We start from the raw sequence: 71,826 nt of genomic DNA on the forward strand, positions 1-71,826 counted from the left end.
GCAATGGCCAAGATTGTGCCACATCACCCATTTTCGCACAGCACACTTCCGACTTCTAAAATCCGTAACTTTCACATACGACCTCCGTTTTTGACGTTCTTTATATCCACGCGTAGGTAATAATAAGATCTACAACTTTCATTTTGACACCGTCAGCCAATTCTCGATCGATCTTAAATTTAACAGTACAAGGAGATTATACTGTTAAACGTCTGCGTAAAATTAATAACTTCTACATACGGACTCTGTTTTTGTCTGTCTTTTTACCGTTGATTTCCTATTAATGAGATCTTCAACTCTCATTTACGTTGCGTAAGCCAAAAACCGCTCGAACTAAAATTCGAGTTTCAGGCCGTGCACTGCTAAGCCGAATCTTAGAAAAATCATAACTTCTTCATACGAAGTCAGATTTGGGCGTTCTTTTTATCAATGTTCTTAGTTTAACATATTCTACGAGTTTTGTTTAGATTGATAAGGCTAAAAAGTCTTCTATCGTAAATTCATTATTTACGACTCCCGGTGCCGTGCCGGTTTTGCCGTAAAACTTCGGCGGGCCATAACTTCTTCGTTATAGCTCGGATTTCGGCATTCTTTATATGTACGGAAACCTTGAGACGTATTCTACAACTTTATGTAGAGATATCAGGATTATCTCACACTTTAATTTTGACGCTCATTTTTATTCTTTATTAATTATACATTTATAATTAAATAATAAACACATAAACACACATAATTCACATAATACTCAAATATTTTATATTTATTACTTCAAAAAGAGTTACAATAGTTGACCTAGACTATTACATTGACAAAAATGCTTAGCCCTGAAAACCCGGGCGTTACAATTCTCTCCCCCTTAGGATGATTCCGTCCCGGAATCATGCATCAGCAAACAGATGTGGATAGCGACTCATCATGTCATCCTCTGTTTCCCAAGTGAGATTCGGCCCATTCGAATGTTTCCATCGGACTAGCACCAAGTTGACCATCTTGCGTCGTAGCTTCTTAGTCTTACGGTCAATAATTGCCTCAGGCTCTTCGATCAGCCTTTTATTCTCATCCATCCTTAATTCCGAGATTGGAATTATGTCGGGAACATCTCCTATGCATTTCCTCAAATAACACACATGGAAGGTGTTATGAATACCATTGAGTTCTTCGGGCAATTCCAGCTTGTAAGCTTGGTTCCCAATCTTCTGAAGAACTTTGAACGGTCCAATAAACCTTGGACTCAACTTTCCTCGTTTCCCAAATCGTATAAGTCCCTTCCACGGTGAGACTTTAAGTAAAACGGAATCCCCAACTTCGAAGGTTATCGGTCGTCTTTTCTTGTCAGCATAGCTCTTCTGACGATCCTGAGCTGCTAACATTCTTTCCCTAATCACCTTCAATTTCTCAGCAGTCTCATGGACTATCTCGGGGCCCATAAACTGCTTCTCTCCGGCTTCAAGCCAACAAGACGGCGTACGACACTTCTGTCCATACAAGGCCTGATAAGGTGCCATCTTGATGCTCGAGTGAAAACTATTGTTGTAGGAAAATTCTACTAGAGGTAAGTGCTCGTCCCAATTCCCTTGGAATTCGAGGGTACATGCTCTCAACATATCTTCCAGCGTCTGAATTGTTCTTTCGCTCTGACCATCAGTTTGCGGATGGTAAGCAGTACTCAAACACAACTTTGTACCCAACTCCTCTTGTAGACTCCTCCAAAACCTTGACGTGAAACGACTATCACGATCTGACACAATCGTAAGAGGGACACCGTGAAGTCTTACAATTTCCTTCACGTAAGCGTTTGCGAGCTTATCCATAGACCACTTCTCGTTGGCGGCTATGAAGTGTGCACTCTTGGTGAAACGATCCACGACTACCCAAATCATGTCGTGTCCGTTCTTCGTTCTGGGCAGTTTAGTCACAAAATCCATGGTGATGTCTTCCCATTTACCCATGGGTACAGGTAAAGGTTCTAAACTCCCATACGGTTTCTGATGTTGTGCCTTAACCCTCGCGCATGTTACGCACTCGGCCACATACTTCGCAACATCGAGCTTCATCGTCGGCCACCAGTAGTAGGGTTTTAGGTCCCTATACATTTTAGTGCTACCGGGATGAATCGAGTACATGGTCTTGTGTGCTTCTTCCATTAGAAGATCTCTTATTCCTCCCATCTTAGGTACCCAGATTCGATCTTGGAATACCTTCAGTCCTCGACTGTTTGTACCGAACACTAACGTTTTTCCTAAACGTTCTTCCTTTCGGTCATTCTTTTCTAAGGCTTCTTCTTGAGCTTTCCTGATACTTTCCACAATCGTCGAGACGACTTCAATTCTTAACGCTCTTGGCCTTTTTCTTTCAAGATTGACTTTCCGACTGAGAGCATCAGCAACAATATTTGCTTTACCTGGGTGGTAAAGTATCTCACAGTCATAGTCCTTGAGAAGCTCTAGCCAGCGTCGTTGCCTCATGTTCAACTCCTTCTGATTAAAGAGATACTGGAGACTCTTATGATCAGTGAAGAGCTTACACTTCGTGCCATAGAGGTAATGCCTCCATATCTTTAAGGCAAATACTACCGCTGCCAACTCCAGATCATGAGTGGGGTAGTTCTTTTCGTGCTCTTTCAATTGTCGAGATGCGTATGCTATCACCTTTTCTCTTTGGGTCAGAACACAACCCAACCCGACTCCAGATGCATCACTATAAACCGCGAAATCTTCAACTCCATCGGGTAGAGAAAGTATCGGTGCTTCACATAACTTCTTCTTTAGCTTCTCGAACGCCTCATCGTGTTTCTCACTCCATGTATACGTAGCTCCTTTATGGGTCAAAGCTGTTAATGGAGCAGCTATCGAAGAAAAGCCTTGGATAAATCGTCGATAATATCCGGCTAATCCTAGAAAGCTTCGAACCTCCGTGGGACTCTTCGGACGTTCCCACTTCATTACAGCCTCGATCTTGGCGGGGTCAACCATTATTCCTTCTTGGTTAACAACATGACCCAAGAATTGGACTTCCCGTATCCAGAAGTCGCATTTGGAGAACTTCGCAAAAAGCTTCTCCTTCTTTAACACCTCCAACACTTCTCGTAGATGCTTGCCATGCTCCTCCTGGCTTTTCGAGTAAATAAGAATGTCGTCGATGAACACTATCACAGATTTATCGAGGAATAGTTTACAGACCCTATTCATCAAATCCATGAATGCTGCGGGAGCATTGGTTAGTCCGAATGACATAACCAAGAACTCGTAGTGTCCATATCTTGTTCTGAATGCAGTCTTCTCAATATCCTGCTCTCTCACCTTCAGCTGATGATATCCTGACCTAAGATCGATCTTTGAGAAGTAGCTCGAACCTTGCAGCTGATCGAATAGGTCATCAATCCTCGGCAATGGATACTTGTTCTTCACCGTTGCCTTATTCAGCTCTCGGTAGTCTATGCACATCCTCATGCTTCCGTCCTTCTTCTTCACGAATAACACCGGAGCTCCCCAGGGTGATGAACTAGGTCGAATAAAACCGTTGTCCAACAGCTCCTGAAGTTGTGTCATGAGCTCCTTCATCTCCGTCGGTGCTAATCGGTAAGGTGGCTTTGCTATCGGTGTTGTTCCTGGTAACAAGTCTATACGAAACTCCACTTGTCTATCAGGTGGTAATCCGGGAAGATCTTCGGGAAAGACTTCCGGATAATCGCACACAACCGGTATATTCTGCACCTCTTTCTTTTCTTTCTTAGCATCGATTACGAATGCCAAGTATGATGCACATCCTTTGGACAAACATTTCCTGGCTTTCATCAGGGAGATGATTCCAGAAGTTACTCTGCGTTTGTCCCCGTACACCATAAATGATTCCTTTCCGGGTGGGTTTATCCTAACTATCTTCTTTTGGCATAATATCTCAACATCGTTGGCGCTAAGCCAATCCATACCCAAAACGATGTCGAAACCGTTTAACTCTATGGGTAATAGTTCCTCATGGAATTCGTTTCCGTTTAGGTCAATGACGATGTTCCTAATACGATTACTAACAGGTACGAGTTTGCCACTGGCAACTTCTACAATCAGAGCATTATCTAGTTTTTCTACAGGCAATGCTAATCTTCCACCAAATTTATGCGACACAAAGGAGTAATTGGCTCCGGAATCAAATAGTATATTTGCAGGCAAACCATTTACAAGAAAGGTACCTGAAGCAACGTCTGCTGCCTCCTTCGCAGCCTCGAGCGTCATCTGAAAGGCTCTCGTCTTTGGCTTTGGTGGTATGTTGGGCCTTCCCGCATCTTTCTTCCTTGGGCAATCCTTAGCAATATGCCCTTCTTCACGACTCTCGTAGCACACCTTCTTGTTGGTGGTGCACTCATTGGCATAGTGCCCTGTTTTCCCACACTTGTAGCAGGTTACTTCATCGCCACATTTTCCCGAGTGCTTCTTCTTGCACTTCTCGCACCATTTAAATTCGTTTCCTCCCCCGAATTTTTTGAACCGAACTTGCTCTTCTTTTTGTTGGGTTTAGCAGACCCTTCAAATTTCCTCTTCTCGCCAACCTCGATTTTGCTGGCAACTCTTCCCTTAATCATGTCCTCCACAGACTTGGCAGCCCAGATAGCTGCCTCCAAAGTAGGTGCCTGACGTACTGGCACCGCGTACTCCCATGGAAGTCCCTTTGCGTACTTATCAATTTTCGTCAGCTCATCCGGAACAAGGCGCAAGGCAAACTCCATCTTTTCTGTGAAGTTGTTCGTGTATTCATCGATTGACATGCTTCCCTTCTTCAAGGTTAGAAACTGGTTCTCTAACTCTAACAGGTTTTGAGCCGAGCAGTATTTTCGTTTGAATTGCACCAGAAATTCTGCCCATGTCAGTTGCAGGGGCTTGTTGGGGCTTAAAGTCTTCCCCAAGGTATTCCACCAACGTACAGCGCCTCCTCGAAACTGACGTACTGCAAATGTGGTCTGTAGCTTTCCTCTGCAACCGCACGTCATGAAAGCTAACTCCATCTCCGAGATCCAATCCATGACCCCGATTGGATCTTCTTTTCCCGTGAAAGTTGATGGCTTGCAAGTCAGAAAATCCTTGTACTTGCATCCATTCCTCTCGACTTCGTCACCTTGGTTGTTTTGTTGAACTATTGGTGGGTTGGCTTGACCAACGGTTCCACTGTAGTCTCCTTCCTCAGTCTGCCCTTCATTCAACTCGGGCTGTTCGATTTGAATAGTCGCTTCCTCTCGATTTTGCTGGAGCAAACGCCTGGTTTCCTCCATTTGACGATCCAACATTGCCTGGATCATCGCTTGCACTCCGGCCATCGTTATTGGTCCGGCAGCGGCTTCCACAACTGGTATTTGCTCGATCACGGGGGGTTGGTGTCTGTTCCCATTTGCGTTTACGTTTCCGCTACGGGTCCTTGCCATCTTGATCTATACACCGAATAAGGTGAATCCAGATCTTTACTTAGGATTGACGGTTAAATCATCCTTATCACTCCGAAACGTTTATATGCTAGTTCTAATATCGTAGTCGTACGTTTAGAATCCTAAACACATAAGGTTTCCAGATCCGGTCGGCAACAGACCATAGATCCGAACAACTAACAGCATATCAGGCACAAGTATTTAGCACATAAAAGCATTTTAGGCACAATTCCTAAAATAAGCTAGTGCTCACACCTCACAATCATCACTTAGCATTCTAAGTTTAAGTCTAGAAATCCTACAAATTCCTAGTTCGCTTAAACTAATGCTCTGATACCAACTGTGACATCCCCAAAATCACGGCCAGAAAAGACCGGTTTGTTTATGCTTTGTTTAAAAATCAGAGTAACATTTTAAATAAAAGTGTTGCGGAATTTGTCCCAAAACAATAATATGATAAAGATTTATCAAAAGCATTTCCATAGAAATGTATTTCATTAAAAGACTCGGGATGTCATGTTCGTACAGATCAAAAGCATAAACAGTACAATACAAGCCTTACTACATTATTTCATATCTACAGGCCTATATCCGTAATCCCTCGTCCAAACATCATATATATGCTCAAGCGCCACTACCTGTAATACATAAAACTGAGTGGGTCAGACTTGGGAGCCTGGTGAGCACATAGGGTTTTCAACCCACAATAAATAGTTTATTAATTTCATCAATCAACAATAACCCGATTACCCGTTCCCGTTATCCTCACTTTACGTCCCTAAACACCTATCATAAGGGACCTAGCCTAAGGATCATCATCGGGATGGACACTACTACTAAGGGGATTCCTCAGCAATAAATGTCCTAATAGGCAACCATGTGGGGGATGGAGTACATCTGGTGAGCACACAGTTCAAATAAACACACAGTTCAAATAAACACCTACAGGTTGCGAGCCTGCTAGTGTTCCACTGGACTGTCTAGAATAGTCCGTGGTCGTCATCTATACTCCGCTAGATGACTGGATCATCAATAACATCTATAACGAGGCCTCTCATTATTTTATTTTGTCACACAGCAACTATTACATCTACCCATGTTTTACCCAACACATTTTGTAGATATAAAATACATATACAGTTTAAATCTTTGAAAACATGTATAAAACGTTCATCCAGCATAGATAGCAAGTATTCCGATAATATGCACAAATAGCACGTAATTTATATTAAATACTTCATATCTATGTGTAAGTTGAAAGTAAATATGCACTCACCTGAAAAGGTGGTGATTCCGAACTCAGACAGCGCTTCGCTTCTTAAAAAGAATTTTCTTCGACGAAACCTAGTATTATTACCACTAGAGTTTAGTTTATTATTCGTCGAGACTAATTAATAGTCTAGCTATTATTATTATTATTATATAAGCGTCAAAAAAATACTTATATAACCCATAATAATAGCCCAAGTATTTATTATAAGTTCCTAATAACGTTACTATAATTAAATAAAAGCTATATTAAAAATAGCGTAGGCGTAGCTCACTTACAGCGGGTTTTATAGAAAACCGGGCTTTGCTTGGAGCAGCGTTCCCGAGCCGAAAAGCTCTTCTTCTCGGAGCCTTCGAGCACTCCGGGGCTTCCGCCTCGTGCTAGGGAGGTTCCCTAGGCTTTTCGGGGGATTTCGGGGCTAGAGAGAGGTTCTAGAGAGAGAGAGAGAGTAAAGAGAAGAAAGAATGGGAAAGGTGTGAAGAAAATGAGGGTGGGAGAGGTGGTATTTATAGGGTGAAATGTGGCTGAACTTGGTGCCACATGTCACCATCTGGTGGCAAGCCTTGGGGAGAAAGCAATGGCCAAGATTGTGCCACATCACCCATTTTCGCACAGCACACTTCCGACTTCTAAAATCCGTAACTTTCACATACGACCTCCGTTTTTGACGTTCTTTATATCCACGCGTAGGTAATAATAAGATCTACAACTTTCATTTTGACACCGTCAGCCAATTCTCGATCGATCTTAAATTTAACAGTACAAGGAGATTATACTGTTAAACGTCTGCGTAAAATTAATAACTTCTACATACGGACTCTGTTTTTGTCTGTCTTTTTACCGTTGATTTCCTATTAATGAGATCTTCAACTCTCATTTACGTTGCGTAAGCCAAAAACCGCTCGAACTAAAATTCGAGTTTCAGGCCGTGCACTGCTAAGCCGAATCTTAGAAAAATCATAACTTCTTCATACGAAGTCAGATTTGGGCGTTCTTTTTATCAATGTTCTTAGTTTAACATATTCTACGAGTTTTGTTTAGATTGATAAGGCTAAAAAGTCTTCTATCGTAAATTCATTATTTACGACTCCCGGTGCCGTGCCGGTTTTGCCGTAAAACTTCGGCGGGCCATAACTTCTTCGTTATAGCTCGGATTTCGGCATTCTTTATATGTACGGAAACCTTGAGACGTATTCTACAACTTTATGTAGAGATATCAGGATTATCTCACACTTTAATTTTGACGCTCATTTTTATTCTTTATTAATTATACATTTATAATTAAATAATAAACACATAAATACACATAATTCACATAATACTCAAATATTTTATATTTATTACTTCAAAAAGAGTTACAATAGTTGACCTAGACTATTACATTGACAAAAATGCTTAGCCCTGAAAACCCGGGCGTTACAGATTTGGTTAAGGAAATCTGATGGAGTGTTGGGATGAGTTGAAAAAGGACAATGATTTGACTAGGTAGAGGGTGAATAGTGACATAAAGTGGGTGATTACTTTATGAATAAAATAGTAAGAGTCTTAGACATTATTCATAAAATTGTGTTCCGACTCTCCAAGGTTGGCATAAAATAGGAGTATAGAGGGTTTTAGTCATGAGAAATACGAGTTTGAAGGTGTATCCGACATCAAATACTCCTAAAATTTTTAAAAAGATCTGGAATGGTCAAAAATTCGAAATGGGGTCCGAGTTTGCGAGGGTTTCGGGGTCAAGAAGTAATTTCCAGAGCAAAAAGATGAGTTCCGAAATTAGCCTTCAAGTTTCGGAGTCGAATCAGCAGAATCCGGAGTCAAGAGTGTCAGGAGTGTAAGGAGTTTCCGGAGTCAGGAGTCTAAGGAGTGTCCGGAGTCAGGAGCGTTCGTCCGGAGTCAGGAGTGTCAGGAGTGTCCGAAGTCAGGAGCATAAGAGGTGTTCGGATTCAGGAGTGTCAGGAGTGTAAAGAGTGTCCGGAGTCAGGAGCGTAAGGAGTGTCCGGAGTCAGGAGCATTCTTCCAGAGTCAGGAGTGCTCAGAGTCAGGAGCGTTCGTCCGGAGTCAGGAGTGTTTGTCTGGAGTCAGGAGTGTAAGGAGTGTCCGGAGTTAGGAGGGTTCTTTTGGGGTTTTCTCCTTTGGTTTTGAGCTGTTTTCAACAAAGGAAGGGGGTGGGATGGTGCAGATGTTTATAAAAGTTAAGCGAGATATGAGAGAGATTTGAGATACAAAGAGATATTTGGGAGAGAGAGATAGAGATAGAGTGAGAGAGATTGAGAGAGACTTTATCGGTAGCCTTTATTAGTGTTTGGCCATGTAGTGCAAGGTTTGTAAACCCCATTATGCCTTGTTAAGAGTGTTTTATACCCCCGAATGGTACTTAATAATGCTTTATAGAGTCATTACATCACTCACTCCGCTTAAGGGTTAGAATTTCTGAACTTATGAAACTTCCAAGTGACACTTAGTATTAAGATAGAGACTTTGTACTTTAGTAAACATAGAGTACACCCGATCATGCAAGCACTAGTTGAGTTTACCAGTTTGACTTGTTGACTTTATTTGACTTTGAATTGACCAGAAATTAACGGGTGTCACATTTTACCTTGAGGGTATTTTGGGTTTTGATGGAATTGTTCATTTGATGGTTGTAGGCAATTGAGTTGAGAGCTGAGATTCGGAGTCGGACCTTATCAGTTTTGTGCTGCTTGTGAGGTGAGTTATCCTCACTATCCTCTCGGGTCGAAGGAAACAATGTCGACCCTTTGGATTGTTATCCTGGTCTATTATATGCTTTTTGTGTTGTCGTGATCTGTTAGATCGGTATCTTGGTAGATAGGATGTGCTATGTTATAGTGGTCTGCTAGACATGTATAATTGCCTATATATATTAACTATGTTTCATTATGCTATATATGAATATGTGATGATTGGTTAGGTTGAGGCGGTCCTGCTGTGTGTAGAAGGCCAACAGACACAGGGCAACCTGGATAGACTGAAGGTCTGTGAGGTAGACCAGTCAAGCCGAAGGGCCAGAGAATGGTCCAGACAGGCTGAAGGCTCGGTGCGACGGTCCAGACAAGCTGAAGGTTCTGTATGCATGTTGTTGCTGTAATATAATGATTTTGTTTTGTGGTGGTATTTTGGGGAAACTCACTTAGCGTTGGGCTTACAGTTTTGGGTTATGTTTTCAGGTACCTCAGATGATCGTGGGAAGGCAAAGGCTTGATCGTGCATTTCCTCATATTATATTTTGTGATTTTGGGAAAAACTATGATGTTAATCATGTTTGAAAACTACAATGTAAACAATTATGATTTTGGTTGGTCTAAAAAAGTTAATTTTTTTATGAAATTTTATGGATGTTACACTCTCTCTATAAATGACTAGTTCCTCCCCCCCACTTGGGATTCGAACTACCACTCGCTGAACCTCACAGTCAATCATAACACCAAACCTGCTCAGCCAATCCATCCCTACTATCACGCATACATCCCCCCTGGGGATAAGAATCAAATCAATCGGATAAGGCACCCCGAAGATCTCCAAGACACAACCCTAATACACTATTGATGCAAAAATCCCATGTTCATTGGCGATAGAGACCCACAACGAGCACTCCAACTCGCCAAGGGTTATATCGAAATCCCTACTAAAAGACTGAGACACAAAGGACTAGGGATGAGATTTAGAACCGAAAAACCGAACCGAAACCGGAACCGTTAGAACCAGAATATATAGAACTGGTTCCGGTTCCAGGTTAAAAAATTAGCTTTATCCGGGTTCCGGATAATCCGGGTTTGGGTCCATCGAGTCCGGGTAAACTGGGTCTAAAAACTGGAACTGGTGTTTGGAACCGGAACCACTTTTAGGGTTGGAACCGGTTTTTGTGAAACGTTTAAAAGATACATATCTCATTTGTTTCAACTCCGATTGACATGCAATTTTTTCCAACATGTAGTTTAGAGTTTGTACATGATTTTAGACTATAAATTTGTCATTTTTAGTTTTATATTCATTGACTTACAGTCCCCCAAAGTCGAGATATCAAAGCTGGAAGTTTTTAGTTTTTCAGTTTTTTTTTGTATTCGGTGAAAGTTTTAAAACATGAATATATAATTCGTTTGAAGTCGTATTGACATGTGATTTTTTTCCAACTTGTAGTTTACACTTTGTACATGGGTTTAGACTATAATTTTGTCATTGTTGGTTTAACATTCAATGATTTACAGTCCTCCGAAGTCGGGATATCAAAAATGAAAATTTTCAACTTTTCAGCTATTTGTTTTTGTACTTTGTATTATGTGAAAATGTTAACATATGCATATCTCATTCGTTTAAAGTCGGATTGACATGCGGTTTTTCCAAAGTGTATTTTAGAGTTTGTACATGATTTTAGACTATAATTTTGTTAATTTTTGTTTCATATTCAATGAGTTACAGTCCCCCAAAGTCGGGATATCAATATGAAAATTTTCAAAGTTCAATCCACTAAGTAGTAAGTAATTACCAAAAAAATTCGGGTTTTTTGGGTTTTCCGGTTCTAGACCCACTTTACCCGAAACTGGTTCCTATATACCGGTCCGGTTTCCGGTTCTACAAAATCTCGTTAACCGGTTCCAGGTCCATCCGGTCCGAATTTGGACCCACTTTCATCCCTACAAAGGACCGACTCGCGCCCGAGTCGAATAAAACAAGAGCAGACAAAGAATTCACTAAGAATGTACCTATCAAAAACATAAACAAAAGCATACCATAATATAATCGACAAAATGATAAATGGAAACATACTAGTAACGACGTCTGGAGCCACCCTGGCCTCTTCTGCCGTGAGCTGAAAATCGCAACCTCGAGCCCACGAGGGCTCCGCCCTACCCTGGTACCCATCGGTGATCCTTAAAGTAGCTGTCGCTAGAGACTGCGCCGGTCTCCCAGTGAGCAAAGGACAGTTGGCCTTCACATGACCAACCTGCTCACAGTGATAACAAATCCTGGTGGTCGGCGCAGACACCTGTTAGTGACAGTAGAACTTTGCCCTACTCACGAACCAATGCAGTTCCTGAAAAACATTTATGACAACTGGGTAAGCGTTAGGCTTAATGAGTTCCCCCAATATACCATATACCACAATACACATACATGCATACACATAATATACTTATTTTAGACTTACAACCTACACGCCGTTTTGTCTTCAACATGAGTCTTCATGTACTTACGGCCTACATGCTATTTCGTTAACATGTATCAATGTGTACATACGGCCTACATGCCATTTCGTTAACACATAAGCCTACAGGCTCCCGACCTCTTTGTCATTCCGTCATCCCCTAGCTAATTCGTAATAACTTATAAGCATATCAACAATCATGCACATAGATACTACATATTCGGCTCTACAGGCACATAGAAAACTATACTATGGGCTCTACACTGCTAGTTCTTATATCCTAACATACATGGATATATACTGGAATACATAATATAATGATTGATAGGATCTGGGCGATCCGATTGGTGATCCAACAGACGGGTAGCACACCTAACGAGTATTAACCTATAATACTATAACTTACTAATTTCTACGACGATTTGGTAATGTAGGCTATACCGGCCTATCACTAATCCCAATGAATACTAATAGATCTATCAAGTAAGGATCAGCCAGGCATGACATTTGGGAGACAATATCATTTCGACGTATAGCTTTTATGAAATCCAACAACCAAACGAACGTGAAAATTCTAAACACCTCTCCTATAAGTAGATTAATCATTATAACGACTTGGAATTACTGAGAAATCTTAATTATAGGTTCCTAGTAACGACTTATAACTATACTATAATTATAAATTACACGAAGGCAGAGTAAGTGTAGCTCAGTTACATAGTACTATTGATGAGAACCGGGATCTAAGCGGGCAGAACACTAACTCGGGAACTCCTACTCGAAGATTACAACTAGATGAGCACTCAAGGGTGTCGAAGGGCTTCGCCACAATACAAAAATATAAAGAAAATTGCTTAAAAGTAAGGAATACTCGAGAGAAAAGATGTGTAGGTGTAACACACCGTTTATTTAATAAATAAATAAATTAATTAATGATTTTATCATAGCCTTAAAATCAATAATTATAGAGCAAGGTATTGGTCTCGAGGACTTAATTGTCACAATTCTAGAAGTTCGGGGTTAAAAGTGTAAGTTCGGGATTTAATTTGAAAAGGGTTTCAGAAGTCAGAGTGCGTTTGGTAAATAATGGACCTAAGTTGAAGGTTTTTGGATGGCTGGCGTTAAAAAGGACAAATATGCACTGAACTTTAAAGAAAAGGGAAGGCGGGACTAAAATCGCCATTGTGGAAACTAGCTTAAGGTGACCGGGTATATAAATCCATCACCCTTTTTGGAACCCTAACCCTAATGAATGAACAACCGCCACTCTCCCTTCCTCCATGACCGGCCGCTACCCTTTTTGCTTCTCCGACCACTAAGCCGCCATTGTGTCATCCCATTGAAGGCGGAAACCTCCCTTAGACATCGTAGCAGCGAAGGATCGAAAGGAGCTCATCTATGGCGTCGCTATTATCATTCCCGGTGGAGGCCGCCACCCTTTTCGCGTCTTCTTCTGTTCCGCCACTATCCTCCTTCGCCTCTCCATTAGCCACCGTAAGCGCTGTTGTAGCACTGCTGTTCCGCCGCTGCTATCCTCCAAGCCATTGCTGCCGCCGACGACCGACCACCGCTTCCACTAATTTCAATGCTGCCAGCCGCCAAATTGGTGGCTAGGGGCTGCTGTTTTGCATCGGGTCTCACGTGGGTTGACTTGTCGATGGGTAGAAGACCAAGTGAAGCCGTCGCCACCACCGTGAGGTGGTGGCTGACACCGCAATCCACCATTGATTGCCGCTAGTGTGCTGCTGTCGTCGCCGCCCACTACAAGTGGGTGTTGGATTTGTTTTGCAAGCAGCAATGTGTGTGTGTGTGTGTGGTGGGTGATTTCATTTGGCCGGAAAACTGGGAAAAAGCCACTGCCACCAGCATGAGGTGGTATTTGCTGCCACTGGCCACCACAAGGATCGTTGCGTGTGTGTGTTTATTTTAGTGTAGTGTGTGTGTCTTTATTTTGGGAATTAATTGCAAAAATTGTAAAAGCTAAAAGAATAATGAAAGAAACTCAAAACCACCACCGTGAGGTGGTGGCTGCTGCCTCCTGCCGCCACCAACTGCCGTGTCGGGTGGCGGTGTGTCTTGTATGGATTGTGACTCATTTGGAATGTTTGGACAAAGGGACTAAAACCCTAATGGGCCTAATGAACCCTAATTGGTCAAAGGACCTAGCTATTGGGCCTATTGGGCTAAGATGGGTTGGAAACCCTAATTAGTGTTTGGAATACCCTAATTCCATGAAACCTTAATTTGGGACTTACCGGGACCGCATCAGAATTATTTAATGAACTTAAAATATTAATTAATAATCATTGCAAATTAACCTAAGGCCATGTGAGACTTAATGGATTAAGTCCTTAATGGGTTAAGTAGGAAAACTTTACCCTAATCATCATTTTATGTGAAAACCCTAATCTCACTTGGATTTATTGTTGGACCTTTCTTTTGGGCCTTGATGATTGGGTTATTAATGGGCCATCCAAGATCAAGCAAATGGACTAGAATAATTAATGGGCTTTGAGGTAAAGCCCATATGAGGAGTTGGGCCCAATTTGGAAATTAGGTCATAGATGGGCCTTTATGATTATGTGATATTGGGCCATTAGAATGTTGAATGTTGGACTAGACTAAATGGTTGGGCCTTATGGTAAGATCTTATAAAGGTTTGGGCCAAATTTGGAAAATTGGGCCATGTGTTGGGCTGTCACCCATAGTTGAATTTTGGGCCTTTGGATTGAGCCTTGGGCTTGAATAAAGCTAAGCTTGGGCTAAAGTAGTATTCACCCCAAGTATGTACATATGGTTATGTGTTGGAGCCTAATTATTAATTGGGTGATGTTTTGATATTGACAGTTCGGGAATTTGTCATCCAGCAGCTGGGATTGTGTCTACGGGACTTCAGCAGTGCGAGGTGAGTTACCTTCCAGTAGAAGTGGGTCTAAGGCACCAATGCCGGCCCACCAGTAGGATTTGTTATTAGATGATTGTCTTTGTGATAATTGTCTATGTTTGTTACTACCTGTTATGTTTATGTGCTAGTATGATATGATGTTATGTGGTAGTAGTAGGGGGTGAAATAGTCCCTGGTTATCGGTTGAAAGATACCGAAAGGGAGGCAAGCACCTGGTTACCGGTTGAAAGATACCGAAGGGGTAGGTCGGGCACCTAGATATATATGACATGGGGTAGGTCGGGCACCCTAGTATGCCTGACAGTGGGGTAGGTTGAGCACCCCGATATGCTCAGTAGGGTAGGTCGGGCACCCAGATATGCTTGGCAATATGTGATTGTATGATATGTGGTATGATGGGGGAACTCATTAAGCTTTGTGCTTACGGTTTTCAGCTTTGGTTTCAGGTACTTCGTTTTCAAAGGAAAGGAGCCGGCTTGATCACAGCGCATCACACCATGTTTTCCGTACACAAGATCTTTGGGATTATACTCTGATATAGTTTATGATACTATGTTTTGATTATTGACACTTTGGTTTTGACATGAGATATTATTATGAATGTTTTTATACTGATGGTTTTATGTAATAACTTAATTTAAACGAAATTTTTGGCCTGTATTTTTGGGATGTTACAGTAGGGGTGTGGGGAATGGAGCATATACAAAGAGCTTTATATATAGCCAATAAAAGTGATGCACGCTACGCACATATAGGGGGGCTCCGCACACTATAAGGGTATTGGCTCCAGCCTTCTTCTGCTACGTGTCGCTTCCGGGTTCGTCCACATCGTCGCTTCTAGAAGCTTGCCACATATCATGATCTTGTGGGGCCACATGACCTTGTATCCTAAGAGATTCGGCCACCCTACCATGCCATGTGTCATGTCTATACGGCGCCACGTCATCGTACGCACAGTGCACTTCGCGTGTGCGTTTTTCCAGATTTTCAAAATGGCGCAACTTCTTCATACGAGCTCTGTTTTCGACGTTCTTTATATTTATGGAAAGCACTCGATGAGATCTACAACTTTCCTTTAGATTCCAACAGCTAATTCTAAGTCTATCAAAAATTTATATTTTTGATAGGCTTAGACTTTTTAGATATCACTGCAGAAAGCATAACTCCTACATATAGAGTCGGTTCTCGATGTTCTTTATATCAACGGAATCCTATTGACGAGATATTCAACTTTTGTTTACATTATTTTCCTAATAATCTATCATTCTAAAATTCGATTTCTGTGTCGCGCACTACTATACTCGGTTGCATAGAAACGTCGAAAAATCATATATATTCCACACGGAGTCGTATTTGGGCGTTCTTTATATGCACGCTCTCGATTTAACGAGCACTATGACTTTATTTAAATCTATTAGGCTAAAAATGATTGATTGGAAATTCACTTTTTACGATACACAAAGTCATGCCGGTTTATTGTGAAACTTCGAAGAAGCATAACTTTTTCATACGAAGTCGGACTAAGCGTTCTATATATCTACGTAAATCGTATCGACGTTTCCTACATGTGTAAGATGATTACTTGGGCTAAAGAGTAATATATTTCTACTTCGAATTTTATGAACAATGGTTTCTATTGAATCCTACAGAACGGTAAAAATGGGGTGTTACATGGAGCATGTCATCAAGTATTTATTCTCGGCAAATATGTAGCAAATCATAACAAAACAAGACAATTCAAGTGTTAATCAAATTTTTAACAGAAAATCATAAACCTAAGGGTTGTTATATGTTTAAACACTTTAACCCATTATATGTCAAGCTAGGTTTGCAGCTCATCTAAACGACCAATTAGCGGTGGCCATAACTCATAAATAGTCATCAGAAAAAATGAACCTCAATCCGTAGAAAGAAAGCTTGAATAAACAATTTAAAGGGTGTGAATTTAAACAAATCAAAGCATAACAAAGCTCAGCAAGAATTTGGCAACACATAAACAACCAATCGGTAGAAAGAAAGCTTGAAGAATATCTATTTTTATTAAGATTTTAAACAACCCATTGGGTTTGCACCTTAGGAAGATGACATAGGAAAGGGTGGGTGGCCTCGGTGGAGGAAGGAGGAAAAAGTTGTGAAGGCTGAGGCTGCGTTCTTCTTGCATTGATCTTCTTTTGTTTGCTTGTGTTCTGTTCTTGAGACGTTAGGGCAAAGTGGAGATTACTGATTTTGTTCCCAATCCTTCATTCCTTGCAGACGTAATAAGAAGGTATCTTCGGACTCAGTCCCAAGTTTGGACCGAGTCCAAGGTTTTAGAAGGGAAAACAAACATGTTGATTGAAGATTGAGGACCTAGTCCAACTTTGGACCCGGTTAGAAGGCAAATCAAACACCCCCTAAATGTCCGGAAAGTGTGGATCAACTTCATACGTTTGTTAAGGGAAAGTGTGGATCGACTCAATTGTATCTCAAGGTGGAGATTTTTTAGGTTTGTGCGACACTTAAAGCTAAATCAAAGGACCATTTGTGTAAATAATGACAAAGTCAAAAGTTGGTATTGACCTCTCTTTATTACATTGAGCTTTTTTGCTTTACTTTTTACTTTTCGGTTCCCCTTTCCAGAGTATTCCTCTCATTACTTTGTCCTTGTTCTCTCCCATGTTCCCATACATCTTCAAGAAATTAGAAGCATCAATTTAAGCCATTCTTGACGTTAATCCTTGAAGAAATGTTAATCTGCAATACATCAAATCATTTATTTTGCAAAGAATACAATCTTTCTGTTATTGTTCACATTCACACCAACAAGAATACCCACCCTACTTACAAAACCATACAAGAATAAACAATCACCAAATCAATAATTACACACAATGCACAAACACAACAAATCAACAAATCAATCAATCAATCAATCAACCACATTCAACTACAACTATACATCATTTCATGATGAAGTATCTAATTGGGGTTCTGAGAAGGTTCTCTTGAGACGTGGGGATGGAGTTGATGGAGGTGAGGCAGTTAACCTTCTAGAAGAAATCCCACCCCCACCAGGGGTAGAAGTTATAATTACAGGTGTAACCTCTTCAATGCCTTCATCCAAATACACAACATCTTGCATTGTTAGTTGATGATATTCAACAATTTCCCTCAAGAATCGATTCTCACGTGCATATACTGAATTCTCATTTGCCAATCGCGCCTTTTCTGCTAAAAGTGACTCGAGTTGTTCACGTATCTGATAATTCAAAATATCATAACACCCAAATTTAACTTAATATGTATGTTAATAAGTATGTTAAGTTGTTTTAAAATAAATGAAAACGAATACGTGCCATGTCATCATCTGCAGGGTGATCTCCCTTTTCAAGAGCCTCTCGTAGCATTTTGTTTTCTTCTTCAAGTTGACTACTTCTTTCTTTTGCAAATGCCAGATCAGCTTTTACGGTTTTCAGCTCCCGAAGGAGTAGTTTTGCCTTTGCAGCTGTTGCAATCGCCACCTGTCACACATAACACACAATTCTTACTACTAAAAAGTTGAGACCACGTTTGTTTTGTTATGCAGGACAGGATCTGACATAACAGGTTGTACTATGTTTGGACTGAGACCGAGACTAATGTTAAGCACAGATATGTAATTTACTAATTACACATTTGCCACCTTACGTCGCGTGATGCCTTGATTTGAAAATCTTGGTTTGACGGTTGTTGTTGTTGTTGTTGTGTGGATTCCATTCCAGGGACCTGATTCCGATTCCAATTCTGATTCTGATTCTGATTCTGGTCATCATTCACTCCTTTTCTCCTGTTCTGAAGCTTGCGTGTTTCTTGGATGATGCCATGAGTTTTCTTGTCCACAATTGTACGCCCTTCCTGATAATAAATGTAAGTAAGAATACATCATTTATGTTTCTATGATCTTTTCAATTGACAAAATCAAAGCAACCAAAGCTCCAAGATCAATGAAGACAGAAAAGGAGAAGGTGAAAACAGAAATTGAAAATATCAGTTAATGCTAATTACCTCAAAGGCATTTCCAATTGAGTCACCAATCTGATTAAGTGAAGATGTGAGTTTATCTAAGCCCTTCCTTAATCTTGGATTATCCAATTTTCTGGAGTTCTCAAAAGATTCATAACGATGCTCAACCTGAGTGTTAAACATCATATATGGAAATATCAAGATAGTGGTGTCAATTGTCAAACAACAAACAAATAATACTTTTTATTTGCATTGTGAAAGTTAATATCTACCTGGTTGCTTGTTGAGACTGTTTCTGGCTTCACACTGCTAATAGGAGGATCAAAACGTTTAGTAGAGTCATTATCATCATCAAGGATTGATTTAGCCTTCCTTGCTAAAACACCCCAAAATCCACCTGGTTCATTTGTGCTTCCCATTGATGTATAGTCATAGGTAGCAGAACCCTGCATTGCATTACCAGGTATACCATCTTATCACAAGAAATTAGGATGCTACTCATTCTCTACTCTGGTAACTGAAGTGTGTTTTTCAGTTGTTCATAACATAATTACCAACCAAAATCTAAAATTGAAGAAGAGATCTTCCTAGTCAAATGACTAAATTAGTAACAAAGAGCATTACATTATAATTTGAAATACATCTTCTGATAAGCAAAAGCAAATGCCTTAAGAGTTAATTGTTTACTAGTATATTAGTGTTCTTTCATTGGATCCCTTTCAAATTATGCTATACATCAAGTATTTGGATTTTTGAAGCCAGAAACGTGTCTGATACTAACAATTGTAATTGGATCCAATCGAAATGCTAAAACAAAAAGCAAAATAGCAGAACAAGAACTGAATGACTAAAAGAAAGAAATGAAATCGAAGTTTGTTATGAGGTTCCTCAGTTTACACATGATTATTTAAGTAAGAGAGTAGAAGATCAAAATCAGAAAACCTTGGATCGGTCTTTGGAAGAGGAGTGGGAAGTAGAGTTGGCGTAAGCGGAGGAGAGAGAAGAATCTCGATGAGCGGCGGATGCTCTGATCGCCTGAGCAGCAAGTGATGAGGACGGAGCAGCGGAAGAAGTGGTGGTGGTCGTGTCGCGGTTGTTGGGAGAATGGATAATCTCTTCATTGAAGGTGGAAGCCCTAGAAATTCCCTGCTTTCTACGGTACGCCATCTAAGATTGACAGAATAACAAAGAGGATTTTAGCAGGAAGTTGACCGCCGGGCAGCCACCGCCACCGCCACCGATAATGAGCGGATCCGGGAGAATGATAACAACTAAAAGCAGGTAGTTTTCAAAAGCATCACCAACACTCAACAACACGGCCTTTTAAGTTTTTAAGTAACCGACTTGCATTTTTTATTTTTCAACGCAAACCATATTTTGAAAAGTATTTAATATTTGTATTTTATATACATAAATCATATTATTGTCATTGTTAGAATATTATCAAAAAGTATGCAACTTCTTACAACTAATAATAATAATAATAACCACATTCTTTTGCAATTTGTGCCAATTAGGGGACTCCTGATGAATAACCATTTGCACATATATATGTTTATACGATTAAGGTTAAAATATTTGAATTTATATATCATTTGGATTTCTTTTTAATTATGGATGTACCTTTGATGGTAATGGATTCTTTTTTTTTTAATGAAAAGAGCGAAGTGTATATTGCTTGTGTTTATTGAATTAATCTAATCTATAAAAAAGGTTATCTTCTTAAGGAAGGTTTCATATTAGTTGGAGGCCACCATTTAAAAGCTTTGGAATATATATATATATATATATATATATATATATATATATATATATATATATATATATATATATATATATATATATATATATATACTACACCCCTACACGCATCATTCACAGATTGTATTGAAAAGAAAGAACGCTGCTACAACTGGATTTTAGATAGTCAAATCACTAAATATCAATTATTGCAATTAGCAACAGGGTACGTTTCATCTACACGATCAGATTCTCCTCCGCCACTCATCTTCCCCACGCATCTTTGATTTCAAGAACCCTAAATCCAACGGCGCATGAGGCATCAATGGCCTGTTGAATAACCCCCTTGTTGACGTGCTTTCATGCCAATCTCTACCATTTGTCATCGTTAGAACTTGGGAAGTACTCAACAGAGAGGAATCTTGATCTCTACTCAAGTTGATTCGGTTCTGAGTGTCTGTTTTCATCGAGGAATCTTGTTTTCCATCATTCAAGACAGAATGACAAGAACCAAACAAGATCCAATTCTTTGTTTGACCAGTTAATGGGATTTGAGGATCTTGTCTTGTTGTTTGATGATCATGAGAGACGGAGGCATCATCTCCAAACAAGCTCTGGAGCTTTCGTTTGGCCACCATTTGGGCAGTCGGACCTAAGTCTTTCACAAACTGCATTAGGCTTTTCCGGTAGCCATGCTCCTGGTGGTGGTGGTGGTTTAACTACAAATTAAAAGGACAACATATATATATATGATAATATGATCATTTCAACTTATAATAATATAATGATCATATATCAACAGGAATTAGTATCATAAAAATATATCTATGAGTCATGAACTAATTACATAGACTAAGGATTTTGGAAACTTGTCTTCGTTGATCATGTCCAGGTGGGGTTTGTAAGTGGATCGTCGATCTGCTTCAACGGAATCACATCTGTTACCATCTCGACTGCCTCCTGTGCATGTACCATAGATATATATATATATATATATATATATACTGTAAGTTATTTTAATTGTAGTTTTATTAGCTAACAATAATAATTCTAGGATTTGGTAGGATAAGTTATATATGAGCATATATACTAGTATTTTCTGAAGTTTTTGAGAATGATTTGCTGTTGAACTCATCCTGGGATCTTCTGCAAGATCTTCTCCTTGTCCCTGAGAATTCTGACTCAAAGTTTTCTGGATTGCTTCTCAGTACATGGAAAACCCTCTTCGCTAGTTTATGTATTGCATGAGCCTGTACGTAATAAAATTAATGAGAGTTTTGGATGTTATTTTCAGCTTCGTATTCAACAATGGATGCATATGTACATGCATATATATATACCTGTCTAAAGAAAATGGTACCAGAAGAATTAAAATGCATCGCATTTCCTGATATCAGAAATACATCATGCTGCATCATCGTTAATATTTTCCAGCCATGAAAGAGATCGAGTTTAACAAATACTCATATAAAACAATTGATGTATATATTAAGTAGGAAACTAAAATACCTCAAATTGCTGAAGGGAAGTATACATTCCTTCATGAAGTTTAGCTCGCATGGTTCCAAAATCCATAGGTTCCTCGATGATTTCATAGTAGTCTTCAACCTTAAAGGCTCATATGAATTCAAAATCTCAAAGGGGTATATTATATATATATAAGGTTTGACTAAATTAACCCATGACTAAAAAAGCACAAACCTCTTCAGGGTCAACTGGTTCAGCAAATATTTCATATATATCCTTCCTACCTCAATGATAAAACTCGAAATCAGACTAATATGTTACCCTATAAAAATGATGGTAGAATTAAAAGCAGGATTAACATAATAACGAACCTTTGCAATATGTCGATAATGTGCTCTAATGTCTGTTTATCAGGCAACGATTGAGTGATTGATGGTGCACCCAATGGCTCATCTAAGATTCCAACAAAACCCCACATTTTAATTAAATACTATTTGCTAATTTGCAAACTTAATTCATGCAGAAAATTAAAAGGAAGCCCACCACTGTTGGATGCACGGACATTCCCTTCAGGCTCTTCGATGTGTGTTTTTTTATCTTATCAAAGCATAAACAAGAAACAAGACGCGAATCATTTTTTTTTTCCAAATCATGTGTGGAATTTCAAAGAAGAACGTCCATTTATAATCAACTTACCATCATTTCTTGACCCATCTTCTTGATTTAGTTTCTTTTCTACCTGAACATCAAAATGGGATTAGTTTATAGAAGGTATATGATCAGAAAGTGCCCAAGAATTAAATTACACATACAAACATGTACAGAGATGCTATAAGCTATAATGTACATGGAGTTTTGTTGATGAAGAAGTTTCATGGAGTCTTCTCTTGAGGCTAGCCCTAGTGCGTGATGGTGGGCCTTGCAACTCTTCTTCTCTTAATGCACGAAACCGGCTCTGTTGCTGTTGAGCCTTCCTGATCCCCCTTACGTCATCACCAGATTTTCCAGCTCTTTTCCTCGTCTTCTTGTTGCTTTCTCCATCTCGTAAAACTTTCCTGCACTGTGATCACCATGAACAATGAAGATGTGAGTCTTAGTTAATTAAGGAGTCAGAAGTAATGTTGGAAGGTATATATATAGATTGAAACATTCCCATTTGAAAACCAAAGCAACACTCACTTGGGAATTCATTGAAACAGTTGGTGGTGACAAATTTTGATGGGATTAGTATAACACAAAATGGGAATATGATGAGGAGAAATGAAGTACAGGTTAAATAAAAGATTCCACCTTGCTGCAATTAATTAGACAGTTTTGTGAAATGAAGCAAATTTAGTTATATATGATCTTTTATTTATTTAGTATCCATACTTGCTCCCATATTAACTTTGAAAAGAAAATGACTTGCTATGTATGACAACAAAATCTGTTCCCATGCTTCCATGAGCTGAGTTTATGAGTCAAAATATGGTATTATTTTAACATTTTATATCTTATATGGTAGATATAAGACCAATCATTTAAGGAAAATCACATTTCATAAGAGGGAGAATGTGACCTTTGTGTTATGGAAGGTTGTATTGATCTTTATTTCAAATATTCTTAAAAAAAATCATTTAGAACTTTTTAACCTCAATGTACGTGGTCTTCCTCATTGCAATGATACAAATATATATTGACCTTTTGTTTAGCATTTGTAAGATAGTGGCGAGTCTCGAATAGACAACCATATGGTTCACTTGCTTTTCTAAAGAAAATTTTCTATACAAATTCAAAGATTATATGGTTAAAATAGGTCCTAATTTTTTTTAAGGTAGGTCACTAAATTTTTTGAGTAAATTACACGAATGGTCCCTATGGTTTAGGATAATTTGCATGTTTGGTCCCTAACTTATTTGCTTAGCTCGGAAGGTCCCTACTGTTTGTTTTTGTTACACGTTTGGTCCATGTCTTACCTAAAAAGACTATTTTGCCATTGATATTTTTAATATATTTAAATAAACACACCCCAACCCTATCTCCTCATCTTACCTTACCTATCTCATCATTTTTTCCTATTTAAATAATATTCTTTTTAGGTAAGACAGGGACCAAGCGCGTAACAAAAACAAACAATGAGAACCAAGTGCGTAACAAAAAGAAATAGTAAGGACTTTCCGAGTTAAAAAAATAAGTTAGGGACCAAACGTGCAAATTACCCCAAACCATAAGAACCATTCGTGTAATTAACTCAAAATTTTTCTATATAAATTATGGGTAAATGATAAATCTTAAAGAAACAATCACAAATCTATATAAGGAAGTTGAGTATCGTACCTTATCTGAAAACGAGATGATGATTTGCAACAATAGATTACAAAAGATAATCAATTAAATGGACCATTACTAATGGGGACAAGAATACAAATTTTTTTCATTGCTTCGTTAACAGTAAAAACAGGAGGAACAAACTGACAATACACTATAAGGATCGAGCCCTATACCGACGATAATTTTGGACTCCGTCCAGACGACTCGTCGTCTCTAAAACTTATACAGACGACATGTGGTCTTAAATAGTCGTCGGGACAAGTGTCGCCGGGATAGCATAGCCAGTCCAGATGACATGTCGTCTGTAAATTTCGTCGGGATTGATTTTCGAGGAAATAAGAAAAAGTTTTATTCGGACCCTATACCGACGACTTGTAGTCGGTAAAAGTGTGACCCTATAGAGACGATTTGTCGTTTGGAAAAGTTGATCAATACGGTTGACATGTCGTCTGGAATGGGACAACCCATTCTAGTTCTCCTCCTCCTCCTCATCACCACCACCATCAACATCATCATCATCATCCTCCGCGAGTTAATTGGATGTTTCGGGGTTATTTTGTGAAAACATATTGAGATTAAACTGGAATTGTGGCATTGGTTGTGGTTGGAAGTTTGGAATGACAGACACGAAAGTGTTATTAAACATTTGGCTCATTTGTAGCATTTGTTGTTGCATGATTTGAATTTGTTGGGATAATACAACAACTTGGGGATTATCTGAAGATTGGGATGTGGAAGCTTTGGAACGTTTGGTATGTTCATTTGGAAATAAATTATTGTTGATGCTTGGTTTCCTTCCAATTCCATGAATATGCCCACGTCTCTCACCGAGGGCACAAGCGAGACATTGTTCTTCATTTAAATTTTCGTTCTCCTCGAGTTGTGATTGCATCACCATCTTCTCTCGTTGAATGTTTTCCTAAAATAAAGAAAGCAATAAAAATACATTAATTAAAAAAAACTAAATTTATACACTAAAATAATAATAATATACCTTAAACTAACTATAATAATAATAATAACATATTTATCAAACAACTTATTAACTTTGGTTATTACTTACAATACAAACAAAAGCATCTAAATACAAAAACTATAAATTATCAATTAACAAAAGTATCATATAATCATACATGTATACAATACATTCAATTCTAATTTTCATTTCATTTTAGACATACAATACAAATGTATACATCTAAATACAAATTTCAATTTTCATCCAATTTCATACAATTATACCTTATAGCATCTTACATTTTAGACGTCAAATTTCAATTTCATTCAAATGTACACATCTAAATAAAAAATCAAACATCATTCTTAATTTCATTTTCATGCCAATACACCACAATAACATAAACAAATTATGCCTAACTTCATTTTCATTTTCATTTCAAAACACATTTTCATACCTCAAAATGCATATATATATATATATATATATATATATATATATATATATATATATATATATATATATATATATATATAAAATCAATCAACCAAACAAAATATGAGGAAAATTATATATCATGGTGTATTGAAAGAAAAAAAAAACCATACATTTCATCATCTTCACGTTACTGCACAGGAAAAAAACAAAAAAATTACCTCAAAATCAGAGGTCAAGATAGCTTAATAACCTAAATTTGTTGTCCCTGGCGGTGGTGTGGCTCGTTTCCGGCGGCCGGCAGTGATGAGTACTTTGATTGAGGGCTATAACAACTGGAAATAAACCCCCAAAATCGGAATAAAACTCAAGCTACAACAAATTAAGAACAAATTTAGGACCAAGAAACTTACCTTTATGTAACCGATGAAGCTGTATGGCCGAAAATCGCCCTGCGTCGCCGGAGCTTGAGAGGAAAAAGGAGGTGCAGGCGTGACTGCAAAATGAACATTGATAGGGTTTTGTTACAGGGAAACCTATACAGACGACATGTCATCTGTATAGTTAACGGAAAACGATGTCGTCCCATTTTACCTCATTAAAAAATAAATAAATAAAAATAAATACTTTTCACGCGGATCATAACTTCTTGAGACATATTCTACAACTTGGTTAAGATTATTTATTCTAAATAATCTTTTGTCGAAAAGTCGTTTTCGACCCCTATTATCTCTAAATTGACTAGTCTGGATCTACGGGCGTTACAATATAATAGCCTTCAATCACAAATACGAACAGTTGAAATTATACATTCGTTTTTTGCTCTTTTAATCCAACCTTCAATTCTGTTTGAATATGAACATATCTTCAACATCTACGATTAATTATACTCCCAGCATCATTAGAACAACATCATCGATAATCAACAAAAAATTCAATTCGTATCATTCATTCAACATCGTTCATCAAATAAAACATAGAAATTAAGGTTAGAAAAAGTTCAAATCATTTTTTGTTTGAAATTTTCATATATTTCTCTACCAATCTACTATTTTGTAAGATTTAAGTAGTCAAAGTATCATATTTATCACATTTTTAAAAAAGTTAACTTGTATGCACTCCAATTATTTGATGAAATACATAAACTAAATTACCACGTTATATACACATATGAATATGTTTTCTCACCTGAATCAATATGTGATTATTAAAATACAAAATAAATACGCAAGTCTGTATCTTATTCATATGTGAATAACATATAAAAATTATATATATTTCTGAAAACACATTGTAATATTCATATATGAATATATTATGCAATATTCACATATGAATATACCAACTATTATTCATAAGTGAATATACGATCTAATATTCACAAGTGAATATACTATGTACTATTCTCATGTGATATACCATGTAATACTATATAATATTCACATATGAAAATATCATATAATATTCATAAGTGAATACATCATCTAACATTTACAAATGAATATACTATGTAATATTCACAAGTGAATGCATCGTCTAATATTTAAATATGAATATACTATGTTTAGTGTATGTTATATTCATATATGAATAATACTTAAATTGTAAAAAAAAAAAAAAAAAATTAATCATAGTTTTCATTCATAAGTGAATAACGAATGTAGTGTAGGAAAAATCAGATTCATTTTTATTCAATTATAAATAACGATAGCTGAAAATATAAAAAAAATGAATTTTTTATTTTATCTTAAAACTATATCAATATGGATGTCTATATGTAGAGAATAAAAAATCATGAATTTTGGTATATTTAAAATCGTTTTTCGATAAAAATAGTTTTTTACAAATAAAAAACTATGTTTTTGTATATATTAAGGTAATGTTTAGCATAGTTTAAGGAAACATGTTTTGTTGGAAAACACATGTGCATTCATTTTTCATTTCCGCCGGTACGTTGGTGGCTTTTGCGGCAAAAATAAATAATTGGCTGAGAATGATTTCCCTATTCTCAACCTTTTTTTCTTAATATATATATATATATATATATATATATATATATATATATATATATATATATATATATATATATATGAAAAACAAAAATATATAAATACGGATAAAATGTTCTTTTTTTAAGTTGACTAAAGATGTAACGTGTAGTTTCTTTAAGAGGTTGGCTAAATGGACACATGATTTTACCATTTAGATACCCTATATTATTTTTAAAGTATTTTTATTGGTTAAAATTACATTGTTTTTATGATAAAGATGATTAAAATAGTTAAATATTGATTGACTTTTGATAAAGATGTTTATAGGGTGTCTTCATAGCATCTCCTTTTCTTTAACCATATGTATTTTGTTAAAGAGTTTGACTAAAAAGACATTCTATTTTACCATATAGACACTCTAATTTAATTTTAAAATATTTTTATTGATTTAAATTAAATTGTTTTCTGAAAAAGATGATTATAAGTAGTTAATTATAGGTTGACTTTTTAAAAAATATCCAAAAGATTTTTTTATTAGCAACACCTTTGTTAAATTTTCAAAGGTTTGACAGTCAACCAAGTAAAAAAAACTTATAGGTGCCACCAAATGAACCAATTAGGCTGCACGTGTTGATTGGGTTTTGAGGAATTTTGACCTGAAATGAAATGTAACTAACGGTGTTTATGATAGCGTAAACGAAGGGCATACAGACTACAAACTAAAAGCTAGGGATGAGCAAAAGGATCGAACCGGCCCGAACCAGACCGGAACCGGGAACCGGCTTCGGCCAAAATCAAGAACCGAACCGGCCCGGTGGTTCTACCGGTTCCTACCGATTCTTGTCATGTCTTCAAATGTTGGAACCGGTATTCGAAAAATAGCATCATACGGTTCCGGTTTTTGCCGGTTCTACCGGTTCCGGTTATATCGGTTCCGGTTCCTACCGGTTCCCGGTTCCAAAAATCCAAAAAAATAACGTCCCGGTCCCGGCCCGACCGGTTCCATCGGGTCCCGGTTCCGGTTCCGGTGCCGGTTCCGGCCGGTTCCCCGTCCATATCCTCATCCCTGCTAAAAGCTCTTTTATCTGAGATTTCAAGAACCGACGGCTTGATCTCTAAGGCACAACACAAATAACATCAAATTTGTGGTCTACCCAACTCCAGGATATGATGCAATCATCCCACACACACACTCAAGATTCCACCCCTCTTCTTAATTCTATATAATAGTGCAATAATCTTTTTCCTTTTCGTTCTTCGTGGGCGTAAATCCCAAATATCGGTGCTTTTTCGGCTCCAGAACCATCTGCTTTTTGTTCCAAGGTACACCTCTTTCGATTTTAGGGTTCTTCAACATTTCATTTCTGTATATATGTTTAGTGATGATCCGTGTATCCTTTTGAAATCACGGGAGAATATGGACAATTGGATTTTGCGGAATTGACGATAAATACGGGAAAATAATATGGGATGGGAGATAGAGATTTTAAATAAAATAGTTTTAGAGGAAATCTATAATTATTTGGAAAAAGAGAGCATATATAGGGTTATCCACATCCATATCTCAATATGCACCACATACATAGAATCAAACAATTGAAAAGAAAACGTTCTGGCATTACAACTGTTTGGTTTTGGTTGTGTCATCTTCCTCAATTTTTAAGGGTGTTTTTGGACCAAAACCCACCATGAATGCCCTCAGACTTAGTAAAACTGTATGTTTTCATTCATCTTTATTCTCTCTTGACTTGACAAATACTTATATCAAGAATCTAAATACCAGTATTCACCCTCGTAAAAGAACAAGATTGGCGTTGAGAGCTAGTGTTGATGAACAAAAAGCGAAAAAGAGTTCAGAGAAACGAAGCTTTCTCACCCTAGAAGAAGCTGGTCTTGTTGAAATGTCGGGTTTAAGCAGTCATGAAGGGTTTTTATGTCGATTGACGGTATGTTAAGGTTTTATTCAAACAAGTAGACGTGCCGAAAGTTATAACTTGTGGTGCTACCTATATAGTATCAATCTATGGTGGTGACTAGTGAAATCTAGAATAAAGTGCATATGTCCCCTTTTTGCTCTTGCTCCTTTCCACATATAGATCTTTATCATATAAAATACAAGTTATTATGAGTATTAATATTTCGTCGATGTAATTTGTATTGGATAAAAATATATCATTAGTTGTTTGGAATGTTGCTCCATTAAAAGATTCACCTTTTTGTAGGTACCCCTTGCAAGTTGCAAGAGAAAACACAGCTGCTTTGATAAATTAGAAAGTAGTTATTTTGTCATTTTACCTTTCTTTGGGTTGTGGGTGGGGACTAAAAGTGAATAATGAAGAATGAGTATACTATTAATATCGTGTGCAAGTGGCATCGTTTTGGTGTACATAAGGAAGCATACGATAATATTGATGACATTGCAATACATATATGAAACTGAGGTTGAAAGTGGCCATACAGTGACAGTGACGATTACATTACCAAAAGACTATTACGCTGGACGAGTACATTACTAAATGATGTTTTCTGGAAGGCATATTAAACCTACGAACACATTACACGTATGGATGGATGTCTTTAGGAAGTTCCTTGATCGATGTTTCTTTTGAGTTTTTTGATAACCTCTTCGTGTTTCTTTCTCATTTCATGCATGATTTTTAGCATCCTACCGGCCTCGTAGTTGGTTTCAAACACGATTTGTTGCATCGTCAAGTAGTTGTTGTATGATGGTTTTGAGGTCATCTCCTCCATAAGTTTTTTTTTGTACTTTTGGTGCTCATGGACTTCTTCCTCCATGAGCAAGCAACAATTTAGGAGGCAGAAGTGGATATGGTAAAACAACAGAACCAGATTTACAACACCGCGTATAGGCAAGGAAATCTGGACGTGACAAATACATAACCCTTTCATCAAATCAGAAAAAAGCACTACAAAATCTACAAACAAAGGTGCAATCGCCGATATCATCGTAAGAAGGCAAAAGTAAAGCATCGTTACCAACAGAAGAACAGGACCCTTTTTCGAAAGACAGAAGGGCAGCTAAATGAGGAGAAAAACGGCGTTTAGAAGACGAACCTACAGACATGATATTATAGAGGGAGGATTACAAAAACATACCTAAAAAACGAACCTTGTAAGGGAGAAAACGAAAGCAGCAAGCAAAAACAAAGGAAAACGACTCTTGTAAAGGAAATGACGAACGCAGCGAGAAAACACAGCAGAACGAAGCAAAAAATAAGATCAGAAACAAAAAAAAAACGTGATAAATCTCATTGGTGGAATGTGAGGCGGTAAGAAAATGAGATAAGAAGGAGCGAATACAAGAAGTTTAGTGTTCAAAATAAGAAAAAAAAAAAGTTCCGTGTGAATTGATGAAAGAGAAAAAAGTGGAGTGCAGCTAAACTTTTTAAGAATTGATGGTATATATAATTGTAACTTATTTGTTTTTATTCAACTTTTGGTATGTAAATTGTGTTATAAAACTAATAACACATGACCATGATCATGAAAAGTTTATATTTTCTTTAATAAATGACACAATTAATTTATTTGGCTAATTATATAAAAATCACTATATTGTAGACATATTTTTCGAGTTAACCATTGTCTTTTTAAAATTCTATTATAAAATCAAACTTTAATACTTTTTTAGTCCATTCATTTTTATCTTCTACACCCGATACAATTGGTTTTTCTTTGATAAGAAAGCCCAAAAAGAACAATAAACATATGGTGGTTAGTCCAGGAAAAATGCCCAAAATATATTGGTTAATATGACAAACAACCAATAATATAATGGAAGTGATGGTAGTGAAAAAAGTTATAATGATTTTTATGTAATTTGTTCTTACTTATATATGGAATGAAATTTGTGTTTTTCTAAATAAAATTGTACCTTATATATGTAACGAATAATTAGTCTATAGACGAATGTATACCTTGTTGAGGTTATTAGTTAAACAAGCATTAAATTATAAAGGTTATTTAAAAAAAATGATGATTTTTATTGGTTTTGATTTTTTATTAAGGAAGCGTTATTACAAAATAATGGATAAAATGGAAGTTTTGTAGTTTGCTATGATTGACAAGTTTTTGTGATGGTTTTATGTTATACAGATATCGTCGCTAAATCTTTTGAGGGTGATAGGAGAGCAAGAAGGGTGTAGTGTTGAGGAACTGAACGCAGGGAAAGTGTGTGATTGGTTTCTAAAGGACAAACTCAAAAGAGAGCAAAATTTGAATGCTGTTCTTCAGTGGGATGAATCTAATTTTCAACTATAAAAAGACCTTTTTTACCCTAAATTTCCACACATACACTCTATGTATAACTAGCAATTAGATGATAGTTTTGTCATTTGAGAAATTATTGTAGGTTGGGTTGATTCAAATGGATAAAATCTAACGATAATTAGTTGAGTTGTACCCGGTTACAACTCATAACCCGATCGAGGGTCTATTTGTCATTTTCAATATAGATCATTGTCCGTTATATTTATTTCGATATTAATAAATGTTTAGAACTTGTTTATGCACTTATACTCTAGGGATAATGACTTAAAAGGCTAATATATTTTCGATTTATACACATTTGGTCACTGGGTTTTTTTTCCGTTCATATGTACCCCTTCAACTTGTTTAACTGTATATATTTAGGTCCCGTTTGATAGTTTCTATCTGGGAAAGTGTTGTCCGGTAAAGTGTTGTCTGGGAAAGTTTTCTGACTGGGAAAGAAACCATGTTGTTTGATTGTACATCTGATTGACTGTGCTGAATGATGAAAAAAAGTAATAATTCAATAAAAAATAAATTTAAAAAAAGTTATTTAAAAAAATTAATAATCCAATAAAGAAAAAAAGATGTGGGGTTTGGTGTATAATTGTCTTTCCAGCCCATTCAGCCAAAAAGATATGATTTTGGGACTTTCTGGGAAAGACATATCTTACCGGGAAAGACTCCTTTTGTGCAAATCAAACAGCTTTCCGGTCCATTCAGTCAGAAAGATCTGTTTGGACCTGGAAAGATGCGTATCAAACGGGGCCTTAGTTCTTATGACCAGCTACTCCAGATAAGCCGGAAAAAATGACTTAAAAGGGTAATATATTTCTTGTTTTTGTACATATTCAGTACTTACGATTGATTTTTTTAGATTTTTCTCACCACAACCTATGCAGGACCATCATTAATAAGGTGTTCGAAGCTGTTCATGCTTATGGTCACCGTCACTGCGACTTTGACTGTTTGATTGTTTAGTTCTTGTGATTTGACTTAGGTCTTGTATTCTGGACTTCATGACTTCCCAAAATAGACAACAGTTTGAAGGGGTAGAGTGTGCTTGAAAGTGTTGTCTGTTTCGGGAAGCTTTTGTTTATGGTTTGTTATACATGAGTTGACATCCCGAGAGGATTGAATTAATAAATGTCTCTTTTAAAAAATGTTTTTTAAATATGGTATTTTTCGTTGTTAAACAAAGAGTTTGTTATAAGTTGAGTATAAATTGGTTTTAACAAAAATGAAGGAAAGACGAAGTCATGCCTGATTTCAGAATTCCAGCGAAAGGTTTGGACAATTTGACTTCGAATCTTCGATAGGTGAGTAGGGCGATAAAAGAAAATTTGAAATGTTGAAGGTGGGCTTGTACCCATCCTGCTTTTAACTAAACTATTCGTTAATTATTTACATAAGAAATTAATTTAGAGACAATAGTACAAAATTGAAAGATACAGAAAAACGACGGGTTACATTTTGATGAATAATATTAGAATTTTTTACATTGATTTTATTCTTTAGGTTTTTTATATGTCATAACTTTGAACCACATAAACTTGTTTATAAACTTTTGTTTTATAGAAATAGGTTCCCGATATGTATATGTATATATGTGTATGAGGTCAACACCTAGTGTTTTCTAATAGAATATCAATTTTCACAAGCTCCTGGAGATCAATAGTCGGTCACTGCTCAATCTCTCGAAAATCGGTGGTCGCATGGTTTAAAACATCAAATTCTAAAAGAAGGCTTTCGACAAAACAACCAGCAGAGCACCAGTGATATAAAGAAGGGTAGTTTAACAGATACCATAAGAGATTAATTGCAACAACCACAAAAAGGATTAAATCATTAAACCCTAAGTTATTAAAAGATCCAAATCTTTTTCAATTTCAATTTCATCAGTTGAGAGTAAGCAGTCATGCAAAGTTAAATCACTCGAACCAAACTCACCTTTATCTCTAAAAATGTCAACTTCCAAGCTGGTGACAAAGCGAGAAGGAAGAAAGTAGTAACATGTGGTTGTGGCGATGTGTGTAGTATAGGTGTTGCACGCAAAGAAAAACAGAACAGGGGAAAAGGTGCCCTAATTACAAGGTAAACAACGAAATTTTGCTCTGATTTTGCCCTACTTACAAGGTATGGTCTTAAATCTCTTTTTATGAATGTTGATTTTGCCTTAATGTTATAGGTGGGAGGGAAGTGTGGTTTTTTTAAATGGTATGATGAAGAATATGAAGCATGGCATCTCACTCAAACCTGCCATGTGGAGTAGAAGAAGAAGATGATGAAAAGGCATTGCTAGAAGTTATTGTAGGATTGCTTGCTTGCTTTTTATCTTGGTTATTATGTTGACAATAGTGGTTTTGAAGATGTAGTTGTTTTGTAGTTTAATGGGGTTATGTACAGTTGTAATGAAGAATGTTTGGTCAAAATTCTGATGGTTATAAACTCAACCGAATCCATGACAGATTCCAAGTTTTTCCATGACAGATTCAAAGTTTCCAAATCATACCATGAGATAATTTAGCAATGTACTTTTATTGCATGTAAAAATAAGATAGTTTCTAAATGCAGGAAACACATTTAACACAGGGTCATTGAAGATTTTGAAGGATCTGGAGATTAACGAGTTTCTGGAGAAAAATAAATATGTTTGTTTTTTTTATTGTCAAACATTTACATAGATTTGGTTGTTGATGTTTTTTCAGTGATGATGTGGAAGAAAAGAAGCAAGCTGAACCATTTGTAGTACATGTGAAATAACCCAAACTGCACATATTTCTTTTTGTATCTTTTCTGTCGGTTCATTTACACATGCTTCTTTTCAAATACAAGTGCTACAGCATCATATCATAATTTGTTACAGCAATGTACAATGCTATAAACTGCTGCTAGTGATGATCTGTTTGTCTAATTTTTCAAATTAAACTACCTAGGTTTTAGCTATTAAATTTCTCATGTATTAGTTGATGTTGGACTATAGGGTTATCTGTCAAAGTAGGTTGCCTGTTCAAGACCAAATGTATTGGATCTCTTTCCTGGCTTTCTGGAAAGTTGTTTGGATTACAATTGGCAGGGGCACAATAGTCTTTATCTGAAAAGAAGTTGGGGACAAAAACATAGAATAGAAGAAAGCATAATAAGAGGAAAGGGCATTTTGGTCAGACAACTTAAAAGAAGTTGGTACTTTTAAAAGTAAAGGACTTGATGGTTTTCTCAGAAATTTCAAATTACACTCAAACAAAATTATTATCATAGAGACAGAAACAAATCTATCTTATACTTTAACAACTTCATTTCTTGTTATCATTGTTTTTTCTTGAAAGGGGAAAATCCCACAATGAGATAACAAAAGTTAGCTACAGCAGAAATGTACTCACATCATTAGGCAGGAGCAGAAGCAGAAGGAGTGGTACCCAAACCCATCTTTTGTCCCAAGACAGCAAGCTGATCAACAAAGTCAGCACCAGTGAGAATCTCAGTTGTCCCGTATATGATATGCTTAGCAGAAGAAGGCGGCTGCTGCTGCCTCCGTGCAAGCTCCTGCAAGCTTCCATATTCAACATAATTCCCACCACCAATCATGAACACAATCGCTTCTTTAAAAGGCCCTTTCATTTGACCAGAACTCGAACTCGATTTCGGTGCACGTGGGTCCAACACCAGGTAAGACTCGATCTCCGGATTATTATTCGGTTTCCCTTCCATCAACGCTTCAACCGTTCTCGCCATTGCCAACTGATGATCACCCGATAACAGATTCTTAACACCTGCGGTCACAGCACTTATCGACTGCCCATAAAGCTTCTCAGCCCAATCCACAATGTTGCTTCTGCTAGCAGCATTTGCAGAAGATGCTAACGAAACATTTAACGATTTCATCTTTTTCACGTATTGAAACGCACACGTGTCCACCTCCGCTTCTCTCAACGCGGATTCAACCATTTCCACTTCTGCCTGAGGGATGGTTTCCGATGAAATAAGGAACATGATTGCAAACCGAAGCTTATCCGTTTTACTACCTTTCCCTTTAAGAACAGATAAAAGTTCCCCCCGGTCGATTCCGCCTCTCACCATCATTTCGTATTCCTTTTTCGCGTATGAATCCAGAGACCTCTCTTTGATCTCCCCGAGCAAAACCGTCGCGATGTTTGTGTGTTTATCGATTGTCTGTTTCCGTTCGGTCAGTTCAGGCAGCGAGTTCACCGCGTTCATCAAATGTTTTGTGTTCCCGATCAGATCGGTCCCGTCGAATTCCGCTCCATCGTTTCCACCGCCCGTTCGCCGGTTCACTTCTTCCACGTCTTTCTTGTATTTATTCAACTGTGTCTCGATTTCAACCGCTACCTCCGGGAACTCCAGATTCCCGTTCGCCACCCAAAACGGGTCGACCCGGTCCAATTCATATGACTTCATCCCACCACCACCACCACCGCCTTGTATGGTTAACCGGTTAAGCCTCAACCCGAGCACATCGTGAACGAGAGGTCGATAACGAAAGTCATGTTGGATGGCAACTGATAACTCGAGGTTCCGGTCAAACAAACATAAAACGGGTCTCTGAAATGAGCTTGTGAAGTTACCGTTTTCGGAAAATAAATTGTTTTTAACGAGTAAATGATCACGTAACCGCTGGTCCAGCAAGGATGCAACCATCTCAGCAGGACCGCCACGTGGGCACCGGATGATCGGGACAACGCCAAGTGTAGCCAGGACACAGAACAACCCGCTCACTAGCTTTTCGATTATTTCTTCAATCTCGCGATCAGTGGCTTTCGGATCGTTTAACCGGATGTAACAAGATTTATCAGCTAAAGTGAAGAGATTGTCATCCAGGGTTACAAACTCCAGATACTGATCATGAACTTTGGAGATTCGTTGGATGGAATCGGAATTCAGGGTTCCGGAAGCAAGGTCTTCAAGAAGGGGGCGGGGGATTGATGAAGAGAAGTTTAGGTGGAAGTAATCGTAGACGGAATTAGAGGCATCCGAGATGATTCTTTCGATGTTTTGTTGGGAAGGTCTTACAAAGTAAACAGCAGGAACATCAGAGACAGGTTTGCGGTTTTTATCGATAAGGAAGTAGAGGGTCACACCATGCTTGCGGAGATCCTTCACATGGATCAGAGGGGACAGAATGTCTTGACAGAACTTGTCATAAATCAGTATCTTGTAAACTTCCTCGTTTGCTGTTCCACTTGCGTTTATAGGCTGATTCAGATTTAGCATCCGAGCTATGCACTCTGAAAGTACATACAAAATTAGATCATGTTTTGCTTTGTTTGCAAGGAAACAACTACAATGGTATGGTATGAAAACTCTGAAACTCCATATCAAATAACTACATTTATTTTTAGGCTCAGATTCAATATAATATTATTCAGGTTATGCAATCCGAAAACATTTCTATTTCTACTCAAGTGTAAGCATCCAAGACGTTAGTCATACACATACATATACTTCAATATACCGATCAAAACTCACTAATTACAGAAAAAACCTACAATGTCTCATACAAAAGCATGAAATCGGATGAGATGGTGCTAAAGCTTCAAATTAAGGAGCACAATATAGAAAACCGTTCGATTTCTAATGAGAAGGCGTATCAATTTTATTTCATATGATTCGCTATCAGTGTCCATGCGATGTAATACCTCATTCACATTGATTTTCAGATTCGGATTAAAATGGACGGTGTTTCGATAATTAGATCATAAACCCACAGCATACATATAATATATTTATTCAAGATCCAGATTATGTATATATTAATCGTGCTAGACATTCAGGCTTAATTTCATATCCGATCGGAGCCTGACATACATGAAACTGAATCGGACAACAGACATAGGGGGGAGAAATCAATCACCTGTCTGTCTTTGACGAAGATTGAGCGCCATTGATGGATCTAGAGCGAGAGCGAGAGCGAGGGATCGATCAAGGGAGATGTTATGTTAGTCGGTTTTGTGGTTCGTCTGTGCGGTGAAGGGCTTTAGAGAAGCTCTTGAACATCAAAGGATTTTGATAAATAAATTACACAAAAACACGCAAAATCCCTTTTTTTCCAATATTAATTCTCCTTTTAATATGATATTGTTTTTTTTTCCTAAATGTATAGAATCAATGATAATTTTAATTTTATATAATAATAATAAAATTGATCATTTATTTAATAACTTTTATAACAAAATTATAATTTTGTATGTTATCACAATATAATAAATTACAATTTAAAGAAATTAAAAAAAGAATATGATTAGTAACATAATTTTACATAAATATAACATATTTCTTATTTATAAATCCAAAAGAACAATCTTAAATAAATATTTACATTTTGGATACCAAAATATAAAAATATGTTAAAACATTGATCATAAGTTCATAACCAACATAATAATGACTATGATTTGTATCCTCTCTAATAATCTCTAATAAATAAAGATTTTTTTTTGTCAATTGTCAAACTCTCAAGAGTTTTGTCACATGTAATTTTGAGGTTTTTTTTAATAAATTAATTTCACATGTCATTTTGTGGTTGTTTTGTATTAAATGAGATTAATTAATTAATTAATGTATTTATTTTATTAATTTCAAAAATAAAAACTATAAATGTTATATATATATGTTTTTTTCCTATGATATGATAAATATGCATCCAATTTTGATTATGTCATCCAATTTTGATTATATTTTTTCAAAATAATAGCATGTTTCTTATATGGTATTACAATTTACCATATAGTTACCAAACATACACCAATTTCTTGACACATATTGATTAACTGTTTCAAAGTCAAACTTTAACTTAAATCATAGAAGTCAATTTATATGGATCAAAAGTCATTTGAAGTTGAAGTGCAACCTTTTAAATACTTTTGATAGAAAAAGAATACATTACAATCCGAAACAAGTTGAAAGTGACTTTCTATAATTCATAAATTCAATGTAATTCATTTTAATCGATTTAGATTTAATATCATTTTCAGTTTTTTTAGCAATTAAACTTTTATTTTAATCAACTCGTATGGTACACGGGTCTCACACCTAGTTCTTATAAAACTATGAGCATCAAAGAGCCTTACATCACGTTGAACTTGGTTTGATATTTGAGTTTAAGTGGAAGGAGATTGAGGCTTTATTTATTGTTATTTTTTTTTTTTTTGTGATGAATATGAAAATGAATAAGGAAATATAGATGGGTCAAAATAGTCATTTTACTTTGTAGTTAATTGGGAAATTTTTTAACAAAGACGGGCTTCGCACCAAAATAAATTTTGCAAACAAAATTAAGCTTTAATACTAGCGATGCAACATAAAAAAACATCCAACAATATTCATAAGTAACCTTTGACAAAGCATAGTCACAAGGACGAAACTTGTAATTTTGATTTTAGTCTAAAAATATTGTGACCGACATTGCCCAAGTCCAAACCCAAATTCAACTTGAGATTCTCATCAACAGTTGCAATTGCAGCTTTTATGTAAGTTATAAATTTTTTATTTGTTTAGTTTTAGTAATTAATTAACATAAGATCATATTTGACAAATTAGCTGAAAAACTAGTTTTAGTTTATAAACTAGTATATTAATAAGTTAGTTTATCAATAAGCCAAATTATAAACTACAATAAATTATTATTGTGGTTTTACCAAACTCTAAATTATAATAAACTAGTTTATTTTTGTCAAACATGACTTACCAATAGACTTTTAATATCTTTCAATATCATAGATGTTATAGTGACTATTTATATTGTTTTTTATAATATGTAAAATACATGTATATATAATGCAAACCTCCCATTTCATGAAATTACCACCTATAACAGTTTATGTGGATTGATCCTTCTATTAGAAACTAATAATGATAGAAATGCTCTTTATTATGCACATGAGGAATTGAATGATTTAAAGGCATTGAAGGAGAAGGAACTTAAGGATTTGAAGGTGGCTCCAAAAGGTTACATAGTAGGTGGTGGCGTAGGTGGTAGAGGTGTTGTTAGGTTTATCAGTTCTTGAACGTTCATGAGAGAGTTAGAAATAGATGACAGAGTTTGAAAAGGTTCCAGAGAGTTTGAAAGTGTTTTTGAAATTTGAATGTATGATTTAGCTTTTTGTTTAATGGTTGTAATGTTAGGAATGTATCTGGACAAAAATACCCTTAATAAAAAAGGTTCTTAAATGGTTATTAACCTTTAGTGGTTTTCATTTGCGCTTTTACCTATATATATATATATATATATATATATATATATATATATATATATATAGAGAGAGAGAGAGAGAGAGAGAAAGATAGAGAAAAAGAGGGAGAAGGGGAAGGATAATTTGAGAACTTATAATTTCCCAAAAATCTGAGAACTAAAAGTGAAACGTTAGATCAAAATTTTAAGTGGCTTTGATTCATCAAGGCGTAATTGTAGTTATCACTTCCTTTAATGGCATCAAAGACATTTCATAAGTAATGATGGGGGCATATTGGGAATTAAAAAAAAAATCTTAAATAACTCTCCCATTTAATTTCACAAATACACGTTTTGTTTCTCACACACTATTTCTTTCTCTAACCATCATCAGATCTCTCTCTCTCTCTCTCTCTCTCTCTCTCACACACACAAACACACACATACACACTTCCTTACACATATTCATCATTAGCTCGTTCAACAGAGTACACCGTCATCGCCGAATTCATCTCGACCTCCTCTATCGATTGAAGATCTGAACGAAGAAGATGATCCCCTTGTTTATCGGGAATACAAAGTGCAAACACTATACAAAGTTCATCTGATCACCACCGCTCTGCTTCCGCCTAAATCACTTAACATTAGCCTCTCGTACTATCCCTTTAGGTTCTCGATGGGTCGAAGGCACCAAGCCCGACCCATTATTTGTATTATAGGATACGAATTATTTGTGTGATATATGTATGAAGGACCAGGGTTTGGCCTAGAGCTGGCAAAAATTGACCCAACCCACCAACCCAACCCAAAATTAGCAGGTTGGGTTGAGATTTTCAACCTATTTAAGTTAAATGGGTCAACCCGTCTAACCCGTTTAATTAAATAGGTTGGTTCGGGTAAAAATTACCAACCCATTTTCAACCCACCAACCCATTTAACTTTAAATTATATTTAATTTAACAATTATTTAAATATTATCATGTATTAATCTAATTATTAGTTTATAAATTACAATGTTCGTATAATTATTTATGTTTTAAAAAAATGAGATTCTAATTCCTACTTTTTTTTCTAAGCACCGACAACACTAGCCACTCTCCAAAATCACTTAGAAATTTTATATCTTTAATGTTATTTGAACAATTTCTTTGAATATGTGAATTGGGATTGTGTTTTTCTCATACATTGAAATTTTACTTAAGTTTATAATTGATTTAAATGGTATAATCTTTAGTTAATTAATTTATTTATTTTTATTTAAATGGATCAATCCAAGTTTAACCTATTTTATTTAATAAGTTAGGTTGGGAACTACATAAATAGGTCAACCAAATGACAACCCATTTCTATGAAAGGTTGGGTTGGGTTGAAAATATCAACTCATTTAAATAAATAGGTTGGGTTGGGTTGAAGATTTCAACCCAATTAGTAAATGGGTTGAACCCGAACCCAACCCAGGTCGACCCATTGCCACCTCTAGTTTGGATTTGGCCCCTAACATTTATATGAAAGACCAGGATGTGTATGAAAGATCAGGATCTGTCTCCTGGCAGTTGCATGAAAGACCAGGATTTGGCCCCTGGAATTTGTATGAAAGACCGAGATTTAACCCTCGACAAGAATTATATGTAAGACTATGATTTGACCCATAGCATTAATTTGTATGTTGGTATTTGGTACTTTGGGGAAAACTTACTAAGCGTTTGCTTACAGATTGTGTTTATGGTTTCAGGTACTTCCAGTACTTAAAGGAAAGGCCCGGCGTGATGGCACAACATTCTCTACCGTTATTTTCGCATTTTTGATGTAGTCTGATGATGTGACATTTATACATTGTAATGGTTTTGGGAAAAAATTTTATACTTATAGTATTTGTTTTAAAAATGAAAAAATTTATTCTGGTTTTGGGCTGTTACAAAACTCGTTTATTTCGTGTCGTGTCGCGGATCGTTTCGAGAATTGTTAGGCCTAATGTTATTACTTCACTTTCCAAATACGTTTAAACCTTGGTTTTTTAGTTGAACCAGACTAATAAAGGTTCTTAGTTCAATCGTTCGACTGCCAGTCTATATATTTGACAATGGTGTGCATCGGCCTTCGAGTTGTGTACACTCTGGATAACCTGATCGATCAATCTATTCAATTTGCTTTTGGAAATTGTTTGTTTGCTACTATCCAAATCCAATAAACCGACTCAAACGATTTTTTACCATTTTATCACAAGAAACTGTTCAGTTCGATCCAGCTTAGAAATTGACATAAAACTGGTAATCAATAAACCGCTTTCGTCCCCGGTTCAACCGGCTGGTTCAATCCAGTTTTTAAAACATGGAGAAATGTCATAAATGCCCTACGAACTTTATAGGGTTGGTCCATTTGGTCCCTAAATTATTTTTGTGGCTTTATGAAGGAACGAACTCTAAAGCAACCTGTCTTTTTACTCATCGTGACATATTTTAGCAAGTTTTAGTGCCACGTAGACAAAACTTGGGGGGCCCAACCCCATCTTCTTCCCTACTCCTTCTCACAATCGACAGACCAATAGAAAATTCGTCAAAATGAAACTGTGAATGCTCGTAATCCTAACAAGAATAGCGTGTTCTACTACGATCTGGTTTCCGTTTCCATTGATTTTAAAGGAGTCAATGTTAGTGACAAATTAATACCGATATCATAACACTCACTTGTTTTCTGATCTTACACAATATCTGGCGGTCAATTTCAAAAAGGGTTATTGTCACTGTAGCCCAACAATGTTTCATATATTGGTTTAAATGGTCCCTCATGACTTTTTTCCTTTGAATGGTACGAACTTGTGTTTTACCGGTTAATTTCGCACCTTTACCCATTTTTGAAGGTTACACTGCCTTGTCAACTGCCAAATAAGCAAATGAGTCAAAAATGACTCGGTAGTAAGTCGACTCATCGTTGCCACGTAAGCCAAGAGTTATTACACTCATTTAGTCAACTGCAACAACCTCTTGCTTTCTCTCTCTCTCTCTCTCTCTCTCTCTCTCTCTCTTTCACACACACAAACCTTTTTTTTTGCTTCTCATTACATAGATCTTTAGTTATTCATCATATTTTGCAGACATTGCCTCCTGCTTTTTTCGAGAAGTAATTAGAAAAGAACAACAACAAAAGAGCAACAATTGTTCTCAAGAACAAATATGTTGTTGAATAGAATATCAAATACATTAAAATCAAGGACAAATACTACTTCGTGGATGGATGGGTCAAGTTCATTAAAAAAATCTTCTTCAAATTTGCGACTTGCTTGTCTTTTCGCTTCTCTCTCCTCCTCCTCCAAGTTCAATATTTCATGTCATTTTTTAGGCCCAAATGGATGCTTCAAACACCCAGTTTGTTCGTCAGGTAATTTACGAACCCACAATTTGATTTACCCCTTTGGAAATCAAATCCATTTCCCTCAATACATTTTCGATTTGTGAACACAAATTTACCATTTAAAGTGATGAAAGAACAGAGCTCAAGAACACAAATCTCTTGAATTAGTTAAATCTTTCAAATCAGACAAACGATTTTACTCTGTGACGATAAAACTTTCACGCCTTCGAGGTTCATGGGAATGGGAGGCAGTGCAGATCTGTCCGACATTAAGAGGCATCAAGTTTTCTAGTAATTCATTTGGAGGAAGTGGCGACAGCGGTGGTTCACCATTTTCTAGTAGTGACAGTGGTGGTGGTGTATTCATCTTCTTCAATGGGGGACTCCCAACACAATTCCACTAGTCTGCATAATTCTATATTTGATTTCGATTTCTCGTATCACCACATTGTCGTCAACTACATTGTTACTCAAAATTCGATCGTTTCGTCAGAGCTTAAACCCATTAATCTAAGGAAAGTATGTTTTCGTTGGAGAACACTTATAGGAGCGTTGGTCCATATATCATAGTGGAAATCATTTGGTACTGAGTCGAATGAGACAATCTTCTATGTACCCTCGTAGAGCTTTATAAAGGTATAACAAATTTAACTGGTTCGATAGCTTAAAATCCTAAAGTAGATCTGGAATCTTTTTTATTAAACCTGGTGGACGATTTTGGTGGTAGATGATGGTGTATTAGTATCGTTGTTGGAACAAAGGGTAAAGGGAATAATAAAGGCAGTCATCGGTGGAAGGAAACGGGGGATTAGGGCTTTCTGTTGGATTAGTGTCTAAGTCCATAACTATTTTGGTATGTACTTGACCCGATGGTGCATGGTCCTTTTGGGTTGCCTTCACCAAAGCAACTTGATAGGATGAATTATGGAGAGAAAGGATTAAATATGATTTATTAATATATTATGAGAATAATATATTAAAGGAGAAATCATATTGTTTAATTAATAATAGTCAAGAATTAATTAGTAATTAGTTTTGTGACTAAAAGAGATTAATTAAACTTAAGGGACTGGAATTGTAATTATAAGATAATTGCAATTTGGGCCATGGATTGCCTTATATTAAGGAGTAGACGAATTTTATGGGGAAGCCCATAAGGAAATCGTCCAAGGCCTTAAGGAAAGGAATCTATGGGTTGCTTAGGGCTTAAGCATCCAAATTAGGGTTTCCTTGTTAGATAACCCTAATAGCCTCCTATATATATATATATATATATATATATATATATATATATACATCCCTTATGACCTAAAAACATGGACAAGACTTATTCTAGGGTTTCACACATTTTAGGGCAGCCTCCATCCTCTCTCCTTCTCATCCTCTTGCTCTTGGTGTTTGTGAACCATTAGAGGAGTGACATTTGTGACTCTAAGCTTTCTAAAGTCAATACAAGGAGGATTTGGGATTGTTATTGCTACATAACAATCAAGGTATGATTTAAATCCTAATTATATGTTATATTGATTGTCATATTCTAGATCTAGGGTTTATAGTCTTGGATAACTTGCATGTACAATAGAGAAACCTAGATCCAAGCATTAGGGTTTGCATGAGCACATAGGATGTTCTTAGGACCAAAACCCATCACTTTCTAGCGGTGTGGGAATGAGAGAGAGAGCTCTTAATTGATAAGGGACGTGTCTTATGGGGTTGTATTTTTTTAACTTTAAACCTATTGATTAGGAAGGGGTTCATTGGGTGACCCCTTCATTTTTTTTTTCAAAATGACTTTTAAACCCTAAAAACATGAATTCATACCCTTTAAAGGTAAAAAAAAATATTGAGGAACCATGTAAACCAATATATGAAACGTTGTTGGGCTACAGTGACAATAACCCTTTCAATAAACACATAAGGGTTCAAGTTTCTTATTGTTGTTGGGGATACATAGGGAAAAGGTCACCCATGTTCATCGGACTCCACCCCTTTTATCCCTATCTTTGAATTATAGACACCTACCCTCAAATTAATACAAGAAACATAGGGATGAGCAAAGTAACCGACTCGGCTGGAACCGGCCCGGGAACCGAAGTCGGCCGAAATTAAGAACCGAACCGGACCGCCGGTTCCCGGTTCTTACCATGTCTTAAATGTTGGAACCGGTCCTCGAGAAATAGCAACATACGATTTCGGTTTCTTTCGGTTCTACCAATTCCGGTTCCTACCGGTTCCCGATTCCAAAAATCCACAAGAATATCGTCCCAGCCCCGGCCTGATCGATTCCATCGGGTTCCGGTTCCGGTCGGTTCCCCGGTCTATATGCTCATCCTTAAAGAAACAGATAGCAGGCGGGTGCAATTCAATGTGGGCCCAAGTTTTGTCTATGTGGCATTAAAACCTACTAAAATAGGTCAGTACGACTAAAAAGACAGGTTGTTTCAGAGTTATTTCCCTCATAAAGCCAAGAAAATAGTTTAGGGACTAAAAATACCAACCCTAAAAAGTTTGTAGGATATTAGTGTCATTTCCCCTTAAAACATTGATCATAAGTTCATAACCAACATAATAATGACTATGACTCGTATTCTTATAAAACTATCAACATTAAAAAGAGCCTTACATCACGTTGAACTTGGTTTGATATTTGAGTTTAAGAGGAAGGAGATTGAGGCTTTATTTATTGTTATTTTTTTGTGATGAAGATGAAGATGAATTAAGAAATAAACATGGGGTCAAAATAATTATTTTACTTTGTAGTTAACTAGGATTTTTTTAATAGATACGGGCTTTACACCAAAATAAATTTTGCTACAAAATTAAGCTTTAGTACTAGCGATGCAACAATCCATCAGTAACCTTTGACAAAGCACAATCACAAGGACGAGGTAACACCTGCTCCAAGAATTGCTTAATGGATGCAATTTTTTAGAGTCTTGGTGTCTGGACTCGGCGAGTTGGGAGCTCCAACTCGACGAGGTGAGTCATTTAAAGTCATTCAAAGGATTGCGGGATTTCAACCCTACTCGACGAGTCAGAAGGCTCCGACTCGGCGAGTAGGCGCTATAAAGGAAACCCTAAATTTTAGGGCTTGGTACCCTATTTAAAGGACTTATGTCTCATTTGCAGCCTCCCTTATTTCCCCCTTTGTCCAGAGAAACCCTAGTATGTGCCCTCCCTTTCTTTAAGTGTGTGTGTGTGTGTGAGAGAGAGAGAGAGAGAGAGAGAGCTTGGAGAGTGATTCTTGGTGCTCTTTTGGAAGGAACTTGAAGCTTGAAGAGGTTGTATTGAATGGAAGGCAGTAGATCCGGGATTTCCTCCAGTGTTACAACTACTTTGAGGTATAAAGTCGAAACATTGGCTTTTCTTTGCTTAGTTTCCTTCTATGGAAGTTTATGGCCATTATTAGCATGGTTTGGGATCATTCTTGGATTTGAGCTTGATATGAGCATATGGCTTTAGATCTGGATGTCTCAGGGCCTTTGGGGGCTTAAAGTTGCCAACTTTATCACGTCTTGGCACCCCTTCATGCTCTAAGTCCCTTTTCAAGCTATTATTAAGTGTTTCTAGCCTTGGATTCTTTGCATAACACGTAAAGTTTACAACTTTACGTGGTAACTACACCATAAGTGGTTGGATACGTGGTATGTCGATCGTCTTCGCAAGTTGAATGTCGACTTTGGGGAAGATTTGGCTATCGACATGGTGCTTCATTCCTTGCTTCCGTGTTACAATCAATTTAGGATGACCTACCACATGAACAAGGAAGAGGTCACCCTAAGTAAGCTCCAAGGTCTCCTAAGGGTTGCTGAGAGCAACCTCAAAGACAAGTCTGTTGCACCAACTCCCAATCCACCCATTGCTCCTGTTTTGGCAATTGGGCAAGGAAGGGGTAAGAAGAGGAAGGCTCTGTCTAAGAGCTACCGCAAGGGAAAGTCCCGAGATGGTTCCTCTTCTAGTGGGACCAAAGTTGATCCTGCTAAGCCTAACCCTAACCCAAAGGAGGCAGAGTGCCACCATTGCCACAAAATAGGGCATTGGAAGAGAACCTGTCCAGAATACCTGCAAGCCATCAGGGAAGGAAAGATCAAACCGTCTTTCGCAGGTATATACACAATTAAATCTAATGATTCATCTCATGCTATTTCTTGGGTCCTAGATATCGGGTGTGGTTACCACATGTGTTCTGAATTACAGGGACTAAGAAGAAATAGGGATGTGGAGCGTGGAAGAATAAATCTAATCATGGGGAACAAAAGATCGTCGCCTGTAACCAAGATTGGAGTGTATTCTTTAGTGCTTGGTAATGGTTTATGTTTAGATTTAAATAATTGTTGCTACTCGCCAGAAATGGCAAGAAACATCATTTCGTTTCATGGTTTGTTTAGACAAGGATTTAGATTTTCTTTTAATAATGAGAATGGTTCAATTTATGCTTATCTAAATGGTGTCTTATATTTTGATTGTAGATAACCTAGGAAATGATGTTTTGTGCATGGATTCTTCCAATAGTATGGATAGAGCATCCTTGTGGCATTGTCGTCTTGGACATGTCAACAAGAAGCGCATAGCCCAACTCCAAAAGGATGGAGTGTTGGAGTCATTCGACCTTAGGGAAGATGGCACATGCGAGTCTTGTTTACTTGGAAAGATGACCAAGTCACCCTTCACTAGCACATGTGAAAGGGGTGAGGGTTTATTGGACCTCATACATACCGATGTATGTGGACCTTTTAGATCAACCACAAAGGATGGGAACTGCTTCTATGTGACTTTTACCGATGACTATAGTAGATATGGGTATATCTACTTAATCAAGCAAAAGTTAGAAACGTTTGAAAAGTTCAAAGAGTTCAAGAATGAAGTGGAGAATCAATTGGGCAGGAAAATCAAGATGCTTCGATCCGATCGAGGAGGAGAGTACCTAAGTCTTGAATTCCACGACTATCTCAAAGAGTGTGGAATAGTTTTACAATTGACGCCACCTAGGACACCGCAGTTGAATGGTGTGGCAGAAAGGCGTAATCGAACCTTGTTAGACATGGTCCGCTCTATGATGAGTCGTGCTTCACTACCTATCTCGTTCTGGGGGTATGCCTTAGAGACTGCCGCCCATATCCTTAACCGAGTCCCTACTAAGAAGGTTGCCAAAACACCTCACGAGATGTGGACAGGGAAAGCTCCCTCGTTAGCACATATCAAGGTTTGGGGTTGCAAAGTTTTCGTAAGACGAGATACTCACGACAAGCTCGAACCTCGTAGTGAGCGATGTATTTTCATCGGCTACCCGCAGAAATCCTTTGGATATCTCTTCTATAGACCGAAGGACAATGTTGTCTTCGTTGCAAGAAGAGGAGTTTTCCGAGAACGAGAACTCATAAGCCAAGGAGACAGTGGGAGGCAAATCGAGCTTGAAGAGATTCAATAATCGATTGATGAAGGAACCTCTACCGCTGGCGCTCGACCCGAGGAGGAAACTCCGGTTGAACCGATTGACGAGTCCTTACCTCTTAAACGTTCCAAAAGAGTTAGAGTTCAACCCCAGTTTTATGGTTTTCATATTACTACTGAAGGGGACACGTATATTAGTGATGGTACACTAATAAATCTAGATGAACCTAATAGCTATAAGGAAGCCATGGCAGGCCCGTAGTCTGCAAAATGGAAAGAGGCAATGGACAGCGAGATCTAATCCATGTATGACAACCAAGTTTGGAATTTGGATGATAATGTGCCCGGACCTAAGACCGTTGGGTGCAAATGGATCTTCAAGAAGAATACCGACATGGATGGAAACGTGCACACATATAAGGCGCGATTCGTTGCGAAGGGCTTTACTCAAACTCCCGGAGTTGACTATGATGAGACCTTCTCACCAGTTGCGAAGATAAAGTCTATTAGAGTGATGCTAGCAATTGCCGCATTTCATGATTATGAGATTTGAAAAATGGATGTCAAGACCGCTTTCCTTAATGGGAAGTTGGCTGAGGATGTTTACATGGCTCAGCCAGAGGTTTTGTTGATCCGAAGCATCCAAATAGAGTGTGTATGCTTGAGAAGTCCATTTATGGACTTAAGCAAGCGTCTCACAGATGGAATCTTTGCTTCGATGAGAAAGTCAAAGAGTTTGGATTTGTACAAAGCGAAGATGAATCGTGTGTGTATGTCAAAGCCAGTGGGAGTATAGTAAGCTTCCTCGTTCTGTATGTCGATGACATACTACTCATAGGAAACGACGTCCCGACACTGCAAGAGGTCAAGTCTTGGCTCGGGAAGTGCTTCGCTATGAAGGACCTCGGAGAGGCTTCCTATATTCTGGGAATAAGGATAGTGAGAGAACGAAGTAAGAGACTAATCGGACTTAGTCAGAACACTTACTTGGATAAAGTACTGAAACGTTTTAGTATGGAAAATTCAAAGAAAGGAGAATTACCGATACAAAGTAATGCCAAGTTGAGTAAGACTCAAAGTCCGAGTACCGAAGCTGAAATAGCAGAAATGAGCCGAGTACCATACGCTTCCGCAGTTGGCTCAATCATGTATGCTATGACTTGTACTCGCCCTGATGTAGCCTTTAATTTGAGCATGGTTAGTAGATATCAAGGGAACCCTGGCAGAGCCCATTGGATTGCGGTCAAGAATATCCTTAAGTACCTTCGGAGGACCAAGGAATGGTTTTTAGTCCTCGGAGGGAGTGATGACTTGAAGGTGCGAAGGTATAGTGACGCCAGCTTTCAGACCGACAGGGACAACTACCGTTCGCAGTCGGGCTGGGTCTTTACCCTGAATGGAGGAGCAGTAACTTGGAAAAGTTTCAAGCAGGAAACCGTAGTTGATTCAACGTGCGAATCAGAGTACATTGCAGCGAGCGAAGCGTCGAAGGAGGCAATATGGTTGAAGAACTTCATCAGTGATCTTGGAGTTGTGCCTGCCATAAAGGAGCCTATGGAAATTTTCTGTGATAATGAAGGAGCGGTTGCGTTGACCAAGGAACCAAGGGATCATGGTAGATCTCGACATATCGACAGAAAATATCACTTTATTAGACATCGAGTAGAAGAAGGATAACTCGTGGTTAAGAGGATATCATCAGAAGATAACCCAGCAGATCCGCTTACGAAGGGACTGAGCAGGGTTAAGCACTTGCAGCATGCTAGGAGTATTGGGCTGAAGGATGATATTAGTATAGATTAGATAGTATTTGAAATGTGTAATAGATAAATGTAATTAACATTTGATGATTAAATAAAGGAGAATTATTTATGAGTAATGTTACTGTCTTATGTTAATTGTTTAGCTATTGTTTCACTTTGCATGTTTTGACTTCTAGAATAATTGAGTTTATTTAGAATAATTGAATTATTCAAACGGTCCACAATCGTTCATATGTTGGAAGTAGGTATGAATGAAGATTGTCATGAATTGGTGTGTAGATTGTCTAAATGGTATTGGACATAGCAAAAGTTTGCTGCAACGTTCATGAGTGCTTATGAACTAGTTTTGAGCATTGGAACAAACCCACGCTTGCTGGAATCACCTTATGGAATGTGACGAAAAGGTTGATCGCAAGACGATAATATCATATGGTCTTAAAACCTAGATATATGGTTTGTTATTTGTTAATTGGTTGTACATTGATAATGCGAAACCGCATCAGTAACTTGATGTTATAAAACGCATTGTTGTGTATAGTTGATTAATGAATAAGTAAATGCATATAAGTCGAAGTTTATCTGTTACTTTTATCCTAAGAGGGTAAAAGTGATATCTCGGCCGCTCGATGATTTTGATTTGACTTATGTGTCGGGCCCGGTCAAAACTAAATTGATGTGTTCGATTAAGTTCTATGTCGATTAAATCTGAGATCGAGAAACCAACTGCTGGACAATTGGTTCCATAAAATTGTCCGCATGATATCTAAACAGAGGACTGTACGATCCCTTATCTAAAGGACATGATTGATAAGATCAGAGTTTGACAGCGTCTTTGAGAGCTACGATTGCTAATCAGATTATACTTGTATATATAGTTACCAGACTTATCCAAGTGGGAGACTGTTGGAATAGTGTCTAAGGCTGCAACTATATTAGGCAAGTATTTGACCCGATTGTGCATGGTCCTTTTGGGTTGCCTTCACCATAGCAACTTGACATGATGGTTTATAATGAGAGAAGAAATATTATTAATATATTATGAGTATAATACAAGGAATAATAATATTGTTATTTGATTAATATAAGTCATAAATTAATTAGGAATTAATTTGGTGACTTAAAGAGATTAATTAAATAAAAGGGCATAAACTGTCAATTGTATGATAGTTGTACTTTGGGCTGTAATCCCTTATGGATAAGGGGTGGACGGTTTTAGGGCTTTGGATAGACCTAGAATTCGTCCAAGGCTTATCATTAGGGAGATTGGATTGCTTAGGGCCTAAGTTATCCAATTAGGGTTTAAGGGTGAAACCCTAGGAGCCTCACTAGTATAAATAGACCCTTAAGGTCAAGGAAATCGGCACTCTTGCTTTTGAAGAAACCCTGGCCGACTTCCTCCCCTCTCCTTTCTCTCTCTAATCATCCTCTTGCTAAGTTGGTGTTTGTAAGCCATTAGGGGAGTGACAATTGTGACTCTAAGCTCCAAGGATAAGAAGATTCAAGCAAGATACTTAAGGTAATCCTTTAGATCTGTTTTTCTTATGTTATTATACTAGATCTATTGATCAAAGTCTTGGATACATTGCATGTTCAATTAGAGAAACCTAGATCCAAGCATTAGGGTTTGTATGTGCACATAGGAATGTTCTTATGGCTCAAACCCATCAACAATTACCACCAATTAATACATGACATGAATATCCCATATTCCCATAAATGTTAAGTCAAATCCTCTACTAAATCCCAGGAGGGTAAAAAGACCATTTGCCCCACAAAAGTCCACATTTGCTTGAAACCCTAAAAGTCAATGGAGGGGTCAACACACGACGCGTACGCAGGGCGTACGGCCAACCATGCATGCATCGTGGTGGCTCCGTGCTACGGTGCGCGTAGTTGGGAGTACGCTCGGCGTACGTCCCAATCTTGCTTATTCCACTCTATTGGTCTTAACCCATTAAGACAAAGGCTACCATCTTAGATCTCGGTCAGATAAAGTCTCGTATAGCATAAAGTTGGTGGATTTAAGCCCTAACAGGGCGGGACAAGTCTAGATCTCATAAACTCTCACTTGTTCACCATAAAAATCCACATATCTCATAGATGGGGAGGTCTTGACAACCAAGACTCCATTTTTATGAACTCTAACGTCTAAAGACATCAAGGAGGACATGTATAAGGCTATGGGGTTGACGAACTCATAAAGCTTGAAGCTTTAGGGACATAAACCCTAAAATGTTCCATGAAAATTAAGAGCAAAGTTTTGAGCTTGCTACCTCTAAATGATGCTCCATCCGCAAGGAAACTCATATCCAAAAGCTTGAATGTCAAATCTTTCTTCCTTCAAAGTTCCTCCTTCGGAAAAGAATCCCACATGGTCACTCCATAGGCCTCCATTGCTCACACAAGCTAAGAAACGAGATTTAGGGTTTTGAGAGAAGTAGGATGTTGGAAATGGTGGCTGGATATGAACACATAATGTTCCTTAAATAGGGATACTTGAAAACATTAGGGTTTCTTTCAGGACCCAGTACGCCTAGCGTACTAGGTGGCCTTCGTGGTCCTTCCATGCATATGAGTACGCCGAGCGTACACATAATTACGCCCCACGTACTCAATTGCCACACAATTCACAATAAGGACTAAACTTGCCAAATCTTCAAACAAACATGGCTTCTTCGATATAACTATGTTCCCAATGAACCTTATACCCACGGAAAGGTGACGAGATGCCCTACACTTCTAGCAACTCGTCGCAATCCTGAGGCTTCCTCATGCCCGGGTTACAGCCCACAAATCCTAATCACAGACAATCCGAAACAGGATGTTACAAACAACCTTTAGATGTAAAGCTGTCGCAACAATAACTACACAAGACAATGAAATTGTGGCAAAATATGCACTTTTCATGAAGAAACGAATGGAGATTGAGAATCGGCTTGTTCAGAGATTGGGACGTTGATAAGATTGGTTGCTATCCCTTTTCATCAAAATTGGACATGTGTTTTAGTTAAAACTAAAACACATGAAAGGTCATTCGATTTCAAATGAGAACACAAATTATCTTGAACCACATCATTTTGGATGACCTCTTTTATAGTACAAAATAAATGTGTGTATGTAGTAAAGGAAGAGAAAAACGGTATGCGAAAACAAGGTAATGTAGTGTAATATTCATAGGAGTGAAATGTATTTAACTTAAAAAACATTTTTTTTATTGTTATAATTGTTGCAAATGGCTAGTCAAATAGAAAATGCTTCAAGCTTCACTATTGGCCATTGTGTAATGTGGTGGTGACCATAATACCACACGAGGCATCAAAATAGTGTATACGCTCATAATGGTTTGCCACCATGGTCATAAGTTTTCTTGTTGTAGGTATTTTACAGGTCTAAGGTAGCGTTTGGCAAACCTAGCTGGTAGCGGGTAGTTGGTAACTGGTAGCTAATAGTGTTTTGTTAAACGCTACGTGAGATAACTTTTAGATTTGAAACGTTTGTTTAAACTAAACGCTAAAAACCTACAGTGTCAAACGAGAGTTTCTATTCAAACACGCCCTAATGCTAGAGGAGTGGTGCCACTTTTTACCACACCCTTTATGTTGTCACATAAGTGCCACATATGATTTGTCACACATCTTCAAAACTGTCATTTAAAGGGCGTGATTTGCCACTTTTGTCATGGTTTTTTTATTATTTTTTTTACTAAAACTAATCTATATTAAAAATAATCAATTTAAACAAATTAATTTTTATAAAAACTAAAACTTTATTAACTTGAAAGGAAAATTACAAGACACTTAAAAGTACGAAACATGCAAATTAAAACGACAAAACATATAAATTAAAAATACAAATCATAGAAACTAAAACTACGACACATAGATACACCTACATATTATATTTTTTGTGATCTCGTCTTTGGGCTCTAACGCTAATTCTCTTTCATGTCCCGTAAGATGACTAGTATTTTTCGTTAATGTCACCATGCCATGAGATTTTTCCTTCTCTTTTGCGACACTCAGGAATTGCTCCAAATTAGCCTAAGTTGTCAATCTTGCTTGTCATTTGCTCGATGTCACGTGAACTACTTACGACCCATTTACTCTGTCGCTTAGCTTCGTCTCTTCCCATGAGACGATTAGCTCTTAGAACCTCAATCCCAACATGCACATCTGACGATTGACTATGAGTGGTTTCAAGTGTTTTGATTCTTTTAGAATAACCACACGTGAACGATTCTTTAAGTTTGGATACCTTGTCACTTTTTTCGATGCCTTCAGAACATTCCAAACATGAAGAAATTTGAAAGGTGCCCCCTTATCACTCCGCTAAAGTGCTAGAACTTTTTGAAAGTTTGTTTTATTGTTTGCACCACTTTGTCATTGTCGCGTTAAACTCTATGACAACTTTGTTAGTGTTCCTTCACTTCGAGTAAGTTTGATCATTTTTTATAGTCTTCAAGCTTCATTTATGAGAGAAAATGCCTACTAACTTTCCAGGAAAAATGTTGGTGCATCTTGGTTTTTTCCAACCTTTAGATCTTCTGAATCATCTACCTACGCACAGGCCAACACCGCTTTTTCCTCCAATGTCTAATTCTTGGAAGGTGGATTTCCCTTTTTTCTTGGGTTCCGGTTGACGTCAAATCTCTTTCGTCTTGAAATCCATTTCGGGTACAACTTCGGGTTGAGAGTGAGTTTCAAATTGGGTTTAGGTTTGGAATTGAAATTTGAATTATGAGTCAGGAAGGTTGTCAAACCCTCCGGTTGCGATTGTACTTGAGATTGGAATTGAAATTTGGGTTGAGAATGAGTTTACGATTAAAACTGTGGTTAGATACATATATTATATGGGTAGTATGCACTGTGATAATGTTGACTAGAAGGTGAATAAATATGACGATCATTTTGATTTTGGAGAAAAGTATGTGATGAATGTGAGATTGGGTTTGTGTTTTGAGTATTTTTCTTGCTAGTTCTGGAGATTTTGGGTTGGAAGAGGTAGTTATTTTTTCACAAATATAAAGAATGTTTGGGTGAAAATGGAATATTGTAGTATGATATAAAATAAGGCACTGAATGATATTTATATATGTTGAAAAGTGGGTAAAATTTTGATTTTTTAAGAAAAACGGTAATATTAAAATAACACGAGTGAAAATTTTTGCATTTAAAAATTAACTCTTTTTCTCTGATCGATAGAAGTTCATTGAGTTTGGTCATCGAATTCGACATACCAAGTTCGTGATGCGGTGTATACTGAGGCCAATTCCGATGAAATGACTATTTTATATTTAAGTGTTGTTAGACGTTTAATAAAAACTGTAGGTTATAGTAATTTTTCTTTGTCAATTATCCTTAAAGTAAACTTGTAGGTGCCACTAAGTCAACCAATTAGGTTGCAGGTGCTGATTGGGTTTTGAGGAATTTTGACATGAAATGAAATGTAACTAACGGTGTTTATCAGTTTATGATAGCGTAAACGAAGGGCATACCACCATACAGATTACAGACTCCAAACTAAAAGTTTCTTTTATTATTAATATCTATCTACACCAACTCTCTCTCTCTCTCTCTCTCTCTCTCTCTCTCTCTCTCTAACCTACAGACAATCTGAGGTTTCAAGAACCGACGGATTGATCTCTAGGGCACAACACAAATAACATCAAATTTGTGGTCTACCCAACTCCAGGATATGATGCAATCATCCCACACACACACTCAAGATTCCACCCCTCTTCTTAATTCTATATAATAGTGCAATAATCTTTTTCCTTTTCGTTCTTCGTGGGCGTAAATCCCAAATATCGGTGCTTTTTCGGCTCCTGAACCATCTGCCTTTTTTTTGGTCCAAGGTACATCTCTTTCGATTTTAGGGTTCTTCGACATTTCATTTCTGTATATATATGTTTAGTGATGATCCGTGTATTCTTTTGAAATCACGGGAGAATATTGACGATTGGATTTTTCGGAATTATACGGTGAAATTGCGATCCCCATTTTCCTGTTCATCCCTTGGGTTTGGTTAGGGAAGTTTGTATGGTTGATATATTAGTTGAATCGGTTGGTTTCCATGATTATTTATCAAACGCTGCAATATCTTCACCTCTTGTATGAATCAATAATCGCGAGAAAACATTCATCAGCTTTTTCTTTTTGGTGGTAATAGATCATAAACTTGAGCAGGTTTAAGGTCTTATGTAGAATAGAATAACTGAATAAGTATTAGAATAATGAAAACTCTTTTCTTAAAACAAGAGATAGATTTTGGGTTTTACATTGATTAAGAAAGAATATTTTGAACGATTTTGGCTGTAATCTGCAGACATGGATGGGAGTGGCAGATCAGCTGTTCAACCTTTGGAGCCACCAGGGATATGCGGTCTATGCCATAGAATACTTCCATTAGAGAATGACGCCATTGACCTTGACTCCATCAGTATATGTGGGGACTGTAAATTTCTATTTCTAGAAGATGGTGACACCCCACCTCAACACATTCAACGAAGAACTCCTAGAGTAAGAAGAACAAGATACAACAACAGTTCAGAATCAATCGAAAACATCTTCTCTCACCAGTTTTCAAACATGATCAATCAAGCAAATACAAGACACTCACACAACCCTCCTCTTGTTCCTGTTTCTGACCTAGATAATCAATCCATAGACAGTGTTCATACAAGCTCCCGTGGATCAAGAAGATGGAGGAGAGTTGTTTCCGATACAGAAAGTGATGGTTTTGATTCTGTTTATGGAGAAAGCGATGCAATCTCATATGGTGTTTATGGAGGTGATTCGGATGCTTCTGTTGATGTTCATAGCTTTCTTGGTGATAGTGATACCGATATTGACCCTATGCATGCTGGTTTGAATCAATGGAGCTCAGATGATGAATGGGAAGAGATTGAAGATGACAACAACAACAATAACAATAACAATAACAATACACTCGGATCTTTAATAGCTAGAGTTCATCTCCAAAGATCATTGGAATCGGATAATGAGAATGCAGTTCATGTAAGAATAAGTGAAAGGAGACAAAGACAAGTTAACATTGTGGAACAAGAAGGGCATTTTGGGGATTATCTTGATGCTAGGAGTTTTGAGGAGCTGGTGGAGAGGCTAGTGGAGGCGGATAATTCAAGGAGAGGGGCGCCTCCTGCTGCGGTTTCTTTTGTGGAGAATCTTGAAAAGGTGGTGGTGGTGGAGAAAGGGGAGTATGATGGGGTGGTGTGTGCGGTTTGTAAAGAGAGTTTTTGTGTGGGTGGTGTGGTGAATCGGCTTCCGTGTTTTCATGTTTACCATGGTGGTTGTATTAAACCATGGTTGAGTTCACGGAATTCTTGTCCTTTGTGTCGGTTTGAGCTTCCGACTGATGACATGGAGTATGAGAACCGGAAAGTAAGGGTTGTGGAAATGCAACGGGAGGAGGAGGAGGAAGAAGAAGAAGAGGAAGAGGAGGGGGGAAGGGCGGAATCGTCTTTTGAATTGGTGAATGATGAGAGTGGAAGTGAAAGAGGAAGAGGGAGATGGTTTTTTGTTGCGAGTTTGGTGGGAATTGGTCTTGCATTGTGGTTAGGGAATCCGGGAGCTATTCGGGATTCTGGTTCTGGTCAAAGAGGGAATAGGAATAGGAGATGGTGGTCTTTGTTTTAGGTTATATGAGATTTGTGAGCGACTAATAATGACTTTGGTGGAGTTGGAATTGGAAAAATTTGGTTTTGGGGTGTTTGTTGTTGTTATTTGATGTAATAGTTAATGAATGATTGAGGATTGAGGCTAGTAGCATTTGTACAGAATTTTTGCTTTACGATTTGGAATGTGTTGACTCATTCATCCATGTTTTGGTTTGTGAAGGTTTAATCATATAATGTTTGATTATATTCATTTTTAAGTGGTGATCCAAATGACCTCCGATATTTAAAAAAAAAAAAAAAAGTTAAAATCCTTTTGGTAACTTGAAAAAACTAAGAATACATGGAACACGTGATTCTAATTGAATATAAATATGATAAATACTTCCATCACACAATCGTTGAAACTGAAATGTCTAAAAAATATGTAATCATTCTAACATCAAGATAAGTAACATCAATAGCCATCACCTTATGAACAAAGAATGAAAACCCTTCATCTCTCTTTCTCTCTTTGGATTTGTATTTGATAGAGATACAAACATACGAATCATCCCACTTGATATGAATATAATCACTGGTACTCACATTCGCATGCTTCTTCTAATCCTCTTTGTTTTCTTCTTCAAGTTTGAGAAAGAGAGTCTAGAAAAGGATGTTGAGATACAAAACAATCCAACCTGCCATTGAAATAATGGCAAATATATGAACCCAAAACAAAATGGCTGCAGCTTCCCTTCCACACCCTCTTAGACTCGCAACAGCACCTGTATACACATACATAAGAACCAAGTTTGACTTTTTTTTTTTAAGTCAACAAATCAAGATCTTGTTGGGTTTTTTTTTTACCTGATAAAACAGATGTGGGCATGGAATGTTGTAGAAGAAGGATGAATCTGAACATTTTGTCATCAGGTGGAAGCAATCCAAGTTTATCAGCCAATGTCACAATCCCCAATCCAGCTGGTGGAACTAAAACTAATCTCCCAAATATAATCGCAGCTGTTGTTTTTAACCCTAATTTTGAACTCCCGGGTCCTGAATTTCAATTTAATTATTTACAAATCTCAGGAAAGTAGTTATATCTAATGTACTAGTAGTAAACTTACCATCTGTCAGATTGCCACCTAATGCTAACAATATGCAAGGAATCATTGCATCCCTGATTACAAAATAAAAAAAGAAGAATATTTTCAATTTTCATCATGTGTTCACAAAAAGATTGTAAAATAATAATAAAAAAGAAAACATACCCAAGAATCAAGCAGCTGTCAGTGAAGAAGTAAAGTGGTGCATCAGGTGTGAAGATCAACCCTTTTAAAAATGGTATACACCCAATGAATATAGCCAGTATCTGCAATTATATAAAAAAAAATGGTTTAAATAACAGAAACTCATGTTATAAAATGTTATTAATTATTATCACATACAGATGCAATGATAGGAGGTTGGAGTATTTGCTTCAGCTTTAACTTGTCATACAGAAACTTCATGAATTGTTTTATCTGTATAAAAAAAACAAAACCAACTCATGTCACTAATTAAAATCATCATGTGAATTAAAGAAAATAGAAGATAAATTGTTAAAATTCTGACCTTTCCATCTTTAGGAGTATCTTGATCTATGGATTCAGGCTCATGAGTGAGAAGAGGAACTTCTTCAGGGGGATTATTGGTGTTTGTGTTAGTTTTTGGAGGATTTTTAATAGGAAGATTTTTAGTATCTTCAATCTCAAAAGAACCTCCAGGAGGGGGTGCAAGCATTTGAAATACATATGTGTATAGAACAATTGCACCCACCTAGATAACAAGTAATAACTCAATTATAGTATTAAAAATGTGATTTTAATTATAATAAGTAATAATTATATAACATACCCATTGTCCAAAGGAGATGTAGGCATTTCCATCACGAGTGCATGTAGCAGAATCTCCAAAAGGGTTCGATTTATCACGACATAAAGCTGCAATTAGAACAAGTGGCACATTCCCGATATTTCCTGTGTTGTATTCCAATAATAATATTTATGAATTTATGATTAATGAATGGGGTAATTAGAAATTAATAAAGTTTTTAACTTTTACTTACCTATGCCAATGTGAATAATGGTAAATTTGAAGTATGGGTATGGTGGACGAACAATGCATGCTACAAGTAATCCTATAAGTGAACCAGATATTGTAGCCAAAATCACATTAAAAGGAATAAACCACCTGTAAAACAGTAAACACATGGTTGTTATACTGATACATAACTTTATTTATCATATAAATTAAACAAATTATAAATGAGAATTTTACCATTCGATCATTTTTTCAAAGGTGATGGCTTGTCCGAGTTGAGAGAATATCAAACATGGTAGCAGGAGTGAGAACACCAACTGCATCAAACACAAATTATCACTTTAATCTTTACATATAAACACACACACAGCACTTTTATTTGGGGTTGGATTTGATGAGATAAAGATTTAACAGTAATCAAAACAACAGATTGACTTGGGAAAATATCTTGTAAAGATTAGATCCAAAGCTACTTCTGAATTCTGATTGAAGAATGAAGATCGATCAAATTGCAAGAGAAAGAAAAGGAGTTCATAGTTTTTACCCCATTCAAGAGCTTCCTTCCGCTTGCAGGCAAAATGTTAACATACTTGGAGGCCATAAGAAACCCCAAGAAGCACATCGTGAAAACTTTGGCTATGGGTAGAACCGCGATCTTGATGGATCCTAACAGCGATTCTCCTCCCCCTTGGGTATCCATTAAAATCTCTGACAATAATCGATACATTCTGTTCCGATACCTAAGTATCCAATTGAGCAGGAATCGGAGAAGATTGGTGGCGATTTCTATCCAACTTGCTCAAGTAGAAAAGCTTGTTGGAAGCTAGCCTTCAGACTTCTCCCAAATCTTTCACTCTGCGCTAAAATTCAACAGAACGTACATGTCAAATTCAGCAAAAACCCAAATCTATCATGGGTATGAGTCTATGAGATGAGAGATGTGATTCAGTCGACGAAACACTAAAAAGTCAATACCCATAAACGACATAAAAGTTACTCCACTAAGCTATACAACGTAAAAAGGAGATAAAATCGAGTAATTAAAACGCAATACACTGAAAAGAGATTCAAAACCGACAATCAAGGAAACAGAATAAAACCCAGATAGAATTCGATGGCGTACATCATGATCAACATTAAATAACATTCACTCATGTAATTCAAACAACTAGCACCTAAGCGATTTATAATGGGTTTAATTCCGCATCGAATCGAATGTCAATAAAAGAGATGAAAGAGGTGGAGGAGATCTATACCAAGAGATCAATGTAATGCTTTTGATAATGGATGGAATTATCGTAAACAGTGCCACCACCTGCGAATATAAAACTTCAAAACTAGAGGGCTTGAATTGAATCGATGCTCTTATCTAATATCTTATATATGCCCGACAAAAGAGAGTTATAGTTGCTGTAAAACACTATAAAAATCCTAATTTGGTACGATAACCGCTTCTAGGTTTTCGTAAATCGACCGAACTTTCTGCTTTAGAATCAGACCATGATAAGGACTGATTGCAAGCTCTCAATCGCCTTGCTTTTCTTCTCTGCAAAACTGTTTCGTGTACACGAGGAGATTTACTAGCCTAACCAATTTTCCTTTATCGCCCTTTAACTTTTGGATATCTACAAAATATCCCCTTGTGACTCAAAGGTTATTGCTTTATTTTAGTGTCCAAATTCAATGAATAGATATCCGAAAATATGTTTATAAACTAAATCCTTAATATTATGGTTTTGATAACTATAAAAACGACTTATATTTATCCATGGTAAAATGTTTAATTTTTATCCTAATTTCAAATTTGAAGTAAATCTAATTTTTTTAAACATACGCTAACGATTTTATCATATTTTAAAAGTAGTTTGTTGAATTATTTGTAAGCAAATAAGCAATCGAATATTCATTGAAGTAGAGAGGTGATTAAAATAAACAAACATATTATAATTATAATGCTTGTTAATAATGTATCAATAATTGCATTTTATTATGTTTGAATTATTGTTATAAACTACGTTTATAATTTTTAATAATAAAAATATATAAAAGTCAGATTCGTAGTAAGAGAATATTCTTTATGGTGTTTATTTTAACTGTTGTCGTGATTAATGGAGGGGAAGGTAAATATTTGGCATTTAGTATATAGTATAGGGAGCAGAAGTGAAAAGTTAACAAATTACAATAGGTGGCATAAGGCTTTTCCTTTTGGTTCCTAATCGTACGGACTCTGCAGGCTGGGGAATAGGGACGCCGTCTTCTTCAAGCACGTGTCCTTCTACTTTACGTTTGCTATATAAAAAGCATATTTACAAAAAAAGGATGTTAATAACACACCATTGAACGTCCCATTATCATTTTTTTTTTATCATTTTTTAAAAATTCATAATATAGTTAACTATTCATAATTAATTTTTTTCGGAAAAAAATAAAATTTAATCAATAAAAAAAATATAAGATAATTAAAGAATTAAAATAAAAACATGAGTAAATTATAGTTTTGATCTTTATGGTTTACATAAATCTGTATTTTTAGTTTAATTTTTGAATTTTGATATGACCTGTCCCTATGATTTCCAAAAGTTCGTCTAAGATGTTCCGTTATTAAATTACCATTTTATTTGTCATTTTTATATTTTTCTTATTTTGATCTTAATAATTAATTGAAAGAACCACCATCACACTACCAATCACCACTATAGATACTAACCATCACTAATATTAACATCATCACATCACCCCTACCACAACTACCTACAGTTTCCAGAAAACCAACCAGCTCTATCACCAATATCAACAACACCATATCAAATCACTAACACCAATTACCACCAACGACACCACTACTACCATCGTTATCACCGATCACGATCACCACTAATCACCACCATCAGTATCTTTATCTTTTCCCATTGGAATCTACATAACTCTCTAGTCTATCCATAGTCTTTGACAAGTGCAACTACAACTTATCGCTAACCACTGTAACTCCAACAATGAATTTTACCTAATTTCCCATTGTTATAGAAAACAAACAACAACATCATCAAGGCCATTAATTTCATCTACTTTAACTTTTATGACATCTTGATGTATATCAACTTTGGAAACTCATGCAATAAAGGTAGGGGAAGAAGAGGGAAGACAATGTGACATAAAGGAGGTAAAGTGACATTAAGAGACACTGGTAACTTTGTAGTGTAGTTATGTATATAACAAGATCGGCGATATTCATGGAGATGTCGGCAATGAAGGTGCCAAGACCCGAAAAATAGAGTCGGAAAGGGGGGAAGATGCGACAAAGAGATTAATGACCTCATTTTGTAGTCGGATGTCCGACGAGATCGTTGATCTTGGTAAAGATGTCGACAATGGAGATTCAAAGAGTGTGAGAGCATAGAAGTATGGTCCATGATGGGCCCAACTCCTTTTAGTGATTTTTTAGTTTTTATGACAAAAATGGTCCCTTAAGTTATAAGAAATTAACAATTTTAGCCCACTTAGTTTATAGTTTTTGATATGGTCCGAGGAAAATCTGGTCATTTATGCCCAGTTAACGGACACCCATTCATGGTGACAACCTCATAGGCCAACGATAGAAGATTTGGAAACCACAGAGATGATCCATCTGAAAAGTTCAAAAGTTGGAGTAATAGGTGTAAACCATAAGGATAACAATGTACAACATTAAACCACTGGTCTTTATGGTTTTAAAATTTTGTATGTTTAGTCCTTTTGACTATTTTTATTAAAGTCGTATGTTAAGTCTGACTAAAATGATCAAAATACTCTTTTGTTTTATCTTGATGGTATTTATTAGTTACTAAATTATAAGGACCCAATATGTAAACGAAAAAAATAAATAAATAAGGGCCTTAAGTCCTTATACTCGATCTTCTCTCCCTATTATTCACTCATCCATTCTCATACTCTCCACATTCATCATCATTGTCAACCATCAAACTCTGTCACCCATATGTCTTCTACCCCACCTTTTCACACCGACTTAAATCATGGCCGACCTTTGACAAGTTCATAATGATCGACCGAACAATGGAACATAGTCCCATAAATATACAGGTCCAAAAAATTGTATGATTTTATTACTTCTTACTGGAGGCATGGAAATAAATAAATAAGAAATTAAGAAGATGGAAATTTAGGGGGGAAATGGTCTCAACTCCTCTATTTATATGTGTATTCAGTGGTGTTTGTGTGTGAAATGGTCTCAACTCCTCTATTTATACATTTGATATCTAACGAACTTCCCCTAAAATTTAGGATCTTCCCCTATTCTAGATTGACCATGTATTTCGGGGAGACTCCACGTTTTTTCTTGTTGACTGCATGCCTTTTGACCTGGTCCATCTCTTTTTTAATCAAGTCTTCAAATCCTATACATGACACAACAAAAAACACGTTTGCAATCCCAAGATATTCACTTGTTCAAGATCTTGGGCAGTTCAAAATCTTAGGTGTTTCAGGATCTTGAGCGATTCAAGATGTTAGTACAAGTTCAAGATTATAGATAAAATAAGGTTGTGAAAATATCACCCATAACAATTGTCCGCATAAATTTCATTATAAGATTCGGGAAGATGAAGATTTCTAAACTCGAAATCATACCGTTAGATGATGATAGCTCTTTTGTCAGGACCAAATCGTACCTGTTCAACTTACCTGATGTGACATCCCCATTTTTTGGCCCTTGTAACATCCTATTTCCTTTCATTTCTTATTTCAAGATAGTGGGATGGAAGTCGATTGTGTAAAGGCTTTGGGCCTTAAGAAGGTAAAGTTTAGTTCTTGTGGAAGGATGTAATGATGGTCAAGAGATTTAACCCTTGAATTGTGTTTTGGGTCGAAGGGTAGAAAAGGAAAAGTCATAGGTCGGGTTCTTGCATGAAAGATGGATTTTTGTTTCAGAAGTTTTCAGTCCAATATATCTAGATAATATCATGGAGCTCTTCAACACCTTCAGGTTCATATAAAGAACGCCAAAATTGGAGTTGGATCGAAGAAGTTGTGGTAGTTTGAAAGTGAGTTGAAGTAAGGAAAGAAGGTGGTACGTTGGGCGTACCAGCATGGTGAAATCGCGCCCTTAGGAGTGTACATTGGGCGTACCATTTGGTATAATGGGTATATGCGATCAGAACCCAAACCCTAATTATGGGGTTTTGAGCCCTATTTAAGCTCCTTAACCTCTCCAAACCCTTTCCATTCCCAACCTCCATCTCTTCAACATCCTCCCTTGAAACCCTAGCCCTAATTTGAGCCTTGTGAGCCAAAGAGTGTGCTTTTTCGTACCTTTGAAGGAAGAAGAAGGTGGTAGTTAAGCTTTGAAGCTTGAATCAACTTTGGATCTAGAAGTTCTCCTCCCTCACTCATCTCTATAATGTATAAAGTTGGAGGCTTTATGAATGTTTCCTTGGATCTAGTTTAAGGTGTTAAAGTTATATCCTTTTTGCCCCATAAATTGGACCATATGGGTATGAGTTGTTCCAGAGCTTGTGAGGTGTATTTAAGAGTGTTAAGTCATTAAAACGTAATATTGGTCTTTTTATTTCATTCATACATGAGTTATGAAGCTTAGAATCTTATGATAATTTAGGGTTTTGGATATGGACCCTTTCTAGTAGGGCTGACAAAATTGTACCATGGAAAACCAACTAACATGTTACCAACCGGACCAAGAAAGTTGGTAGCCAATATATTTAGTAGCCAATATTCTTGGTTGGTAGTACCGTACCAATTAAGCAATCTTGGTACGATAATGATACAAAATTTTGAATACCATGGTAATTCTGTAACACCCGAAATCTTGAGGAATAAGTGTAGAAATAAATAGCCTTTCTAGGGTTAGACACGACATGTTAGAGGAGCCAACATGACGTGTCTAAATTAAAGAAATGCAAAGATTAAATGAACCAACATTGCATGTTGAGGTGCCTCAACACGACATGTTGGCAGCTAAGAAGGAAACCCTAATTTTTAGGGTGTTGCACCATATTTAAAGGCCTTAAGTCCCTTTAGCTGGCCTCCTTATCAACCTCCATTTTTATCAAAACCCTAAAATGAATTGTAGCCTCCATTGTTAAGCATTTGAGCCTTGGAAGAAAGTTTGGTGTTCATTTTGTGCATTATGAAAAAGTTAGAAGATCTTGAAGTTTCTAAGCTTGGAGAAGGAAGTCTTGGATCCAAAACCATTACCCATTTTGCAAGGAGTTTGAGGTATCAAGGTCTTATCTTGATTTTTGGATGCTTAGATCTCTCTTTTGGTTAAATTGTTATGTTTTAGCCATGGTTTGGATGGATGTTGGGATTAGGGTGTCCTAAAGCTCTATTCTTTCAGATATGGGGTTTTCATGGACTCTTTTGGTATAAAGGTGCAAACTTTATGGATTTAAGAGCTTCATGCATTCGTTAAGTCCCTTATTAAGCCCTTTTTGAGCATTTGAGCTTCTCCTAGGCATGCATGAATGTAAATTTGGCAACTTTACGTGGTCTTCTAGCTATAGGTTGTCAAATCTATAATTTGGGGCTTTGTCTTTGAAGATTAAGTGCTTAATGGTTAATCCATCACTCTTTTAAGTCTAGGGTTTGGGTTTGGACCCATTTCAGTGTTTCTTAGGGGTAAAGTTGGAAACTTTACCCTTCTAGATCTCATTTTGGTCGAGATCTGAGCTTTAGAACTTGATATTCTTTAACTTATGAAAAACGGATTTGGAGTTGTGAAATGAGAATGATTGGAAATGTGTTCAATTTGATCTATTTCACAAAGTGAGAACCATAGGTAAACATTGTGTGCATGCTAGGAGCATGGGACAAGTGTAATAATTCAAGTAAGAAGTTGATTACCTGAAACGACAAATAATGAGTAATCGATATGGTGATAAATAAAAGGTGTTTTATTTATACTCAAAGGTTTGAGGCCATATGAGATTAGTATTATTCTTGTGTTTCACATTTGCATGTTTTGACTTCCAGAATAATTGAATTTATTAAGAATAATCAAATTATTCGAACGGGCCACAGTCGTTCATATGTTGGAAGTAGGTATGAATGAAGACTGTCATGAATTGGTGTGTGGATTGTCTAAAAGAGTATTGGACATAAGCAAATGTTTGCTGCAACGTTCGTGAGTGCTTATGAATATGAATTTGAGCATTGGATTAAACCCACACTCACTTGGATCATTTCATGAACTGTATCACGAATGATTGGTGAGACGATAACATCTTATATTCTTGAAACCGAGATGTGTGAGTTGTATCTTGCAAATCGGTTACACATTGATAATATGTAAACGCACTAGTAACTTGGTGTTATAAAACATATTGTCGTGTGTGATTCCGTGAGTAAGTGCAAGCAAGCATTGTATCAAAGTTTATCCGTTCCTTTTATCCAAGTTAGGATAAAAGCGATATCTTTGGGTCCCTCGATGATTTAGTGATGACAAACGTAAATGCTCGGCCGGGCTAGGGCTAATTTGATTTGTTCAATTAGTCAGTCGTCATAAATCGGAAATCGAGATATAGTACAAAGAGAATGATTTGAAATCATATCTCATATGATATCTAGAATGGAGGAATATATGATCCCTTATCTAAAGGACATGGTTACTGATAAGATCAGAGTGTGACAGCGTCTTTGAGAGCTACAATTGTAAATCGAGGTGTACTTACATTTATAGTTACTAGACTTATCCAAGTGGGAGACTGTTGGATTAGTGTCTAAGCCAGTAACCATAATTGGTAAATACTTGACCCGATTGTGCATGGTCCTTTTGGGTTGCCTTCACCAAAGCAACTTGACTGGAGAAATAATAGATAAAGAGGTTATTATGATTTATTAATATGTTATAAGAATAATATATTAAAGGAGTAATCATATTTGTTTAATTAATATTGGTCAATAATTAATTATGAATTAATTTTGTGATCAAGTGTAATTAATTAAACTAGAGGGGCTGAATTGTAATTATGTGATAGTTACAAAATATGGTAATGGTTATAATAAATATGGGTTGAACGAATTCAAGGAGATAAGGATCCTTGAAATCGTCCAAAGGATAAAAGATAAGGGTTTTCAAGGCTTATCTTATAGTTGCTTGGTGGGCAAGCAACTAGATAAGGATAAGGACTGAAACCTAATCTCTACACCTATATAAATAACCCTAAGGCCATAAGAATTCGTCCATGCCTTGTCTAGGGTTCCTAGAAACGAATTTTATACCTCTTCCCCCTCTCTCTTGCTTCTCCATTTGCTCTTGGTGTTTGTGAGCCATTAGAGGCACTACACTTGTGGTGCTTGCTTTCAAGACTTTGGGTTTGAAGATTTAAGTTGTTATTACAATATAACAACAAGAGGTATGTAATCTAACCTTCTTGGTTAATTTCGAAAATAGCAATCATGATTAGGGTTTAATTATGTGTTCATAATGTTGTGTATCTAATAGTGAAAACATAGATCCAATGCTAGGGTTGCATGTACACATAGGATTGTTTGTATAAAACCCAACAATATTGTGGGATCAAGGGGTAATCTAGTCTTTTAGCTGTGGACCCAATACGTGTTGTTATTTATATATGTTATTTGTTTGGGTGTCGGTCCTTTGGAGGAACTCACCAAGCTTCGTGCTTACATCTCATATCTCTTAAATTGCAAAAAGAATTGTTCCTTATTTAAAATAGTTTAATATTAAAAACACGAACTTTCAATAATATATTACAAACCAACACTGTACATGTATAGTTATTTTTTTTAACTTAAGACCAAAATATATTTTTTAATTTGATATATTTTAACAAAATGTATCCCCTTTAATAAATGAATGTTTTTTTTGTCACATGTCAGTCTTTAATGAGTTTTGACACTTATCATTTTGTGATATTTTTAAATAAATAATATCCACATGTCAATTTATGTTTTTTTTTTAATTTTTAAAATTAAAAAGCCACATAAGCTTATAGTTATCTATGTAAAGTATAAATATAATAAATATTATAATAAATTGCAATTAATATCTTTTTTCATTCTTTATTTCAAATTTTATTTTAAAAAATATTTATTATATAGATTTTAATATTTTATTTTTTTTAATCAACCCGTGTAATACGTGTTTTACACCTGGTATATTATAATGAATACTTGAGTTTAAGAAAGTCAAGTTTTATACTTGATATTTATAATTTGTAAAATACTAACATTTAGAATGAGTCATTATAGAAGTAAACTAGTTGTCACAAAGATTCTGTTATTTATTTGCAGAATCGGGTTTGTTTCTATATTCTAAGATTGTTTTTTGTTTTTTTTTTGTTTTTTTTTCTATAATATCATAATAACAAATCCCACGTATCCAACAATAATGGGACGCGATGGGATGGAATGGGATAGGATGCACCCACATATCATTCACTTTATTTATTTATTTATCTATTTATCATAAGCTACATGACTCTTTTGTTGCTTCAGTTATTCACATTTATGTATCATTTCATTTGTAAAATAATATATAAATTTTATCAAAAGATGTTTTGAACTTTTTGAAGATAAATCCATGGTATACCGATTAACTTTCATCATTTATATTTTTAGAAACCTTAAATGTTTACAAAACTTATCAAAAGGGATGTTGCCTTATGGGCTTTGCAGGCGTGACCCTGATATTTCGGAGACCTTGTGCAAAAACTAAAGTGAGGCTTCATAAAAAATTTATTGTAAATATTATTAACTACATTTGTTACCACTAATTCAAAATATAAAGTTGCTAAAAAACATCTCATAAATTCACTACCACAAAATAATGTCTTCACTCATTGGTAATCAAATAAATCTGTAAAACTGTTATAAATAACTTTAAAAAAAAGGAACACATTACTATTTTCTAAACATCGACCTTGTACCATTTTTAGAAGAAAATTCATCTATGAGATTTTTTCTTACTTTTTGGTGAGTTTATAAAAAATAAAAACGTTTTCTAAAATTTATAAAGAAAACAAATTTGCATTTTTTTTGGATATATATATTTTCCTTAACTTGTTGATAATTTTAAATTTATGATTAGATTTTGATTTTTGTTGATTTTTTTTCAAAATTAAAATGCATCTAAAATTGGAACCAAATGTTGCCGGACTAAATTTATTTATTGATCAAACATAAAAATAGATTTCACAAAAATACAAATACTATAACTATAAATTATCTCAAAAATCAGAGACCCCCCAAGATCGGAGGCCCGATGCGACCGCACCGCCGACACCACCCCAGGGCCGCCACTGGAGCTTTGATATGCAAATGGACATTATTAGTTAGGCTGGAGGGAGTGGTGCCACCTACACCGCACTCTCTCCCTCGCCACATAAGCGTCACGTCATTTTTTACCACATAAGTATGGTTTCTTGTCACACCAAGGGAGTGGTGCCACATTTTTATTTTTTTTGTTATTTTTAGCTATTTTAATTAAAACTTCTTTTTAATAAAAAACATAAAAATTTTTTAAAAAAAAACATTACATTAAAAATTCAAAAAAATTACATAAACAAATGAATTGTGGTTGTATTTTGATATTTTTTGAGAGAGAGCTATGATATTTTTTTAAAAATTTTGAGAGAGAAGAGGTTGTATTGTGGTTAAAAACAAATGAATTGTATATGTATATATAGGAAAGAATGGCAAAAAGGAAAAAAAAAACAACGCCCAAATGGATTCAACGGTCAATTATTCTACCAGCCAATCACATGACGCGGTACTTCACAGCCGCAGTGCGGCCAAAACCGCACCAGACCACAGCCTGGAGGTGGTGTGCGCGGTCCAACTGGCGCAAAACGCGGTCCCAAGCCGCGGCCACACCCTCCAACCTTACAACGAGCTCACTTATCGTACATATAGCTAGAAAGCCTAGAACTAGCTCTTTATAAGGAATTCAACAAATTTTTTTCCTAGTATTAGTTTTATAATTAAAATTACCATAATGATGGAATACTATATGCATTATTGGTATTTTTCTATTTATAAACAATTGAATAAAAATATAATTATAATAATCATTGAGTTATGCAAGCAATTACGTGTATAATTGCTCTAGCCCCTAAAATAGTCCCGTCCCTATAACCACGCTCACGTGGCCCCGGCCCCCTTTAATTTCTCACAATCAATTGATCGGTGTCTCGTTTATTAAACCTTGGACTTCACTACAAAATTAATATTCAATCGTTCACTCCTTTAACTTTTTTTCTTTTTCTTATTCTCTAAAGATCAACACAAAATAGGTTTTGAATAATGTAAGCTTTAAGGAAAATAAAGTACTTACGTGTCCTTTTAAGCAATAAGTGATGATACTTAAATGAAAGAAATTATTTAACTTTCAATGTCATCTCTTTATTATTCAAATAATAAATAATTACAATTTATCAGACATTAACATCTTAACTTACTTATGCTTATAAAACTAAGCAACAATTATGATTAATGGTGTATGCAGTCGTCTAACTCGTATTATGTGAGGCTAACAATGTGATTAACGAAAGAAATGAATTTATGT

General features: G+C 36.6%; 5 protein-coding genes and 1 long non-coding RNA gene across 12 annotated transcripts; 2 read left to right on the forward strand and 4 right to left on the reverse strand.

Moving 5' to 3' along the window:
- Positions 1-17,480: 17,480 nt before the first annotated feature.
- On the reverse strand, positions 17,481-20,043 carry LOC145074649 (heat-inducible transcription repressor). The gene is made up of 6 exons (XM_079020990.1): positions 19,676-20,043; positions 19,006-19,179; positions 18,776-18,901; positions 18,419-18,625; positions 18,088-18,252; positions 17,481-17,990 (listed from the first exon to the last, which is right to left on the reverse strand). Exons 1-6 carry the CDS (start codon positions 19,898-19,900, stop codon positions 17,697-17,699), a joined length of 1,191 nt encoding a protein of 396 aa, XP_078877116.1. The 5' UTR covers positions 19,901-20,043; the 3' UTR covers positions 17,481-17,696.
- Positions 20,044-20,598: 555 nt separating this feature from the next.
- On the reverse strand, positions 20,599-22,313 carry LOC145073940 (uncharacterized). The gene is made up of 4 exons (XR_013691608.1): positions 21,983-22,313; positions 21,814-21,882; positions 21,321-21,723; positions 20,599-21,192 (listed from the first exon to the last, which is right to left on the reverse strand). It is a non-coding gene; the product is annotated as an uncharacterized LOC145073940 (long non-coding RNA).
- Positions 22,314-28,628: 6,315 nt separating this feature from the next.
- LOC145074280 (uncharacterized) lies at positions 28,629-32,046 on the forward strand. 3 transcript variants are annotated; one of them, XM_079020686.1, is made up of 3 exons: positions 28,970-29,349; positions 29,418-29,580; positions 31,751-32,046. In XM_079020686.1, the coding sequence occupies exons 1-3, from the start codon at positions 29,327-29,329 to the stop codon at positions 31,913-31,915; spliced, it is 351 nt and encodes a 116-aa protein (XP_078876812.1). In that variant the 5' UTR covers positions 28,970-29,326; the 3' UTR covers positions 31,916-32,046. The 3 variants fall into 3 exon arrangements, 1 of the variants encoding a protein (XP_078876812.1); XR_013691778.1 differs by lacking the exons at positions 28,970-29,349; positions 31,751-32,046 and adding an exon at positions 28,629-28,957 and having other exon boundaries at positions 29,418-29,823; XR_013691777.1 differs by lacking the exon at positions 31,751-32,046 and adding an exon at positions 29,857-30,097 and having other exon boundaries at positions 28,965-29,580.
- A 3,027-nt stretch (positions 32,047-35,073) lies between these two features.
- On the reverse strand, positions 35,074-37,935 carry LOC145072799 (SEC1 family transport protein SLY1-like). Its single transcript, XM_079019273.1, has 2 exons — positions 37,773-37,935; positions 35,074-37,146 (listed from the first exon to the last, which is right to left on the reverse strand). The coding sequence occupies exons 1-2, from the start codon at positions 37,801-37,803 to the stop codon at positions 35,288-35,290; spliced, it is 1,890 nt and encodes a 629-aa protein (XP_078875399.1). The 5' UTR covers positions 37,804-37,935; the 3' UTR covers positions 35,074-35,287.
- Positions 37,936-56,106: 18,171 nt separating this feature from the next.
- On the forward strand, positions 56,107-58,429 carry LOC145077139 (RING/U-box superfamily protein). Its single transcript, XM_079022910.1, has 2 exons — positions 56,107-56,444; positions 56,915-58,429. The coding sequence occupies exon 2, from the start codon at positions 56,917-56,919 to the stop codon at positions 58,243-58,245; it is 1,329 nt and encodes a 442-aa protein (XP_078879036.1). The 5' UTR covers positions 56,107-56,444; positions 56,915-56,916; the 3' UTR covers positions 58,246-58,429.
- Positions 58,430-58,563: 134 nt separating this feature from the next.
- On the reverse strand, positions 58,564-61,841 carry LOC145077140 (Auxin efflux carrier family protein). Of its 5 annotated transcripts, none has more exons than XM_079022914.1 (11): positions 61,544-61,841; positions 60,832-61,142; positions 60,525-60,604; positions 60,313-60,437; positions 60,102-60,223; positions 59,820-60,023; positions 59,654-59,728; positions 59,477-59,577; positions 59,333-59,385; positions 59,073-59,261; positions 58,564-58,990 (listed from the first exon to the last, which is right to left on the reverse strand). In XM_079022914.1, the coding sequence occupies exons 2-11, from the start codon at positions 61,012-61,014 to the stop codon at positions 58,869-58,871; spliced, it is 1,254 nt and encodes a 417-aa protein (XP_078879040.1). In that variant the 5' UTR covers positions 61,015-61,142; positions 61,544-61,841; the 3' UTR covers positions 58,564-58,868. The 5 variants fall into 5 exon arrangements, with proteins under 5 accessions (XP_078879040.1, XP_078879037.1, XP_078879039.1 ...); XM_079022911.1 differs by having other exon boundaries at positions 60,832-61,147; XM_079022913.1 differs by lacking the exon at positions 61,544-61,841 and adding an exon at positions 61,411-61,515 and having other exon boundaries at positions 60,832-61,147.
- Positions 61,842-71,826: the final 9,985 nt, after the last annotated feature.

This window comes from Lactuca serriola, chromosome 9 (genome assembly GCF_051521515.1).
Source record: "Lactuca serriola cultivar US96UC23 chromosome 9, Lser_US96UC23_V15, whole genome shotgun sequence".
Taxonomy (NCBI): domain Eukaryota; kingdom Viridiplantae; phylum Streptophyta; class Magnoliopsida; order Asterales; family Asteraceae; genus Lactuca; species Lactuca serriola.

What these genes read in the sequence shown, in the direction of transcription:
- LOC145074649 (XM_079020990.1), bottom strand. Translation starts at nt 19,900, where the DNA reads ATGGCGTACCGTAGAAAGCAGGGAATTTCTAGGGCTTCCACCTTCAAT. An exon ending in CAGTCTCAACAAGCAACCAG is followed by an intron (nt 18,902 to 19,005) that starts GTAGATATTAAC and finishes TTTAACACTCAG; the next exon opens with GTTGAGCATCGTTATGAATC. An exon ending in CAATTGGAAATGCCTTTGAG is followed by an intron (nt 18,626 to 18,775) that starts GTAATTAGCATT and finishes ATTTATTATCAG; the next exon opens with GAAGGGCGTACAATTGTGGA.
- LOC145074280 (XM_079020686.1), top strand. Translation starts at nt 29,327, where the DNA reads ATGCCCTCAGACTTAGTAAAACT. An exon ending in CCCTCAGACTTAGTAAAACT is followed by an intron (nt 29,350 to 29,417) that starts GTATGTTTTCAT and finishes TCTAAATACCAG; the next exon opens with TATTCACCCTCGTAAAAGAA. An exon ending in GGTTTTTATGTCGATTGACG is followed by an intron (nt 29,581 to 31,750) that starts GTATGTTAAGGT and finishes TATGTTATACAG; the next exon opens with ATATCGTCGCTAAATCTTTT.
- LOC145072799 (XM_079019273.1), bottom strand. Translation starts at nt 37,803, where the DNA reads ATGGCGCTCAATCTTCGTCAAAGACAGACAG. An exon ending in TCTTCGTCAAAGACAGACAG is followed by an intron (nt 37,147 to 37,772) that starts GTGATTGATTTC and finishes ATGTACTTTCAG; the next exon opens with AGTGCATAGCTCGGATGCTA.
- LOC145077139 (XM_079022910.1), top strand. Translation starts at nt 56,917, where the DNA reads ATGGATGGGAGTGGCAGATCAGCTGTTCAACCTTTGGAGCCACCAGGG.
- LOC145077140 (XM_079022914.1), bottom strand. Translation starts at nt 61,014, where the DNA reads ATGTATCGATTATTGTCAGAGATTTTAATGGATACCCAAGGGGGAGGA. An exon ending in TTTGAAAAAATGATCGAATG is followed by an intron (nt 60,438 to 60,524) that starts GTAAAATTCTCA and finishes ACTGTTTTACAG; the next exon opens with GTGGTTTATTCCTTTTAATG. An exon ending in AGGTGGCAATCTGACAGATG is followed by an intron (nt 59,262 to 59,332) that starts GTAAGTTTACTA and finishes ATTGAAATTCAG; the next exon opens with GACCCGGGAGTTCAAAATTA.